The following is a 72,089-nucleotide window of genomic DNA, read 5'->3' on the forward strand; positions in this document are numbered from 1 at the left end:
AATAAGTTTCAGTAGCCACCTTAATAGTCATGAACATATTTTAAGCATGCAATTGTATTAAGTGTTCTCTTGTATTTAGACTTAATCAAATTTACTAAAATCAAAATAGGGTTAACTCTATTAATCATAATTATTTTAACTTAAAAAAATAAAATAGTGGAGATGAAATTTATATAGCAAAACCATAATTAACTCAGTAGATAAGAATCATGCATGGAGGTCAAACAGTGGTCAAGTCATGGTCAAATTCTTGAGCATAAAAGGAGGCAGAATATTCTTAAAAAAAAAATAAATATGTGTAGAAACGAGTATAAGGAAATAGCAACAGTAACACAATAGTAAAAGCAGGAGATAAAACGACAGAAATAATGAGGAATGCCTCCCCCTACTTAAAACTCATTGTCCTCAATGTGAAAAATAATATTAATAAATATGATGAAAAGAAATAGTTTAGAACACTCCCCATGTCGTCACTATTGTTTATGCAAAGATGCAATGAGGAAAAGGTTTGGCATCGCGTAGAGAGGAAGGAGGCGTTCATCGGCTAAGTTGACGTGTTGGGGCACCGGGAATTGACGCCGGCAGCTGTTCACGGTGAAGGATGGTTCAACGGCTGCTTGGCTTCGGGTTCTCACCATGGTGTTGGAGAAATCGGCGATGGAGGGGGTAGAAAGAAGGTGCGGCGGCTGATAGGGATTTGTGTGAAAAATGGGATAAATTGTTAGAGTTTGGGGGTGTATAGGAGGGATGTTTGGCTGCAGGTTTTGGGTAGTCATGGGCAGGGATGCGCTATTCTTGGTTGGAATAGGGATAGGATAAGGGTTGTTACATACCAATTTTTTATTTTTTTTCCCTTTTTCTTCCTATTTTCGCCTCGGCTTACCTAGATAAAATAAGAGAAATTTATTAATATCCAAAAATAAAATAATAAATAATAAAATAAAGTAAAATAAAATAAAAATACTAATAAAATGAAATAAAATAATAAATAATAAAAATTAAGTAAAGTAAAATAAAATAAAGGTTGGGTTGCCTCCCAACAAGCGTTTGTTTAACGTCGCTAGCTTGACGCCTCAATTAGTATTGGGGTTGTTTCAGCTGAATTCTTTCGTTCGTATGGGTTTGGAAATTCTCCTTTTTTATCACATCCACCATATTTGGGTTTAATCGTCCTTGTGCCTCTTTCCTTGGTTTCATATTTTCCTCCAAGGGGTTGATCCTTTTTAAGTTGGAATAGTCTTATTATTCTCCAAAAATATGAATTTGAGATACTCGGGAAGTGGTTTTAATTTCGGATCTGGTGCCTGCACAACAGAAGGTAGAAGTTTAGTATTTATAGGAGCCAATAATTTATTAACAGATTCAAAATCATCAAACATCATTTTAGATTTATCTCTATAAGATGACTCAAAAGTTTTTTCTATTCATAAGTCGACATGGTTTACGTCCAAGACTTCACTTGGGTGACTAATAGTGCCATAAACGTTAAACTTTACGATCTCCCCATCAAAGTCCATCGTAAGGGTTCCGCTTCTTACGTCAATCTTAGTATTTGCAGTACTAGGGAAAGGTCGCTCCAACAAAATGTCTGAAGACCCAAGAGCGTTATCCTCCTCTATTTTTATCGCATAGAAATCTGTAGAGAAGATAAGCCCATTAACTTTGACTAATACGTCCTTAAGGACTCCTTCGGGATGTACAATAGATTTGTCTGTCAACTGAATGATAACACCTGTCTTTGTTAAAAAACCCGCGTTAAGTGATACATAAATAGAAAAAGGCATGACATTTATGGAGACCCTTAAATCACACATAGCCTTCTTAATTCCTAAATGGCCTATTTTGCATGGTATTGCAAACATGCCCCTATCTTTACATTTTACTGGCATTTTTTGCTGTAACACTGTAGATACATTCTCACCAACACTTACATTTTCATTACTTGTTAATTTTCGTTTGTTAGTGCAGAGTTTTTTAAGGAACTTGGCATACCGTTGAATTTGTCTTATGGCATCCAATAGTGGTAAGTTGATCTCAACATTTCTAAATGTTTCAAAGATCTCCTTGTCTTCTTTACCTTTTCGATAATGATTTAATCGTCCTAGGAATGGAGGTTGGACTTTCGGTAACGGAGGTTTCGCTCGGACCTGTTTGTCATTTTCGGGATTTTCTTGAGTGATTTCTTGGCCAAGATTTCTGCCAGGAATTGGTTCCATACCTTTCCACTTCGCAGTGTTATTGCATTTGCATGTTGTCTTGGATTAGGTTCTGTTTGTGACGGTAGCTTCCCTTGAGAGTTCAATTTCTCAATTGATATGGTCAATTCTCTTATAGATGTCTAGATTTTCTGTTGAAAATCAAGCATATTAACTGCTAATTTATTGACCAAAGTTTCTAGAGAATTACCTGAATTTCGTGGCTATTGTGGAACTCGGTTTTGGTATGGCTGGTTATCTCGTGGGTTGGCCCTATAACTTAAGTTAGGGTGATCCCTCCATCCTGGGTTGTATGTATTAGCGTAAGGGTCGTATCGCCTTTGTGATGGCCCAGGAAAATTTCTCACAGCATCTAAATGGGCCATAGTATCATCATATAAATTGGGACATGCATCAGTTGTATGTTCAGGGGTAGCACATATTTCACATAATCGGGTTGGTTTCACTTTTTCTGCAACAAGAAAATTCGCAATATTAATAAATCTATCAACTTTATCTTCTAAGGTGGAATTACTTAGCTGGTAAACCTTTCTAGGGGGTTCAGTATTGGCTCAAAATTGCTGAGAATTTGCAGTCATCATGGAGATCAAGTCTCTTACTTGTTGTAGGGTCATGATGACCAACGCTCCTCTACTAGCGGCATCTACCATATTCATCTCTATGGGTTTTAGGCTTTAATAAAAGTACTGGAGCAACGACTGTTCCGTTATACCATGTTGTGGCCAACTTGCACACAACTTTTTATATCGCTCCCAATAGTCGTACAGAGACTCTGCGTCTTTTGCCTTATTCTCATGATTTCTCTTCTTAACTCAACTGCACGCGATGCTGGAAAAAACCTATTGAGAAATAAATAAGAAAGATCAGTCCAAGTTGTAATAGATCCAAGAGGTAAGTAAAATAGTCATTCCCTAGCTGAATCTGCTAGGGAGAAAGAAAAAGCACGCAATTTGATTTGATCCTCAGTTACTTCCTGAGGTTTCATACTAAGGCAAAACATATGGAACTCTTTCAAGTGTTTGTGGGGATTTTCGTTTTGCAATCCACGAAAAGTTGGCAGAAGCTGGATTAAGCCTGACTTCAATTCAAAATCAGTATCCATAGTAGGATACGTAATGCACAATGGCGGTTGTTCTATTAGAGCTTCGGCCAGTTACCGAATCGTTTGAGCCATTGGTTGATGTGCTAAATTCGGGTTTTCGTTAACCTTAGCGTCGTTAGGCACTTCTTCTGGGAAATCGACTTTTACTTTTTCGCTTTCAAATGTTTGAGTAGGGTTTTCATTAACCCTAAACTCTACTTCGTAGTCGATTCTGATTTTTTCGCGGTGGATTTCTTTGTGTACCAACCACCGCTGACTGCTTTTTCCTTAGCTTTGTTTTTTTGCGATTAACTCTCGTAGTCTTTTCAATCTCCAAATCAAACGCAAAAGTACCTGGAGCAGATCTGGTCATAAGAAACAAAGAACAAGATTAGTACATTGCCAGTCCCCGGCAACGACGCCAAAATTTGATGCGGTCGTTGAGAGCACCAAAAATATCCTATTTCCTACAAAATAATGAAAAAGAATAGTAAAGAGGAAGTAGGGTCGAATCCTCAGGGATCGGATTGCATTGCACAAATGCTTGTTTCTCGAAATCCTAGGCAGAATCGTGTCCAAGAAAACCTGCGTTTTTAAAAAAATAGAAAGAATAGAATTAAAAGTTTTAATCTGAAAAAAAAAATAGAATTGAAAGTTGAATTAAAATTGCAAAAATAAATTGCGTAAATTAAAATGGAAAATAAAAATAAACAGAGTTTGGGAAAAGAGAGAGTTTCTTATGTGGTGAGATTCCAGCCTTTGGTTGTCTCGATTCGCCTTGGGTCCAATCCTTGGCTTTTAAGTGATCATTCTCAAGCAGAGTAAGCCAGTTATAGTGGAAGAGGATGCCTACGACCACCAACTCCAAGAATTTAGACTTAAGATTTGGCGGAACTTGACTCTAGCCAATAATCGCTTTTGTGGGACTATCTCCTGCTAGATCATCACCTCCCAATGGCAAATACGACGCCATTTTGTCTCTTAGACTTGTCAGCCTCTGACGTAGAAAGCCAACGAACAGACTGTGCAACCTTCCCAAAACGTACAAAGCGGCCATTCCTTGCACAAGTTGGAAAGATCACCTATTAAGGGACATGAACGGAAGTGTCATCCCCGGAATGTGGAGAAGCGATGAATACCCTGTTGAGAAGGCTAGGCGCAAATTCTAAGCCTCATTAACCTTTTTGGAGAATTTTGAAAACCTTTGGATAGATTAGATTTAATGGTTCATGATTTTTGGGGAAAAACAGAAAAATAATAGAAAGGAAATTTTTATTGAAAGAAAATATGGGAAGAACAAAAAGGCTAGATTTATGGGGGAGAGAGTGTTTACAGCAAAAGATAGACAAAATTTGTGTCACTTCATCCCCTATTTATAGTACTAAGAAATCTAGCCTATTCCTAATTAAATTCTAAAAGATAAATACAAATAAATAAAGATAATTAAAGATAAATAAAAATAAATCCTAAATTTAAATCTAAATAATTATCCTCAATAATTATCCTAATATAATAAAACATTAAATAGAGACTTGTGCTATAAAATATCTTCTTTTTCACTTTTGCCCTTATGTCTTCCATACTTGCATTTTTGGCACCACCTTTTCCCTATGTTGCATGTTGGCCCACTTTATCTCCAAATTCACGCTTTTCATCTTTAAATTTACTTTTGCCTTCAATTTAGCCCCTAAAAGATAAAAGACCATAAAATAACCCAAATTAGTAGGATCATACTCAAAATAAACATGCAATTAGCACATAAAATATGTCGTTCTAGAGTATTATCACAAACTTTAAGATAAAATCCTCTCAAAAAGTAATACAAATAAACAAACAATAATTAATCCTTACAAGAATTGATTGTTTGTCAATTTAGCACAAATGAAATAATAAAACACTTGAGCTAAATAAACAACAATGAAAGCTAACAAGTATATACAAGAAAAGTATGAAAACTTTAAGTACAAAGATTGATTGATTGAAATTTTTGCTTTGATAATCTTTCTTCTTGTTGTAGACCCTTTGGAGGATGGTATTTATACTCTTTAGGGTGTATTTAGCATTAATTCTAAGAAGCACTTTTCCGACAAAAATATTCCTAAACAAATTATTTTTTTAGAGAAAAATATATTTTTTCTAAGCCAAAATGCGGTCAAAAAACACCTTTTTCAAAAGCTGAAAATTTTAGCTTTTCTCCAAAAGTGATTTTTCCCTAAAAACACCTTTGAGAAGCAATGTTAAACTAAGCTTTAATTAATTTCCAGCCGTTATAGTTATTGGAATATTGAATAGAGTTATTGGGAAGAAAGTATAAGTGCATTGATGTCACCTGCAACAACATATATCAATATTTTTTCTACTAGTATCAGTACTAATAGTATTTAATGTCTAATTTAGTGACCGTTCGAGTCATTAATATCGCTACCAAATAAAAGGCATCGATATCGTGTCGATACTTGGTAAATCCTTTGAAAATTAGAATGCCAATTGTGTATCAATACTAAAAAATGTATGGATAAAAAGTATATCACTATCTATACTTGAAGAAATTTATCAATCTCCAACAAAAAGTATCGATACCGTATCAATACTTGATAAATACTCTGAAAAATAGAATGTCATTTTCGTATCGATACTGAAAAATGTATTGAAAAAAATTGAATAGTTTTCTCCCGAATTTAAATCACTGCAAAATCATATGGAATTTAATATAATATGGGACTGCAATCAAAGATTTTTATTCACAAAATTATAAAATTTCAACTATGAGCAAAAACCAAATCCTAACATAATAAAATTTCAAAAATTAACGTCGTTTCTTCAGCATTACTTCTTTCTGAAAATAAGATAAATGATTGGTTACCAAATAAAAATGATTTAGTGCCCCCCATTTAAGATGGATTGACGAGAATCAAGGATAAATGAATTCCCACATTCCCTTATAAATTCTTCATTTCAAGCCCTCTCTTTCTCATTCCAATTTTCCAAATATGAAGAATTCCCACATTTCTTGTCTTCTTTTCTTTTACCTTTTGCTGGTCTCAGCAACCTCTGATCTTATCCAAAAATCTTGCTATGAAGCTTCAAAGGGTAATCCTGCTAATATTAAGTTGGACTTTTGTGTATCAGCTTTTGAAGGGAATCCCAAAGCCAAAGCAGCCTATGGAGTTGCAGATTTGGTTTTAGTCTCCATTGAGACCGCCATAGCTAATGCCACGGCCATCGGCTCCAAAATATCCAAGCTTTTGGATGACAAACGCTTCGGAATTTTTGCAAGGAACTGCTTGAAAGATTGCTCAGAGCTTTACTCTCTTGCAGGGTCTAGTTTAGAAACAGGTTTGGATGCTTTTCAGGCTGTAGATTATGGAACTGCTAATGCAGAAATAAGTGCTGCCTTGGATGCACCAGTGACTTGTGAAGACCAGTTCAAGGAGAAGAAAGGGTTGGTGTCCCCATTGACAAAGGAAAACAACAATTTCCATCAGCTAACTGCAATCCCTCTTGCATTCATGAAAATGGTCCAGCAATGATGATAACACTTGCTTGTTTATGTATTTACTGTCACTTCAATAATATTTTATCAACATTTTGCTAGTGATAAGGAGAGCTACCACACTACAATGCCATTAACAAAACACTGAAAAATAACACTAGAAAACAGAGTAAATCTCCCAACAATCCCCATTACAGATCACCAAAAACAGCCTTCAAAAGTTTTGTTCAGTTTTTTGCTTCAATCTAGTTTTATGAAATGAGCTTCTAATATTAAATATGTCAAATTTATTATTATATAGATTCAAAAATATTAGGATGGTAATAAATTTAATCTCTAATGTTTTTTTTCTTTAGTATTTACTTATTTTTTATTAATTTGGCTCTTGACTTTTAAATTTAGTTGAGTAGTTATTTTTGGATGGAAATTGATTGAATTGTTGAATATTTATCTAATGTGATATTTTGTTTAGTAGTTCACCTGTATTTTATTATTGATGTGAATAATTTTTTAAAAATTTTAATTTTTTTATAAAGTTTACCTGGATTTCTAGGTTAGTCGCCAACTCAAAAGTCTTTAAAATTTTAATGGTTTAATCCACGTTTCTATTCTGTCACTTGCAACAATTTATTTTTATTTTACTATAATTTAGACTTCACACTGGACCAAACCAATTGATTTGGAATCTATATGTAATAATTAGTTGCATTACTGCCCAAATATATAACATTTTAAATGCCTTTATTTTCTTTTGGATCTTTTTTTTTATGTTTTATCTTAACTTTTTAGAGTTATTTTGCAAGTGACGTGAAAGAGGAAAGATGATACTCTTTTTCTTATTTTAACATCTCACATGGGTTAGTCGAATGGGTTATAAAGGGCTAAAAATGAATTTTTATTTTTTTAATTTTTAGATTTGGGACTAAATTGATAGATTTTGTAAATATTCAAGGCCAAATTTATTGATTTTTTATAATTAGAACTAAAATGACAAATTTTGTAGACGTTAATGATTAAATTTGTTGAAATTTTTATATTTAAGATTAAATTAATAAAATATGTAAACATTAGAGGGCTAATTTTGTTACTAGACCAATATAAAAAGCCCATGTTAGCTCAAAATAATTAAAATATTTAATTTTGAATAGTTTAGTGACTAAATCGAAAACATTAATAGTTGGGTGACCAAAATAGAACAAAAGGCATAGTTGGGTAACATTTTTATAATTTACCTTTTTTTATTAGATTTCCACGTGTCCTTGTTTTATGGTGGCAAATGGCATCATTCTAAAAACGCCAACAAAGCCTATTTAGTGTGTGTGTGTGTATATATATGTATTAGATTAGAATTAGAATAGTTATATGAGTTATGATACATATGATTTTTAAATAATTTTTATTTTATATTAAAATATTTATATTCTTCTTGAAAGTTAATTAATATTATAATTAATTTCTGTGTAATATAGGATTATAATTAATGTTTTATATAAATGTATATTTGTGTATTGCAGTAATTTAAAAATTAAAATAATTTATAAATATACACATACGAGGAGAATAATTTATAAAATTAAAATAATTTAATAAACCGTCCAACGCGTCCGTGCATCGTCTCATATATTATTAATTAATAATAAGATAACATATTTTTAATTGTGTAAAAATATTTTAAGGTTTAAAATAAATATTATTTATAATTGTTAAACATTAATAAAGAAATAAAATCTGAAATTCCAAACCTAAAATTTAAAAGAAAAAATAAAATAAGTATAATCAATATTTAATTAATAATATTTATTTTGAAATCCTTCAATATTTTTTAAATTTTACAGTATCATTTTATTATTAAACTTAAAATACATCAAATATGACTTCATATATATGATATTTATTCGTGACATAAATTCAAACAATAAATCCAAAATTCCAGACACATTTATCATCGTAAATTTTAATTTATAATATTATATAATTGATAGAAATACACATAAATTGGTTTCCATATTAAGTATTTTGTAAATAAAAATTAGATTAGAACAAAATGATTTACTGCCCCATTTAAGGGTTTCACTATCACAAAAGAACTGGAATTATGGTAAGCCTTAAAAGATGAATCCACAAGAATTAAGGATTTTCCTCATAAATGAATTCCCATTCCTATCATTCTCAACAACACCACATCCATTTCATTTCCTTATAAATATTTCATTTCAAGCCCTAGCTTTCTCATTCTATTTCTCTGAAAACCAACATATTAAACTCCAAATATGAAGAATTTTCTCATTTCTTCTCTTGTTTTCTTCTACCTTATGCTTGTGTCAGTGAGGTCCGATGTTATCCAAGAAACTTGCGATAAAGCTGCAAGGGGTGATCCTGCTACTATAAGGTTGGACTTTTGTTTGTCAGCTTTTGAAGGGAATCCCAAAGCCAAATCAGCCACCAGTGTTGCGGATTTAGTTGAAATCTCCATTGAGACATCCATAGCTAATGCGACCAGCATGGGCTCCTTAATAACTAGCCTTTTGGATAAAAAAAGCATTGGAATATTTGCTAGGAATTGCTTGGAAGATTGCTCTGAGCTTTACTCTCTTGCAGTGTCTAATTTACGAAGAGGTGGGAAGGCTTTTGAGGGTAAGGATTTCGGAAGTGCTAATATAGAAATAACTGCTGCCATGGATGCACCAATCACTTGTGAAGACGGGTTCAAGGAGAAAGGGTTGGTGTCGTCATTGACAAAGGAAAACAAGAATTTTTTTCAGCTAACTGCTATCCCTCTTGTATTCATGAAAATGGTCCAGAAATGATGATAACACTTGTATCTTTATGTATTTATTGTCACTTCAATAATATTATATTTTTTCCTCATTAAAGTCTGGACTTTCTTGAAGATAATAAAGTGCTAGCTCACAATTCAAATTTATTAACAAATCACCAATATAATTAATGTAGAATAAATCACTGTAATAATAAAATATAAAATTTAAATATTGAAGAGAAATTTAGTAGAAAAAAAAGTAAAAAATACAAAGAAAGTGCATTAAAAGAGAAGAAAGAATCATAGCACTACACCAAAACAGACTTTTAGCGGCGTTTGAAACGAAAACGCCGAAAAAAATCGAATAGATCGAGCTTTAGGCGGCGTTTTACCAAAACACCGCTAAAAGGTTAAGCAAAACGCCGCCGTTTTACATGAGCTTCATTGGCAGTAGCGGCGTTTTTGGGAAAAAGCCGCTAAAATGTTAAGCAAAACGACGTCGTTTTTTATGAGCTTCAATGACATTAGCCGCGCTGCCCTAAAAACACCGCAATAGCTCGCACTTTAGCGGCATTTTTGTAAAAAACGCCGCTATAGGTCTCCCCATTAGCAGCGTTTTCCAAAAACGCTGCTAATAGGTTAATCAAAACGACGTCGTTTTAAATTAGCTTCAATGGCATTAACAGCGCTTTACTAAAAACTCCGCAATACATCAATCTTTAACATTTTAAAAACGCCGCTAAAACATTAAGCAGATCCACGTCGTTTTGTTTGAACTTCAATGGCATTAGCGGCGTTTCTCGAAAAACGCCGCTAGAGTTTATGGGGCAGACACATTTTCTTTCTTTAAACAAAGTAAAAGACAACAAAATCATTACATTTTTGAGTTCTTTATTACTTAATATTAGGTGTTTATGGGTGCTAAATATAATATTTGTTTAAATATAATATCATATATTTTATATTTGTTTGAATTTATTTTAGTAGGGTTTAAAATATAGGTTTAACATTTTGTTAAAGCCCACTAATACTTGCAAATGATTAACCTAAGTCTATTTTAAGTCCAATCATATTATATCTTAAATTTTTGTAATAATTATGTCATTTTAATTTAATATTTTTATTTATTTAATTTTTATATAGTTATCTTAATATTATTTTAATATTTATATTAGACTACTATTATACATTTAGTATAAATTTATTTTTTATAAATTATAAAATTACATAGTATATATATAAAATATTATGAAGTTGAAAACGGATTAGACTAAACTCAAGTATTAAATGTTTCAGTCTAACTTATTTTTTTAATGAATTTAAAATTTTCTATTTAAACTGATTTTTAAATTTAATATTTTTATAGGTTTAGGGGTTATGGGTTTAAGGGTTATGATTTAGGGTTGATGATTTATGTTCTATGATTTAGGGCTTGAGGTTTATAATTTAGAAGGTTAGGGGTTTAGGGTTTAAGGGTTAATAGTTAGTGGTTAGTGGTTAGGATTAAAGGATGTATATGGGTTTAAGGTTTATGGGTTAGGTGTTAGGGGTTTATATGGGTTAAGAGGATAGAGGATAGGGGTTTAGTGTTTTAAATTTTATTATTTGGGGTTTAGTGTTTAGGGTTTAAGATCTTAGTGTTTAGCGATATTAAGGTTTAAGGGTTATTTGGATAGGGGTTAGGAGTTTAGGGGTTAAGGGTCAATAGTTTATGAATTATGTTTTGTTGTTTAGGGTTTAAGGGATAGAAGTTGGGGTTAAGGGTTATGGTTTATGATTTATACTTTAGGGGTTAATTAGGGTTTAGGGTCTAGTATTTATGGTTTAGGGTTTGGGGTTTATGGTTTATGGTTTATGGTATAGGGTTAGGGTCTTAGCATTGTTCAAGGATTTAGGGGTTATGCTATCAGGGTCTAAGGTTAGGGTTTAAGCTGGTAAGTAATAAGATTTTATTTGTAGCATTTTAAGGTGTTAGTGTTTAGGATTTAGGGTTTAGGGTTTATGGTTATTTTTAGTGTTTAGGAATTTAGGGTTTAGGAGTATACATGTTTAATATTTAAGGGTTATACTAGGTTAGGGACTTTTAGAGTTTTAGGGTTTAGGGTTTAGAGTTTAGAGTTTGTGGATTGGGTTTTGTGGTTTATGATTTGGGGCTTAGGGTTTAGGGTTTAAAATTTGAGGTTTGGGGTTTAGAGTTTGGAGTTTGGAGTTTAGGGTTTAATTTTGGAATTAAAAACTTAAAAAGTTAAAATTTAATATTTTAGTTGCAAAGTTAAATAAAAAAATTTTAAAAAATGATAATCTCAGCAGGAAAATTTGAAATAAAAAAGCATAGAAAAATATATGTTAAAAATGAAAAAAAATATTAAAATTGTGCATTAGTGGCGTTTTTGAAAAAACGCCACAAAAATGAGCTATAGTGGCATTTGTAATAAAAAACGCCACTAAAAGTTGACCTATACCGGCGTTTTAAATAAAAACGCCGCAAATATTTGAGTTTTAATAGGTTAAACGGCGTCAGTTTTTTTTTTCATACTCTTTATCCCCAAGCTAAGCCCCGATACTTAGCATTTTTTCCCAAAACAATGTTTCCCCTATACCCTCAATTTCCCCAAATCAAACCCTAAGTTGCTTTCCTCCATATTTCACCGATTCAAGGCCTGAGCTTGGTGTTTCTTCTCAATCAATCTTCCTTTCTTTTTTTAACTCTCTTTCTCTCTCAAATCCTCAATTCCACTTCACTCTCCAGATCTCCCCAGGTATTATTCAAACCTTTCTTATGTTTTTTTTTCTATTATTCTTTAAATTTATCATCTTTTCAGTTTGCACTTTTTTCTCGTTGTATTTCATCTTAAAATTTGAAATTGTTGTAGAAATTCATTATCAATAATATGTCAAAATTTATGACTATTTTAACACAGACCAATCTGATGAGCCTTCATTGTTTATTCCCAAAAAGGGAATAATGAACTTTTAAAATTGTTTCTCCTTATAATGATCTTTTAAAATTGGAAATAGTATTTGACTTAATCTGCTAAAATAATGAACTTTTAAAATTGTTTCTCCTTATAAGTACATTACAACCACTTCCTCCTCAACCTTTGCATGATCATTTTGCAAGTTGTCATTCTAATGTCATGCTTGGCTTCTGCTTAGGTGGAAAAGACAACATTGTGAAACTTTGGGATGCTAAGACAGGAGAGAGCTTTGCTCGCTGTGAGTAAATATATTGGTGAAACTCATAGAAATGCTAACGATTTTAATTATTTTGAGAAATAATGCAAGTCTTTTGCAGTCATGACCATAAAAATACAGTACTTTGTGTCAGTTGGAACCAGAATGGGAATTGGGTGTTGACTGCTGCAAAGGATCAAACCATTAAGGTCACTATCCTTTTTCACCCTGCATTATTTAATTGATGGGAGTCTATATATATATATGGATTATTAAGTTGGTGTGTGACAATGCTAATTATCAGAGGCATTCAAACGTTTGAAACATTCAATCTATAGACCTTGATGGGGTTAAACTCGAAGTTATAATCATTACGGCTGATAATACTATAAATGAACAAGACTTTTTACCCAAGAAAAGTTATTATTTTATTGTATATTAATTTTTTTTTCATATTGAAATTCTTTTTATGATGTTCATCTATGAACATGGTCATCCGTTTTAATATATATAATACATGTGCAAGGTTCATTATGGTCATCCCTTTGTTGCCTTCCCTAAAGACATTATAGTCCCCTCTTTCTTTATTAGACCCTAGGGACTTGTTTTTAGTTGTGTTTGGAAACTTGGGTCGAATTCAGGCTTCATTTTAACACAAGTCTTTTGTCATTGCATCACTAACTCAATTGATAATTGGTCTATTTTAATTGACATAATTCGATAATATTAGGATAACACCTCCTTTGGCTTTGCTCCTCCCAAACAACATCATGGTCCCTCTTTCTCTTTTATACATTACTTAAAATTAATTAGATTATTTAATAATTAAAAATATTTATTCTACCTTCTATTCTTAAATTTTAAACATTTCAGTCAACTTTTCTTATCTACTTATCATATTCGCACTTTTCTATTATAAAAAAATTCTATTAGATTGTTTTTATTTTAGATTATCATAAAAATTGATTCATTGAAAGTATTAATATTAATATTCAATGAATTTAATTTTTCAACAATTTATCAAATAAAGCCTTAGTCACTTGAAAATCCAACAAATACAATCAATCCGTTTATTTGTTTATTAAAATTTTGGATGCTATAACTAATTAAGACTTAACTCGATTGGTATGAGCATTATTGTCAATACTAGAATACGTGGATTCAAGTGCATTAAAGCTCATTTTCCTCCCATCTATGTCAAACTTTAACATGATAGGCTAAAACCTCAATTAGCTTAAAATTTTACTTGTCTATATTAATTATAATGCTAAGTGTTTGATTGAGTTATAATATCCCTTTTATAAAGTAATAAAATATTATTTCGAGTGTATTTTATTTTATTTTTATTTTTATTTTTATATAAAATTTAAAAATGGATTTAAACCTAAAATAATATGATTTTAAACATTTTATCTTTACTATTTTAACTAAAATTTTATTAGTTTTACATTAATATTTTATAGATATATTTATTACATAATTTGTTTTTCATGTGATGAATCTAATTTAACATAGTTTAATGTTCAACCAAATCACTAGTTATTCCCACTATGGCTAGTGATGTAGTTAATTGTAGTACATGAGAAATATAGGCCGGCCGGCCTCTTAATCTCCCTATATTTCCTATTCATTATATTTGCTTGAACTGAAATATATTTGGTGCTACTCTTATTATCTTACATCTTTTGTAGGTACTATCGAGTACCTAAATTAATATTTAGTGCAACTAAATACACCACAGCCATTAACATCTGTTCTAGGTACATGTTTTGTTGCTAAATTACTTAACTTATTTCTATGCATTTTTGCTTTAACTTACTTAAGAAATACAACTTTTTTTACTCCAGCCTCTGTTTGCTGGTGAGAGTGGAGTAGACCAGGTTGTTGAAAAACTAATTTGTCAGGTGAAAGGGGAACCAAACATATCTTAGATCAGTTCTAGGTACTATCGAGCACGTGTTTCATTGCATACTTTTTTTGCTTATTTATATGCATTTTCACTTTCAATTACTTAACAAATACTATTTTTCTGACTCCAGCCTCTGTTTCCTGGTGAGAGTGGAGTAGACCAGCTTGTTGAAATTATTAAGGTACGTTTTAGTTCAAAATTTGCATAAATAATAGTTTCATCATGATGATTTTGAAAAAAATCATTTTACGTAGATATATGATTTGGTATGAAGTAATGATAAGTATGGTTTATAATTAGCTCATCTTGCTAAGATTGTTAATTGGTATGATGTGCATTTGTGGTTGTTATAATTCGACTCAAGTGAATTAAGTATGGTTGTTGGATGTGTTTTGGGTATGGTTTATTATTGAATTACATTTTGACTGTAATTTGTTTATTTATTAGTTTGGGAAATGGCGTTGATGAGTCGTTTTATTTGGTTGATGATAGATAAATGAATACATATGTACTTATGTCATGAATTTTGGTGATTTGGGATGTAAAGGTCAAATTGTTATATATATATATATATATATATATATATATGTTATTGTATGTTCGGCTATGATATTTGACTATTTATGTTTGGTTTATTTATGGCAAGAATGAATATGTTTTAATCATTATATTGAAGTCATATTAAATGACCGAATATATATAAATTGATTTACTTGTGTATATGAAATTTCAGCATGATTTATAGCATATGAAATTGACATGTTTTGATTTGGCTAAATGACATGAAAAATGATTAATGTTAGTCAAATGAGCAATGTATGAATTGGTTATGTTGCAAGTGAAATTTGGTTATTTAGATATGCTTGTATGTGTTTGTACAATTTTGCTTACTTAACCATGAGGTATAGTTCAACTTACAGTAATATGCGCATGTGGGATATCCTTTATGGGATAGAAAAACAAGCACACCCTTTATTTCATAACATTAATCAAATGTATGAATTGCAGCCTTTTAAATGTATGAATTGCAGCCGTTTAAATAAACTTGAACCAGACCTGATTCTTGTAGCTTATTTATTATTTGAAGTATGAATAAGTATGAACAAGTTTTTATATTTGGTTCAACTTAATTATTATTTGATTCAACTTAAGTATGAATAAGTATGAATTAATTTTATTACCATGTAGCTTGCTTATCCATTAAAATTACAACAATAGCTGACCTTCTCTCCAACTTTATTTTAAATATTTTAAAGATTCAAAGTATATAGGCTGGAAACCTGACGGGTTGCCTTATATCGAGCTATAAGATATAATGGATCCTCCCTAGGTGTAACAACGCCACGTATGATGAATCTTAAAAAATTCAAAAAGACTTGAAAAAAGTTCTATCGAGCTCATTTATTATTGAATATTTATTACCATGTAGCTTGCTTGTCCATTAAAATTACAACAATAGCTGACCTTCTCTCCAACCTTATTTTAAATATTTTAAAGATTCAAAGTATATAGGTTGAAAACTGACGGGTTGCCTTATATCGAAATGAAGATATAATGGATCCTCCTAGGTGTAACAACGCCACGTATGATGAATCTTAAAAATTCAAAAAGACTTGAAAAAAGTTCTATCGAGCTCATTTACTATTGAATATTTATTACCATGGAGCTTGCTTGTCCATTAAAATTACAACAATAGCTGACCTTTTCTCCAACCTTATTTTAAATATTTTAAAGATTCAAAGTATATAGGCTAGAAACCTGACGGGTTGCCTTATATCGAGCTGTAAGATATAATGGATCCTCCCTAGGTGTAACAACGCCACGTATGATGAATCTTAAAAAATTCAAAAAGACTTGAAAAAAGTTCTATCGAGCTTATTTACTATTGAATATTTATTACCAAGTAGCTTGCTTGTCCATTAAAATTACAACAATAGCTGACCTTCTCTCCAACCTTATTTTAAATATTTTAAAGATTCAAAGTATATAGGCTGGAAACTTGACGAGTTGCCTTATATCGAGCTGTAAGATATAATGGATCCTCCCTAGGTGTAACAACGCCACGTATGATGAATCTTAAAAAATTCAAAAAGACTTGGAAAAAGTTCTATCGATCTCATTTACTATTGAATATTTATATAACCTTAATTTATTTCCAATTTACTTATAAAAATTAAACTACGATTCTTTTTTGATATTATTATATTCAAATTACTATTTTTTATATTAATAATGTTTGATTTTAATATTTAATATTTTTAGATGTCTTTAAAAGTTATAACTAATTTTTATCAAAATAGTATTAATATTGATCATTACTTAAATAAATTACATAACTTACATAATTTACATAACTCACATAACGTATATAACAACTTACATAACTTAACTAATACATGTAGTTTAATCTAATAATTTCCTTAAAAGCATATAGTTTAAAGTTCAAATTTCATAACTTACATAATCTACATAACTTACATAAAACATAAAAATATATCATATCAAGACTTACATAATAAACAACTTACCCGTGTAACTTATTGCCAACTTTAGACTTCAACAACTACGAAATGGATAGGACTTAGATGAATTTCTCAAGGGCAAGCAACGAGTATCAAAATGGAGTGCAATCTTTTTTAGATTTTGCATTTCACAATTCAAGCCAAGAGAATATGATTCTTTGCCCGTGTAAGAAGTGTGGCAATATTTATTGGTATTATCGTGAAGTTGTCTACGAACATCTAATTGTTGATGGCTTCATTCGGGGGTATAAAAAATAGATTTTCCATGGAGAGTGTACACCTAGTGGAGCCTCTTCGACGATTAATCCGGTTATCCTTATAGTGGTTACCGTCAAGATGTTAGAGAAGATGACATGGAAGGTATGATGCGGATGCATTTAATATGCGGAGTGAAGGTTTCAATTATTTCCACCAAACTATGTTGCATCCGATGATTATAATATTGGTGGGAATACTTTTATGGAAATGAGAAGAAGTGTACCGGATGAACAACCGAATGAAGAAGCGGCGAAGTTCTACACGTTACTTGGTGAAATGAATGAAGAACTTTATGAGGATAAAATTTTTCGAAAATGTCATTCAGATTCGCTTTTCCACTTAAAATGTTTGGGAGGGTAGACCGAAACTCTTTGACAATGTTGTTAGAGCTTTTGAGAGAAATGTTCCGCTTGCAAAAATCCTCAATCATGTAAAGATATGAAGAAAGTGATAAAAGATTTGGGCTTTGGGTACAACAAAATTCATAGTTGCCCAAATAATTGCATGTTGTATTGGGGTGATCGGAGAAATCAACAGTCTTGTCATGTTTGCGATAAATCTCGTTGGATGAATAGAGATGCAGAAGATGTTAATGAGGATGAATATGGGCCACAGTCAATAAGGAAGCCGAACAAGATTTTGCGATATTTCCCGCTAATCCCAAGGCTTCAAAGGCTATTCATGTCGTCAAAGACAGCCGAGTTTATGACGTGGCATCATGATCAACGAAAAGATGATGGATTATTAAGGCATCCTGCAGATTCTTTAGCATGGAAATCATTTGACAATAAATTTCCAAGCTTTGCAAGTGATCCTTGGAGTGTAAGGCTCGGGTTAGCATCTGACGGATTTAATCCTTTTAAAATCATGAGCACCTCGTACAGTACTTGGCCTGTGGTCATTGTTCCTTATAATTTGCCTCCATAGCTCTGCATGAAGCAATCTTCTTTGATATTATCTATGATTATCCTCGGAGAGAAAGCCCCAGAAATGATATTGACATATATCTGCAGCCACTTATTGAAGAGTTAAAACAATTATGGGCGGGTGTTAAGAAGTATGATGTATTGAGAAAGGAGAACTTTTACCTACGTCTTTTTTTTTGTGGACAATTAATGATTTCCAAGATATGCGAATTTGTCTGGTTGGAGTACCAGATGACGTTATGCTTGTCCTTATTTTGCTGCTCAAACGTGTTCACAGTGGTTATATAATGGGAAGAAGTTCTGCTATATGGGGCATCGTCGGTGGTTAGATGAAAATCATAGCTATAGATTTCAGAGGGCTTTATTTGACGGTACTAAAGAGTTGAAAAAAGTTCCTGAGCAGACCATTAGATCTGAAATCTTATTCATGTTAAAAGCTATGGATTTCAGTTACGGGAACATGAATCAACCATCTAACAGGCAAACAAATAGACGATCGAGGGATGAATCTGATGATGAATCTGACGAGGAGGATGACCCTAATGAGGTGGACTTGTGGAAGAAAAGAAGTATTTTTTTTGAGTTGCCTTATTGGGAGCATCAAATATTACGCCACAATCTTGATGTGATGCATATTGAGAAGAATGTCTACGAGAACATCATCCAGACAATTTTGAACATCGATAGTAAATCAAAAGATAATCTTCAGAGTCGACTTGATTTAGTTCACATGGGAATTAGGCATGATCTTCATCCCCAAGTACTTCTTAATGGAAAATATTGGTTGCCGCCTACAATTTTTGCAATGTCAAAGGAAGAGAAAGAAATGTTCTGCACGGTGTTGAAGGATATAAAGGTTCCGGATGCGTATGCATCAAATATATCTTGATGTGTAAGTCTTAAAGATTGAAGACTATATTTATTAAAATCACATGACTATCATATCTTAATGCAAGATCTACTTCCAGTTGCTTTACGGTGCTGTATGTCAAAGAAGGTAACGTCCTGTATAATTGAACTGTCCAATATAATGAAAGCAATTTGTGGCAAATTTCTAAATGTTGAAGAACTTGAAAAAGTATAAGATCGAGCCACTTTGACATTATGCAATTTGGAGAAGATCTTTCCACCTTCCTTCTTCACTATTATGGTGAACCTTATCATTCATCTCCTTCGTGAAGCAATAATTGGTGGGCCGATTTTCTATCGTTGGATGTATCCAATTGAAAGGTGCTAATTTATTTTAAAGGCATTCACCTTTATACCTATAGTTACCAGTTTTGATAATGTTGTATATGGTGTTTAGGTTCCTAAGCAAACTGAAGTCTTATTGCCGTGGCAGAGTAGTGTATGACATTCTGTTCTAGATATTTAGAAGATGTTGAAACAAGATTGAATAGACCAAGTAGAAATGCCGGACTTAATGATCCTATCTTGGCCGAAACTTATTTATTTCAAAGTTATGGAGAACCAATCGGCAAAGTTGAAATTGCAGAATTAGATGACCGATCTTGGATACAAGCACATAGATATGTTCTTTTCCACCACAATGCACTTGAACAATTACGCAAGTAAGTTCTAGAATATGATAAATATTCATCTTTTTTTGATTTGTTTATTTTTTAACAAATTAAACATGTTTTTAACATAGTGAGTACAAACAAGTCTTAAGATCTCGTTCACGCTCACGAAGATTACAACATCACGAGATTAATAGGTTATTCACAGAACTTTTCGTGAATGCTTAAGCCAAACGGTATGCAACTCAACATTTTATTGACAAATAATAATGTTTTCTCATAACATTTACAATTACTCAAAACTTTTGATTCAATAGGTTTGGAGTGGGAATGTCGTCAATGACGAAGTTAAATGGCTTTCCCAAGGTCCGAATCGAGTAGTAAAAAGATATAGTGGCTTCATCATTAATGGATTCAGATTTTATACCAAATATCGCGAGGGATTGAGGAGAACTCAAAATTGTAGAGTAGTTGTTAATTCTTTAATTACAAGTTACGCTAGTGCTGTGGGCGAATCGTCGAGGGAAATGTGGAGTATTACGGACTTCTAACCGACATTATTGAGTTGGATTACTATGGAAAATGGAAAGTTTTCTTATTTCGATGTGATTGGGCTGATGCTAATATCGCTCATGGAATTAAAAATGATCATTTGGTTTTACAATGGTGAATTTCTCTCGATTAATTCACACTGGAGAACATTTGATAGACGAGCCATATGTATTTTCTTCTCAAGTTAAACAAGTTTTTTACTCGAAAGATCCAATTGATGAGGGTTGGTACGTTGTACTCTGAAACACCCCTAGAGACTTATTTGACATGGGGAATGGAAGTAGAGATGACATCGTTGAAAGATCAGAAACTTTGCCTTTTCCAGAACAAAACTTAAATGAAAATATCCCTAGTACTAGTACACAATTTCAATGGGTTCGTCGGGATGTGGACGAAGATATTTATGATTTATGATGTAGTAAGATTTTATGATTTTTATTTATATGTAATGTTATAATTTTAACATTGGTCATGTTATATAATTTAACTATTTTATATTTACTATTATTGTTATTTCCTACTAAAATTTTAACTATTTTATGTGTTGCGGGAAAAATGCCTAGAAGAAGATTAAGAGATCTTAGTATTGTACGAATACTACAAATTCGGAAGAAGTAAGTCTTGAACAATGAAGCAGCTTGTTGGATCTTCAAGCGGTAGGAGACACTTGACGAGTCTGTGGAATTTCAAAGTAATGTTAAGTTTATTTTACAAATTGTATTAAATTTTATTCTTGATTTATTTTAAATTTCAATATAGTAATAATATATTATTTTTCAGCTGAAAATGGTGGGACGCGCAGAGGTCGAGGACGTACGCTCCTAATAGATTTATATAACTTAAATTCTGTTGAGCGTGTCAAAGTAACTAGAAACAGCCATGGTCAGCCTGTTGGACAAGAAGCTCGACTTTTAGCAGGCTATTTGGGCATTATAGCATAAAATGCCAATATGTTGCCCATCAACTACGAATCATGGCATAACATGCCTGATAGCAATAAAAATCAAGCTCTCTCTAATATTAAGGTAACAAAACGTTAATGTAATTTATAATACTTTGGTTTAAGTTTCATTTATATTTAATTCCTAAACTTGTGTTTTTTAGGAGAGGTTTGCTTTAGAGGTCTCTGATGCCTATATCAAGAAGGCATTGGGTAAAAAATGGAGAGACCATAAAAGCAGTTTGAAAAAATAATATTTTAAAAAACCCATAAGCCTCGAAGAAAAATTGCAAAATGTCCCACCGGGAATGTTGAGGTACCAATGGGAAGATGCGGTTCGATTTTGGAATTCGAAGAAAGGAGAGGTATTATGTACTTGCAAACTCTTATAAATTTTTCGGTTTATAGTATTTACTATATACGTAATAATAATTTCATTGGTACCTCAACATTACGCACAGGAAAAAAGATGGAACTCCGATGACATCTGAGGCTACAGAAATTACAGTATATTTACTTAATAAAATTTGATTCATTATAAATATTTATAATATTTAATTATAATTTTTAATTAAATGCTTTTATTAGTTTAATTTAAATAATGTTATGTTGTATTCCTTTTTATTGTATATTTCGTTTCTAACTCTTTGACTGATTTATTAGGAGAAACTAAAAGATAATAAGGCAGAGTATGAAGCGACTGCTTCGACTGATAGTTCTGTTAATTTTGAGAATATTGATAACAGAATTATTAATGAAGTTTTGGGTCTTGAAAGGTATGGTCGGGTTAGATTTCAAGGACCTGGTGTTAACCCGACCCAATATTTTGGATCCACCTCGCACCAATACATGCCTTCTGGGAGTCAAAGTCAAGTTGAAGTTCAGAGGCTAAAAGATCAAATAGTTCAGATACAAGCTAGCACAGATGAGCAAATTTCTCAACTTAGAGCGGAGGCAAGGCTCGGGAGGCGGAGGCGGCCGAGGAGGCGGAGGAGCAATGTAAAATACAATAAACTCCAATACTGACTTCAATCTATGATGACTATGTTTCAGCAATTTCAAAATCCGCCATATTAGACATTTGTTTTCTGGTAACTTTTAACATTATTGTAAGAATATTTTGAATATTCATTTACAATTTATATAATATATTTTTCGTATAATTTTATATTATTATTTGTGGATTTTGGTTGGATTTCATGGTATATTTATTGTTTTTGGTTGAATTTCTTGTAGGAGAGTTGGATATGGGTATAAAAATACATATTACAAAACTGAACAAATTAGCGGCGTTTTTTATAAAAACAAAAATATTAAAAACAAATAACCACGAATCTCAAATATAAATAATAAAATCTAACCTCAAATAAAACATTGAAAGAGTTTATTAAGAAATGTATTATAACGTTATTTTTATTTTATTTGACTCATAAGTGGGTGAGAGGTCTTTTGATTGGATTGGGTCCCCAAGTTTGGCGGATCGTCCGGCTGAGAACTGATAGGTTGATGATAGCGAGACAAAAGGCCTCACCTTTTAAAATTCGAAGACCGAAACTTTCTCTCTCTCTCTCTCTCTCTCTTACCAAATCCCATGGGCAATTTCTCGATCTCATCCCATCCCCTTATTCCAACGACCAAGGACGAACCCTAACTTGGGCGTTTCGACTCGGTTTTTCTCAAGCTAACGCAGCTCCCACCCGAGATCTTTATCCTCTGGCAATGCCACTCTGGTTCTCCGCCATATCCCTCTCGATAGAGGACTCCTTTAGTTTGCCTAGAACCTTCCCCTCTTTTCAGATTTATTTAATAAGTTCAAGAAATGACCAACGATTCCCAGCCCCCTAATTCCAGGAGTCTCCTTTGCAATGCCGGTGCTGGCGCTGCCGCCGGTATCTCAATTATTTCCTGCCTCCTCCCCTCCCCAACCTGTAAGCCGTTATCTCAATAGCTGAATTTTGATTTCTTCTTCTTCTTTTTTCACGCGTAGGTGTTATTGCTGCAACATTCGTGTGTCCTTTAGATGTTATAAAGACGAGATTACAAGTTCATGGGTTGCCAAAGCTTGGTAACTCAACCATTAGACGTATGTAATACTGGTTTACTTTCATTTCATTTGATTTAAACAAAAATTAATAAAGAAATGTTCTTTTTTCTTTTCTTACTCTTCTTTTTAATTATTTGATCAGGTAGTCTTATAGTTGGTAGCTTGGAACAAATATTTCAGAAGGAAGGCTTGCGTGGCATGTACCGTGGACTTGCTCCTACTGTACTCGCTTTACTTCCGAATTGGGCTGTAAGTTGTGTATTCCCTGTTTCTAGTTTAGGATGTTTCAATTCTATTTAAGTCAATGGTCTAAAGAATGAAGTGGAATACTTGTTGGTTCTTTGTTGATCCTAAAATTTATATCTTGGTACCTTTCTCTTCAGTGTGAGAAGTAGATTTGGATTTTGGGGCCTTGTTGCGTGATCAGCTGATTATTTAATTAAAGAAACCATCCTTTTGCATATTTGCGTTATTAAAAGATGAGTGTTTATTTGTTCTGATTCTTTTTATGTGCCCCCGCTCCCAAACTTATCTGAAGATAAAGGTTTTAAACTTCCACGCTGTCTCCTGTCCTAATATTTTCACTTTCAATAGTCTCATTTACAACTTGGGTAAAGTCACATTTTGCATATAGATAAAGAAACAAACTGCCCCTTTTCAACGATGCAATTATGCTCTAGGCCGAGTTAGACTAAGAAAAGAAAGGATTTTTTTTTATAGTTCCCACACCTGTTTTCTTTGCTTTCCACCTCCCATTTTTATAGCATGTATGCCAGGTTTAATTTATTGCTTAAAATTTTACAAAATACATGGAAATAGCCTTATTGAAAGAATGTAAAGTTGGGGCAGAAGTTTTCACATCCAACACATTTAAAATTCTGATGCTTTTTATTACCTTTATGCTATGTTTGGTAGGAGTACTATATTTTAAGCATGTTTTGGTATATGAGTGAGCAGTAAACTAATTTAATTGGTAATATTTAGCTATTCCTGTGACTTATTTTTAGCAAAGAGAAGGAAAAATTTTCACTTATTTTGAAGAGGTCTTAATTTTTACAAGAGTTTTTACTCATCTTTCGAATTTCAAATTTAAATTTGTATTAACTATTCTTTATTTTATATCTAACTATTGTAATACATATGTAATAAATAAACATTTTCTACACTAGTACCCAAATGACTCACTAGTAACTTCTGATAGCATAAAATTTAAGGTGCCTGTTTGAATACTTTTTGAGTAAATTATTTAAACAAGCAGTGTATTATAGCAGTTGTTTTGTTTTATTCAGTAATTGTTCTAAATTCAAGCGGGAGAAGCAAAATTTTATTTGCTATTGAAGAGTTAGGTATCCAATCACAAGGTTGAGTTAAAACTGTAAAAACATGGTTTCTTTCTCCATGCGAAATACTGAATCACTAGTCAACAAGATAATTATTGCAGATGTTAATACACTGTTCTGGAGAAGGTTAGATTCTTTTAGGATTTATGGTTGAAGTAATTCAAATAGCAACCCTAGCTAACTTATCAGATTTCTGTGGATGCTTTTATTATTCTGTAATAAAGTATTCCCTTAATGCAGATGTGTAACACAACCTTGGTTATTGAGTTTAGGTCTTTTTTCTTCTCTCTCTTATTAACCCTTTTTGGTGTTTGCTTGAATTGATGTTGCAGGTATATTTTACAATGTATGAGCAGCTCAAAGACTGTCTATGTTCTAACGGTCAGTGCTTCTAGCTCATAAGATTCATAATTTCAGTCTTAATTGGACCATCTGTCTTCCTTTTAGATTTTCGTTTTTATACTTGTCATCTTGCATATGTTCTTTTTAATTTCTGACATATTTCTCCTTTGGGTGCATGTTAAGATGGGAAGCACCAACTCTCTGTAGGTGCTAACATGCTAGCTGCATCTGGTGCTGGAGCGGCAACAACCTGTTTCACAAATCCTCTTTGGGTTGTGAAGACAAGACTTCAAGTGAGTATCTTAAGTTTATACTTTATATTTTACTATGTAATGACATATGATGAAAGAAATAAAATTTCTAGATAGCATAGCATGCTCTATGCCGCAATAGTGGCTTATATTAAATTTCCAATTTATATTGCCTGTTATTGCTTGGCAGCTATAGTTTGTTACAGGATATAGAAACTATCATCTGTATTTTCTCTTTCGTTGCTTGTGATAATTACCTCTGTTCGCACTGCTTACCAACCCTAAAAAGTTTAAAGAACTGGGAAGTCCATACCAGACTCAAGTAATAACCCTTTTGAAGGAGCAGAAATGTAATGCAAAAGAAGAGAGAGAAAAGATCAGAGGACACAGATGGTTTATTCACACACAAGAAAGCAACTGCACGCATCAAGTGGATGGATGACTGATTAGTATTATTTAGGCTGTGTGGTTTGCCTTTATGGGTAATAGATTGTTTTGTGGTGATATATTTTGTATCTATAATCTAGGTGTACCATATGCGTGGTTTGATTTTTTCTATAACTGTATTATGCTGCTATTTAAAGATAATAGATTTAGAGCTGTTATGCATTAATATCTGTCACCTTTGTTTTTGTAGACTCAAGGAATGAGAGCTGGAGTGGTTCCCTATAGGGGTACATTTTCTGCTTTGAGGAGAATAGCTCGTGAGGAGGGTATTCGGGGCCTATACAGGTATTGAAGCACCATTCAAAAGCAATTGATAAATTCTTCTGTTTTCCAAGCGAATGTTTTTTTACTGGAACTTGATGTCAGATTTTTGCATGATGAACAGCGGTCTTGTCCCCGCATTAGCTGGTATTAGTCATGTTGCCATTCAGTTTCCAACTTACGAGAAGATCAAATGCTATTTAGCGAACCAAGGTTAATAATCTACATCTTTTAACTATTAAAAATCTACATTTTTTAAGTATTATTACTTATTAAATATATTTTAACTTAATGGGGCCTTAGCAGATAACACTCCAATGGATAAACTTGGTGCACGTGATGTTGCTGTTGCGTCATCAGTTTCCAAAATATTTGCATCCACATTGACTTACCCACATGAGGTATGATGGATGATTGTTTACAGCTCATTTCTGCTGAGTAAGGCTGCATTGCACTTTCCATGTAAAAGATTGGAAGGGGGGGGGGGGGGGAGATATGGGTAGCATGTTTTGATTGCTGTGACCATGTTTTCTTGTGTGCCCAAAGGCATTGCCTAGTTTGAGAGCTACATTTAAATATGTTTTCTAGTGTCTGTTTAGTTATGGATTCTTGCATGATATAGGTGGTACGTTCAAGGCTTCAGGAACAGGGACATCACTCTGAGAAACGCTATTCTGGTGTGGTTGATTGCATCAGAAAAGTATTTCAGCAAGAAGGCTTTGCTGGATTCTACCGTGGGTGTGCAACGAATCTTCTCAGGACCACACCTGCAGCTGTTATCACATTCACCAGCTTTGAGATGGTTCATCGATTTCTTGTCAATCTTTTCCCTTCTGATCCACAGCCTCACACTTTATAAGGGTGCATCATGCTCAACCAAGGATATAGGCACTTGTCTCCTGGCATATGGCCCGGCAGCAATGCATCCTCTTGGTAGTGATACATTGTCACAGTTTGTATTCTTCTGGTAGCCTTTTAGCGAATATTCATTCCGTCTTCATTTCCTCGTCCTCTGAGATCAAAGCTTCCGAGGAAGGTGTGGACGTGTTATACTGACAGTGATAATGATGAAAATCATACTTTTTTAATATATTCATAAAAAAAAAAAACTAGGTAGATAAGTACAATTACTTAAGTGACTTGGGTTGGCTTGATTTGATGTAACTTCTTTTATTTATTTATTTTATCGCTAGTATTTCGCCATAATGATGTTGCCTAAGGTCAGCTAATTTGAAGAAATTGGAATTTTCTTGCTTGGCCCTTTAGGGAAGGATCTTGCAACGTGGGTGCCACTGTTCATCACATGGTTGCTTTGCCTATGCCCCGTTGTTCCTCAGATTCTAGTTCTGTCGTCCACCACATGCTGCAAATTTGGGCTTAGCTTGTTGCATGATCTGATTATTTGGGTTCACTTTTAGTCCTTGGTTAATTATTAGGTCGGGCCCCATCTCCCAACATAAACCGTAATCAATTTTGTCTGAATGGATCTTTGGGCTTTTGTTCTGAAGTCTAAGTTAAGCTAAGCTACCCAAAGTCCCAAACTTCCTTCAGAAAGCACAAAAGCATTCAAACACATGTTTGATTTCACAGCAAGTATAAGGAATTTTGGATGGGGATCCCAATTTGCAAGGATAAGAATAGTTGGGATAGGGATTTTGAGATGTAACATTTCACCCAATCACTAAGGAAATTAGACCATTCAACTCCAAGAGTAACGATAATGCTTGGCTTTAAATACCAAGTAGTACTATAAATTGTTTTTGGTTTTAGCAAAGCCAAGATTCTAGTCTAAGCTCGTTGACTCCCATTCAATATAAATTTCCTCTGATTGCAAAAGTAGACCCACTAATATGAGAGAATGCATTAGTCATGATGCTTTGATCTTGTATATGTTAGCCACTCCAACTTCTAACTTTAGCCTACATATATCTAAATCAAACAAACTTGATAAATAAAAATGTCTAATCACTCATAAAGTAGTAGGATCTATCTTGTTAGTTGATGTTTGATTAGATACTCACCCATTTGCAGCAAATGCGTATTCAGATTAGAATGTGGTTCTATGCTCTTAAAATGCACTCCACCCTAAAACTCTAGGACCATGATGTGGTTGATTAATATAGAAATCAAACCTCTTACATCTCCATCTCAATGCCAGTTATAAGTGTAGTAATAAAGCTGAAAGTGGGCATAATTTGACAACTCATTAACCTTATTATAAGGGGATCCCTAGAGCTTCATCTTCTCATAGGAAGACTAAGACAACTTAGAGGCCCCTAATTAGTGCCTTTCTCAACAGCATGCATGCATGCATTTTTTTTCCTTATTTTTCGGGACAATTAAGTTACGAAAAAGAACCAAAAATTCAAGACAGTTCATTTGTAGACGTTACATGTCATTAACAGTTCATAACATCACTTTAACACATGGGATTGGAGTTCAAAAAATAAAAAGACATTCCCTGAATCCCCCCCAATCCCCTAATCTGAAAGCTGCTAGGACATTGAGCTCACTTTCCTCCACTTCAATGCTCTAGATATTTTATTTCTTTCAAATTATTTCCTTTCTCAGATTATTGGGGGCCTGTGTGGAGTAGGATAAGCACTTTAGAATCACGAAAAAATACAGGGAAAAAAAAATAAAAACTGCTTATAATGTTGTCTTCTTTTTGACATTAGTGCTGCAAAATATCAGCAGAAAAATATGTAGCAGCAAGTACCACTATCCACAGTATAATGAAGGACATGGGCATGGTTGTAAGGGAAGGGGAATATGAGGACAAAACAACTGCACTTTAACCTCTCATCATAGTCTTTTTCATCAAAAGTATTTGGGCCATTAATGAGATATAATAAGAAGAGTGCAATGCTTTCATGATTTTTTCAGACTGCTGTATGCCCTACCCACTCATAATTTATATAAAAAAAGAAGACAACCTGTGAAGTTGATGATCTTTCTTCTATTTACTTTTGATTGATTATTGTTAAGCCAAACATGTTTAATTAGAAATTGTTTCACTACCTATGGGCAAGTTTTGTCCTTGTAACAAACTGCCTTTCCTTAAAATTAAAGTAATATATCTCTACAATGTTTTTTTTTTTAACAGTGCGGTTAGAATTGGGGTTGGCTTTGTTGCTTTCCAGTTGGGATTGGGATCTTAACATTTTTCCAATTAATAAAATTGGGCACCCAACAACAATAATTATCATCTTCATCATGGCCATGCCGCCTACTTTAACTTTTCCCACATAACATGGGGACTATTTATATTCCTCTCCTGCCTTCATTTTTATCCCAATAAATATTCTTGAAATTACTCCCACTTCACCAACACTTCATCTACATATCTTCAAACTTATCAAATCATTTCATCAATTTAGTCCTCAGGTTTAGTATTAATGCCAACTTCGATCTAAGGTATGTATAGGTTAATAAATATTTTTAAATAAATTAGATCAAAGCCAATATTTAACGTTAAAGTTGATAGTTAAAGTGACAAAAAAGACTTGATTGAAGAGAAATGAGGATAAGGTGAGGCATGTGGATGCATGCATTATATGATGTGGCTTCCCATCTTCACAACATGAAGCTGCACATCAGTGCACCAGAAAGGTGATGGCCACCCTACAATTCTAATCCTTCAATATAATCATGCCCTTAGTTGCCACCCATTGTAGGGTTCACTTAACATGTGAGCCAAAAGCATTCACTTCCCTCAAAAATAGCATAAATTCACCCTCTCATTTCTTAACTAATAATTTTCATATTATTTCTAAATGTATAATTAGTAACCATTAATCATTTGTTTTGCATTATTACATTAAAGCTTCTCTTTGGGATTTGCGAAACATCACATTTTTAGCCAAATATGGGCCTACACTTACTGTGTTACAATAAACACCATGCCATTGCTATCATCTCATTTATCATATAACAATATCATATTCATCTCCTAAAATATAGTTATAAAATGGTTAATAAATTATTGAAAAATTTAATTTTAAATCATTGGGCTGTTAAATTTTTTTTTTTATAAATTCAACTAACAAGTAAAAAGCAACGGTTCAATAATCTGTACAATGAATCGGTACCCATCATTGAGTAGAAAAACATACTTTAGACCTAAGTCGACTTAACAGTCAATGTTGAAGATTGTAAAAGAAAACTATTTAACTTTTGATTCACAGATTCATGACATCTAAAGCTGTTTCATGGAAAAAAAAATTGAACTATAAAAGAGATGGAGAATAAGAGCTTTGGATTGATGTAGACAGTGCAAATAGAGAATGACATATAACAATCGTTTTAACAGTCTAATAATTTAAATGAAAACTTTCAAAATAAACTTCTAATGATTTAGTGACTTTGAGTATAATATAACCTTAAAATATTTGGTGGTAAACGTGTGTGAAGAACATATCTTTGAACATTTAATCCATTCTATTGTTTCTATTAATGAAAGATTTGCATAAATTTCATCTTACTCAAGTTATTAAGCACCAACTAACCTTTCTCTTAATTTCTTTTTGGGGTCCATACTTTTTTCTTAATTAGATATAAGTGATTTGAAGGTAAGAAATTTGAGGAACCTTTTGTTGTTACTCATAGTGGAAGCTGATTAATGATTCTCTTTCATTTGTAGTGATTAAGAAACGGAGTTGATTGCTTAAGTTTTGTGCAATTCTTCAATTAATTTCCATTTTTGGCTGAAATGAAAATATGGAGTGTCCCCATTCACATTATTCTCCACTCCTGCTTCATTATTTGTTGTCTGCCCTTTTTTCATGGAATAAATTACCTTTTTTCCTTGGTTCTTTTTTTTTTAATTTGCTTAGCAATAAACTATTATGGTAATTTATCGGGCAATCAACAAAAATGAAATTATTTATATTTGATGCACTAATAATTAATACACATTATAAGTAAATTAAATAGTATTATAATTAAACAAGTTATAAGATGAATATAAATATTTTTATAAATATTTTGGCTTAAAGTAGTGTGATATATCATAGGTTAAAACACGCATTTGGTCTTTCGTATTTATATAAAAATTTAAAACTTAGTCTCCATATTTTAAAAATTAAAATTAAGTCTTTTACTTTTTCTAATTTATAAATTCCAATACAATCATTAATATTGTTAGTTATTTTCGTCAAAATTTGTTAATTTGACATTAATTAGACTGCTCTTATATAACATTACATATCATTAATAAAATGTAAATATGTTAAGTCGACAAATTTTGACAGAAATTACAAATAACAATAATGATTGGACTGAAATTTTAAAATAATTTTTAAAATTTTTAACATTTAAAGTATAATAATTAAATTTTAAATTATAAATAAATGCATAAAGTTATAATATATTTTAACTTACTTTATATATTACATAAATATCACATGAATGTTAACTTTCATTCATATTTAAATGGGTTTTAAATATCACTATTATTTTATTCAATTTTACTTATTTTTGTTACAATTTTATCTGCACTTAACAACTACACGATCTAAATAAATAAAAATTATTAAAATAATATTTTTTTACTTTTAAGATATTTCTAATAATTAATCTTTCATATCTTATAAAATTATTAAAAGGATACTAATTACTAACTCTATATCCAAAACGAAGATCAGAGTTTAAAAGTAACATTTTTAACCAGACACAAGCGTAGCTTATTATTTGTTGTTTTAAGAGCAGGTTATGTGTTAACATGAAATTTAAGCCGTCCGGGTCCTTAACGTATGCTTTGGGTTTTTTTTTTTTTGACTTATGACCGAGCCGTCCAAGCGAGTCGGTAGGAAATTAAAATGAATTGCACGCGCTCAAAGGTGCGACTTGGTCTGTCAACTACTCGATTTAGCTTGGAGAGAGTGGAAGCTTTAAAATTTGGCAAAAGTAAACATGATAAGTTTGTTAATAACTGTCATCAGTAGCATGCCACGTTGCTCTTCTACTCTATAAAGCGATATCTCATTCGTTTGTCTTTGAAACAATTTGAAAGACGGGGGTCATTTTAGAATGAGCTCCGATCCTTGAAAATAAATAAAATGTAAATGCCGGCCAAGGCCCGTGAAATGGGACCCGATAAGGCCGCTCCTTAATGGGACCTCGCTCGTATCCGAACCTGTTTGCTTTGGTACCATACCAAGGATTTAAATTTTTTGAACGTTGAATTCTTAGACAAATGAATGTTATATTATACTAATTGCTTTCTGCTTCTGCTAAATAGTTTAATTTTCAAATGTTTGTGGCAATTATTCTTATATATAAAAAATTGACGTCCCCAAACCTCTTTCTTTTCTTTTCTTTTCTTTTCCTTTATGTTTAATTACACTATGCTTTAGAAGGAATTGTATAATGCATTTCAATTTTAGTTTTATTTTAATTCCCAATATAATATAATTTTCTATATTAGTACAAATCTTTCTCCTATACAATAGATACCCATCTTTTTTAACATAAAAAAATAGGTCAAATCAATAAATTCATATTCAAATATTATTACTCATTCAATTTAGACTTGTTCATAGGTCGGGCCTCTTAGATTTGTCCGAAGGCTTGTTAGAAAAGTGAAAAGATTTGGATAAAAATATAAATTCAAAAAATAGGCTTGAGAAAAAAATAAGACTCGTTTTTTAAACGGTTCAGGCCTCGGGTAAGCTTTTACAAAAATAAAATAAAAATCCTATTGCTATTTTTTTTACTGTTACCATTGTTTTTCAATATTATATTGTTACTATTTTGTTGTTATTGTTTCGATATTGTATAATTTTTATTTTATTATTAATTTTGCTATTACTTTAGAGGTATTTGCTTGTTAAATTGTACTTATCTTAGTGTTATTTAAATATATATTTTTTATTTTTCCATTGGTTGGAAAATATTTATTTAATATTTTTAGTATATTTGATGTATTATATTTTTTAATTTATTTTATATAAAAAAATTTAATACGGGCGGGTCAAGTCAAGCTTAAGTAAAAATTTAGGCCTATTTTTTGGCAAGACCTGGGTCTAGAAAATGGACCTAAAATTTTTTACTTGGCCCGACTCGATCTATGAACAACTCTAATTGAAACCTAGTTCGATTGTTATCAACATTGTTATCTATGTAAGAAGATGTGAGTTTGATTATTTAAAGTATATTTATCCTTCTATTTAAATGTAGAAGATGGACTATAGACAATTCTAAATATTTGTATAAAAAAATACTCAAATATGATTTAATTATGCGGATTTATTAACTTTATTTATACTGAATCGTATAAAATTATGTTATTCAAAATAAATTTATATATTATGATAAGTGGCATCATTAAATTCATTGATAATGAACCTTTATTTTAACTAACACCATGTTTGTGCTAAAACTTAATTAAATGTTTAAGTGCATGTGGTAGTGGGGTTAATGACCATTCTAAATCATTCCTTCAAGAGGTTGTTATCATTCCAATGATAACAAAAAGGATTTTTAGAAATTAAATAATAATAATAATGATAATAATGAAGTAATCTAAGAAATTGATTAACATGGTAAAATGATATATCTTTATAATTATCACCATTAAAATGAAAAGAAAAAAAATGAGAATTAAGCAAAATGGTAAGAATCTTTTTATATTAATCAGTGGTAAAGAGTTTAATCTTTACCCTAAGCATGAAATAATTTTAAAACTTGTAATTAATATCTATCTCCTTAATAGATCTATAAGATATGAATAATTAATTATTGGACCAGCTCTGAAAAAAGAAAAGAAAAAGAAAAAAGAGATGGAAATCCAAGAAAAGATAAGTTTCCACTTTTTCTTTACTTAGGGCTCAAGATCATAAGTAGTGCCATTTGGTAAATGGTTTATTAATTAGATGACTCAAATTTTATTTGGTAATTGTTGGTTTCAACAACTATCTCCATTACCCGAAAGCTGCCTATTGCCTACCAGTCGGGGAAGGGTCATTTTTTTTTCACATTAAACTATTGGATTTATTGTAAAAGTTGAAGCCTTCGCTTTCAATCTTTATAACTAGCACAACACACATTCTTTCGCTTCTTTTTTTCTCTCAACATATACTTCGTATGCATTAAGATAACATATGTAGCAATGTGCTAGTTATAGTTACTTTCTCAATTAAGATATCTTTTGTATTTTTATCCGACATTATTTGAATATGCTGACTAAAATATTATTTATTTGAATTTAATTTTGCGACATAAATTTTAACAAATTATGTATCATTCAATGTACATTGTATTAATTTGATTTGTAATACTATATTAACTAATTTGTATTTTAATATTAGGAACAAATACATGGATTTTATGTAAAAGAAAGTTAGATTAATTGTTGATAGATTTCATGGATAGTGAGACACTTTTTGAAGAGTTTAAAAGATTTTTAAAATATGTGAAACTTGTTTAAATTGCTTGGCAAAGGATAAATGATAGCCTAATAAGACAACTTGAATATGAATTAATAATTTTTTATTTCAGATCATTCAAAGTCAAATTAAAAGTTGATAATACGATTGAGGTTGCAAACTTGCAATTATTCATTTAAAAACTTTGTATATTGTATTTAGATAATTTTTGGGTATAATTTTAATTGTATTTATCTGTTTTACTGTCTAAAATTAATTTTGTTTGAATTAGGTTAATATTTAGGTAAAGTCCTCTCAATAATAACTACTTTCGGATTCGAATTCAATCCAAATGATTGGGAAAGAAATCCACTCTCGCATTGGAAGAGCTAGGAAATTTTTTTTTTTGGATCGGAATTAAATTATATATTTTCATGATAATAAAAGTACAATTTTATCATTTTATTAGCTTATATTTTATAATTTTTAAAGAATTAAATAATTTTTTTATCATTTTTGAGAGCTACTAATTTAAAATTTTATAAATTATAAAGAAATTAAATTAAAAGTTTATGATTTTTAAGGTTGGCACGGCCACTTCCACCCCTTGCAATCATTTGTTGGTAAATTAGACTTACTAGGGTGGTATTTTATTATATTCGTATTTTTTTCTCGTCTCTTTTTGTTTTTTGCTTTTTGTTTAACTTTGCAATATGATTCCATTAAAAATTTCAACAACTGTAACTAGTGTGGTATTTCAATTATTAATATTTATTTTAATAATATTAAAGTTAAATGAAGTGATTTAGATGGGTAAGCTTAAGGGGTATCGATAATATTATGAATTACCCAAAAATCAAATCCGAATAATAAATAAAACCCCAAAATGCTAAATTCAAATCTTTAAATTTTGTAGTATTTAAAAGAAATAAACAATCTAAATTAATAATATCACAATAAGAAAAAGGAAGAAAATATGGAATAAATCGTTTTGTAACTGAACCGATAAAAAGAAAAAGGAAATCAAAAGGATTGGGTTTGGATTCCTAAAATTGAATTTGTTTAGAAACAAGTGAGGGATGAAGGTAAAGATAGGGTGGAAATGGGGGGAGCAAGGTAGGTAGTGTGTCCATTTTCATTTTAAATCTCACATTTGTCAACTCAATAACGCTCCTAATTGGTTTAGGTTTTGAATCATTTTTAAATTTGAAGATTAGAAAAGGATTTCAACTTTTGTGAAGAGGAAGTGTGATGATATTGCTCTTTCAACCTTTTTGAAACCCACAATAACTACCAATTTTCACCCTAATTCTCGAATCTTGGAGGGATTTTTGTTTATTAACTTTGCAATTTTCATGTATGTCCATGGATAGGATTAGGCTGGTTGGAAATTAAAATTTCTTTATTAAATTTTAGGAGGGTAGATTATATATAAAGATTGGTTTGCATTTTGGGTTGGGTTTAGAGGATTTTATGTATTCAATGAAATGATTATAGAAGATGTCATTTTCTTTAGATTTTAGCCAACTATTTCAAACAAATCTAAATTTTAAGCAATGAGATTGAATTTTTTTAAGGACAAATAAATTAAATTCGAGATTAATTTTGAGGAAATATTGTATTATACGATAAATTAAAAAAAAAAAAGGAGTTGGGCATGGCGGAGTATACTTTTTGAAGGGCCAAGCCAACCCAAGTTATGAGTCCCGCGATTTCAAAATTTTAGTTACGACCTTAATCATACATGTCCTTCTCTTAATCATGCTCTGAACTTCACGCGCCAAGGGCCACCTAAAACACCGCGCTATAGGCCATCTTTCCCTTTGGATTCAACTCATAAGAAAGTGTTCGCCACTGAAGAAACCAGGTTCGGAGACAGGTTAGGAGATAGGTATGGAGTGAATAGTAGCTATGGGAGAACAGAATAAAGTTTCTATGAAGATTTAAAGCGTATAAAGCAGAGTTAGCTTTCTTTTCCATACACAGATGGTAAAGAGAGAAAAAAAAAAAAAAAAACCTCCCCAAGTTTCCCACAACAATATCACAGGAAAAGTAAAATCTACCGAGCTTTTTTGTTGTTCTTATTGTTGTTTTAATCTATACTTTTTCATTGTTTTTATCTCTCATTTCAAGCTCCACTTTCTTTCATTTTGGGAGAATTTTTGAATTTGGTTTCCTGGGGAGTTTTTTTTTTTCCTTGGATGGTTGAGTTGTGAGATTTTATTTTTATTTTTTGGAGTAATTTGGGGTGAGAAAATGGCTGCAGAAGGAATGTTGTCGTTTTCAGTTGCTTCAGTTGTGGAGGATGTACTGCAACAACATGGCAATCGCTCCAAAGATCTTGATTTGGAATCTAGAAAAGCTGAGGAAGCTGGTACTTTAAACTCTTTTTTTTCTTTTTTAAATCAACATCTATATTTTGTTGAATGATGATGAATTTTTTGCTGAAAGCGTATGTTTTCTTTTTAATTCTATATAGTTTTAGCTAGTCGAAAAATGATGTAATTCCATGGAAAATTTTGCCTTTTTCTTCTATTTACCTATCTGATCTCCCACCTTTTTTCGTGAAATAGAAAACAGAAGATCATTGATCACTTACAGAGTTACAGTTTTTGAAATTGTTGATGAATTGCAGCGTGTTTTGAATAAAATTTGATGAGATAATTTACTTGTGAAAATTAAAAAAGAAAAAAAAAGCTGAATGTGGTGGTCTCTTGTATGGCACAGCATCAAGGAGGTACGAAGCGGCCGGATGGCTAAGGAAGATGGTTGGAGTTGTGGCGGCTAAAGATTTGCCGGCAGAGCCATCGGAAGAAGAATTTAGGCTTGGTTTGAGGAGTGGAATAATCCTCTGCAATGTTCTCAATAGAGTTCAACCTGGAGCTGTGCCTAAGGTTTACTAACTTTATTATGATTATGGTTTTTTTCAATTGATTTTCCTTTTAATCATGGCTAATTTCATTGGGGGTGGTTGGTTTTAGGTGGTGGAAAGTCCATGTGACGCGGCCCTCATACCTGATGGAGCTGCATTGTCAGCTTTTCAGTATTTTGAAAATATAAGGAATTTCCTGGTAGCTGGTCAAGGGTTGGGGCTTCCCACTTTTGAGGCATCCGATCTAGAACAAGTATGTTTTTAGACTTTTTTTTTACAATTCTTTTGCTTTGGAAGAAATTGGTTTTATTGTGTAATTTAGTTACTTATCTTTGATTTGGTTAAAATTCTTTAGGAGGCAAATCTGCAAGTGGTATTTTATTATATTCGTATTTTTTCTCGTCTCTTTTTGTTTTTGCTTTTTGTTTAACTTTGCAATATGATTCCATTAAAAATTTCAACAACTGTAACTAGTGTGGTATTTCAATTATTAATATTTATTTTAATAATATTAAAGTTAAATGAAGTGATTTAGATGGGTAAGCTTAAGGGTATCGATAATATTATGAATTACCCAAAATCAAATCCGAATAATAAATAAAACCCCAAAATGCTAAATTCAAATCTTTAAATTTTGTAGTATTTAAAAGAAATAAACAATCTAAATTAATAATATCACAATAAGAAAAAGGAAGAAAATATGGAATAAATCGTTTTGTAACTGAACCGATAAAAGAAAAAGGAAATCAAAAGGATTGGGTTTGGATTCCTAAAATTGAATTTGTTTAGAAACAAGTGAGGGATGAAGGTAAAGATAGGGTGGAAATGGGGGGAGCAAGGTAGGTAGTGTGTCCATTTTCATTTTAAATCTCACATTTGTCAACTCAATAACGCTCCTAATTGGTTTAGGTTTTGAATCATTTTTAAATTTGAAGATTAGAAAAGGATTTCAACTTTTGTGAAGAGGAAGTGTGATGATATTGCTCTTTCAACCTTTTTGAAACCCACAATAACTACCAATTTTCACCCTAATTCTCGAATCTTGGAGGGATTTTTGTTTATTAACTTTGCAATTTTCATGTATGTCCATGGATAGGATTAGGCTGGTTGGAAATTAAAATTTCTTTATTAAATTTTAGGAGGGTAGATTATATATAAAGATTGGTTTGCATTTTGGGTTGGGTTTAGAGGGATTTTATGTATTCAATGAAATGATTATAGAAGATGTCATTTTCTTTAGATTTTAGCCAACTATTTCAAACAAATCTAAATTTTAAGCAATGAGATTGAATTTTTTTTTTAAGGACAAATAAATTAAATTCGAGATTAATTTTTGAGGAAATATTGTATTATACGATAAATTAAAAAAAAAAAAAAAAGGAGTTGGGCATGGCGGAGTATACTTTTTTGAAGGGCCAAGCCAACCCAAGTTATGAGTCCCGCGATTTCAAAATTTTAGTTACGACCTTAATCATACATGTCCTTCTCTTAATCATGCTCTGAACTTCACGCGCCAAGGGCCACCTAAAACACCGCGCTATAGGCCATCTTTCCCTTTGGATTCAACTCATAAGAAAGTGTTCGCCACTGAAGAAACCAGGTTCGGAGACAGGTTAGGAGATAGGTATGGAGTGAATAGTAGCTATGGGAGAACAGAATAAAGTTTCTATGAAGATTTAAAGCGTATAAAGCAGAGTTAGCTTTCTTTTCCATACACAGATGGTAAAGAGAGAAAAAAAAAAAACCTCCCAAGTTTCCCACAACAATATCACAGGAAAAGTAAAATCTACCGAGCTTTTTTGTTGTTCTTATTGTTGTTTTAATCTATACTTTTCATTGTTTTTATCTCTCATTTCAAGCTCCACTTTCTTTCATTTTGGGAGAATTTTTGAATTTGGTTTCCTGGGGAGTTTTTTTTTCCTTGGATGGTTGAGTTGTGAGATTTTATTTTTATTTTTGGAGTAATTTGGGGTGAGAAAATGGCTGCAGAAGGAATGTTGTCGTTTTCAGTTGCTTCAGTTGTGGAGGATGTACTGCAACAACATGGCAATCGCTCCAAAGATCTTGATTTGGAATCTAGAAAAGCTGAGGAAGCTGGTACTTTAAACTCTTTTTTCTTTTTAAATCAACATCTATATTTTGTTGAATGATGATGAATTTTTGCTGAAAGCGTATGTTTTCTTTTTAATTCTATATAGTTTTAGCTAGTCGAAAAATGATGTAATTCCATGGAAAATTTTGCCTTTTCTTCTATTTACCTATCTGATCTCCCACCTTTTTCGTGAAATAGAAAACAGAAGATCATTGATCACTTACAGAGTTACAGTTTTTGAAATTGTTGATGAATTGCAGCGTGTTTTTGAATAAAATTTGATGAGATAATTTACTTGTGAAAATTAAAAAAAGAAAAAAAGAAGCTGAATGTGGTGGTCTCTTGTATGGCACAGCATCAAGGAGGTACGAAGCGGCCGGATGGCTAAGGAAGATGGTTGGAGTTGTGGCGGCTAAAGATTTGCCGGCAGAGCCATCGGAAGAAGAATTTAGGCTTGGTTTGAGGTGGAATAATCCTCTGCAATGTTCTCAATAGAGTTCAACCTGGAGCTGTGCCTAAGGTTTACTAACTTTATTATGATTATGGTTTTTTCAATTGATTTTCCTTTTAATCATGGCTAATTTCATTGGGGGTGGTTGGTTTTAGGTGGTGGAAAGTCCATGTGACGCGGCCCTCATACCTGATGGAGCTGCATTGTCAGCTTTTCAGTATTTTGAAAATATAAGGAATTTCCTGGTAGCTGGTCAAGGGTTGGGGCTTCCCACTTTTGAGGCATCCGATCTAGAACAAGTATGTTTTTAGACTTTTTTTTTACAATTCTTTTGCTTTGGAAGAAATTGGTTTTATTGTGTAATTTAGTTACTTATCTTTGATTTGGTTAAAATTCTTTAGGGAGGCAAATCTGCAAGGGTGGTTAATTGTGTTCTAGCACTTAAGTCCTATAACGAGTGGAAGCTCTCGGGTGGAAATGGAGTGTGGAAATTTGGTGGAAACTTAAAACCGGCCACCACCACTTTGGGAAAGTCATTTGTAAGAAAAAATTCAGAGCCTTTCACAAACTCCTTGCAGAGGACCTCATCGACAAATGAGAAACTATTAAATGGTCACTCCAATGAAATTGATCCCAATAAAATGGTTGGTAAGCTTAAACTGTTAGTATTCACTGTTTTCATATTCTAATTCAACAATAAGACTAAATTCCATGAGTTTTTCTTATTATACAAGCAGGCCAGTTCTGGTTCGCTAAGCATGTTGGTTCGTGCCCTTCTAACAGATAAAAAACCTGAAGAAGTTCCAACGGTAGATTTTTATTGGATCATTACACTTGTTTAACACACCAAGCTTGATTAGCATTTTCTTGTTTGGATAAACGGGGATAGTGGAATGACTTTTATCATAAATGATGGTTAATCTTTTTGCTATTTCTGCTACTTATTCGTGTCATTTTTTGTTGTTGATAGCTGGTTGAATCTGTGCTCAGTAAAGTTGTAGAGGAGTTTGAGAATCGGATTGCAAGCCAATCTGAAGTGGTATGTTTAGCTTTCAAATTTTACAAAAGAATAAGTCATTTACTATGTAATTATTGATCTTAACTAACATTTTGTTTATTATGGCCTCTTCTCCAAATTGAAAGATGAAATCGACTTCAAAAGAAATCACTCCAAATTTCAGAAAGCCTGTATTAAAACAAACTCTTGTGGATAAAAAGGTATATAATGATCCTCATGTACTTCACAAGTCACTAGATGACTTTTCTCCGATGTCTTAGTGCTATAGCTCACATTTCTTAAACTTCTTTCATTCTTGTAATGATTAAGATTGAGGAAAAGAACATCGAAGTGATGAAGAAAGAAGATTGCTTCCAAAAGAACCTCATTAATGAGGAGGCATTAAAAGGTCAATTGCAAAAACAGCAAATGATCTTTGATCAACAACAAAGGAATATTAAGGTGGGAATTACTGTGCTATATCTTCTGTTTTCTTGTCTATTTATGTACTTGACATGCACTTATATGTATTATAAATTTTGTAGGAACTAAAGCATGCTATTAATTCCACAAAAGCAGGCATGCAATTCATACAAATGAAGTTTCATGAAGAATTCAACAGTCTTGGTATACAAATGAAGTACTTATTTGAATTTTCTTGCTTATCAAAGTGCTAAGCAGGGTATTTTTACAGGTATGCATATTCACGGCCTAGCTCATGCTGCTTCTGGTTACCACAGGGTTCTAGAAGAAAACCGCAAGTTATATAACCAAGTTCAGGATCTTAAAGGTAAATATTCACTTATCTTTTGCATAAGTTCTTATCATGCCTTTCCTTGTATTAAATCCCCTAATTTATTAGAAAGGGTTATCTACTTCATCTGACCAGGAAGTATCCGTGTTTATTGCCGTGTGAGACCATTCTTGTCTGGATCAAGCTATCTTAGCACTGTGGATCATATAGAAGAAGGAAACATCATCATCAACACTCCATCGAAGTATGGTAAAGGACGCAAATCCTTCACCTTCAACAAAGTCTTTGCGCAGTCTGCAACTCAAGGTGCTTCACTAAGAGTTTAATTGCTATTGATAATGTTTCTGCAATTTTAGCATTCTTTACTTAGTCAGTCACATCTTTATTGCATTGCAGCGGAGGTTTTTTCTGATATGCAGCCACTGATTCGGTCAGTTCTTGATGGATACAATGTTTGCATATTTGCATATGGTCAGACAGGATCAGGGAAAACTTACACTATGGTAAGATATGGTTGGATTATTCACAAGTTTGATAATACATGCACTAAAATTTGTTTGATGAAATATACTTTTTCCTTTAAATTTACTAGTTTATTTGGTTTACAAATCCAGACTGGACCTAAAGACCTGACGGAGAAAAGTCAAGGGGTTAATTATAGGGCACTAGGTGATTTGTTCCTTCTAGCAGAACAAAGAAAGGATACCTTCTGCTACGATGTTGCTGTTCAGATGATTGAAATTTATAATGAGCAAGTCAGGGATCTCCTTGTCACAGATGGAAGTAACAAAAGATATCCTTTTCCAATCATTTGGTTTTACTTCCCTCTAGGTTGTAAAATTAGATCATCATATCACAGTTGTAATCTATAAAAAGTTGTCTTGACAGATTGGAAATTCAGAAAAAGCTTTCTTCCTATTCTAAATCAGAGTTTGATCATAAGGTGGTTGATGCTCTGAAAAATGAAACGGCAAAAAGTTTGAATTGGTTTAAATTTGAAAATGGATCTTGATCGTTGAATCTCTCACTTCAATGTATGTTCAATGGTAGGTCTAGCCAGTCAATTTCCTAACCAAGCTTATCCTTAATCTATTAATACATTAGAAATTCGCAACAGTTCTCAGACGGGTCTCAATGTACCAGATGCCAACCTCATGCCTGTTTCGTCAACATCAGATGTTATTGATCTGATGAACCTAGGACAAAGGAATCGTGCAGTTGGTGCAACAGCCCTAAATGACCGTAGTAGCCGTTCTCATAGGTAACTTCTTACTTCTTTACGCCTCTTGATCCTGAAATGTTTCTTAAATTTGAAGTTAAATTTTTTTTATCACATTGCAGTTGCTTGACCGTCCATGTTCAAGGAAGAGATTTAACATCTGGAACTACTCTCCGTGGCTGCATGCATCTTGTGGATCTTGCAGGTAGTGAGAGAGTAGACAAGTCTGAGGTAACAGGAGATCGACTAAAAGAGGCACAGCACATAAACAAATCTTTATCAGCTCTAGGAGATGTGATTGCTTCCCTTGCCCAAAAGAATCCACATGTTCCTTACAGAAACAGCAAGCTCACTCAACTTCTTCAAGATTCACTTGGTAAGTTTAAGCTGTTGAAATAGTGCACAACTTTTTCTTTTCAGAAGTTTTAATCATATTGGACCGGAATTGTATTTTCAGGAGGACAGGCCAAGACACTAATGTTTGTTCACATAAGCCCTGAACCTGATGCCTTGGGTGAAACAATAAGTACTCTCAAATTCGCAGAGCGTGTAGCTACCGTTGAACTTGGTGCTGCTCGAGTGAACAAAGACACTTCGGATGTTAAAGAACTCAAAGAACAGGTTATCGTATTCAACTCTAACTATTGGTTGATATGGTTATCTTAAGATAGTTGTCAAATCCGATGCTCTTGCTTTTACTAACTTGTTGGAATCAACTTCCAGATTGCTAGCCTTAAGGCAGCTTTGGCTAGGAAAGAGGGAGAGATGGACCAAAGCCAGCACTCTGTATCTAGTAGCTCTGAAAAATACCGAACAAAAGCTAGTGATCTATCGCCCTTCAATCCTAATCAGCAAGTTGGAGATGTTTTGGGAGCAAGAGAACCTGTGGCGAATGTGGGCAACATTGAGGTACATGATGCTTTCCACATGATAATAGTAGGATGGAAATTTAATTTCATTAATCATATTGAATACGATTGTCACAAATCCTTGATTCTTTCTCTTCAATTTAAAGATGATATGAATACTAATGTGTGAATGTCTTCATTGAATTCAGAATTTCATGGTAATAATATGCATTCCAGTGACTGAAAGTGGCTATAGTGGCATAATACTAATTCAATTGTGCAAAATTATCTTTTCTCTCCTTAAAGCTAATTGATGGGAAGAAAATCTACAGTGCTTATATATTTTCTGGAATTGCTTCCCAAATTTCATGAATAATTTTAGCAATTCAATGAGTTGGGTTTGTTTGAGATGCCCTAGAAAGCTTGACTTGTCTGCTTTTGCAGGTGTGCACTAACTCTGCATTGAGGCAAAAGAGGCAAAGCGTTGATCTTGATGAGCTATTAGCAAATTCACCTCCCTGGCCTCCCGTTGTCAGTCCTGCCCAAAACTTCAGGGATGATGAGAAAGAATTAGGCTCGGGTGAGTGGGTGGATAAGGTTATGGTGAACAAGCAAGATACCATTAACAGAGTGGGAAGCCCTCTAGGATGTTGGGAAGCAGAAAATGGGAACTTGTCTGATGTCTTTTACCAGAAATATCTCCACGATTCTTCAAAGATTTATCCAGAAAAATCATATAATATGTTCTTGGGGGCTAATGGATTCAATATGGCCAGTGCTGATGACATAGATGATATTGATGTTGCAACCAGTGACTCGTCCGAGCCTGATTTGCTCTGGCAATTCAATTCGACCAAACTTAGCAGCATAACCAATGGGATTGAGTCCAAGACCAAGAGACCCACTCCAAAATCAGCAAGAAACCCAGATATGAGGTAAGCTAATACATACATTCTCATGTTGCCATCATTGTAAGTTTGTCGACATGTTACTAAAAAGCTGGTTAATTATCTGCAGCAAAAATCTACATCCTATGTCAGGGCCATCACCGTCTAGGAAACTAGCAAATGGAGCTGGCCAACCTTTGCATCGAAATATGAGGCAGCCACCAGCTGCTGACGGGAAACGCAGAACTGGGAGTAGAAAATAACAACTTTATACACCATTATAACCACGTTGGAGTGATTTCTGATTCTTTTCTTCTTCTTTTTTTAATTTCTTTTTTCCTCATATTTTTTAGAGAGTGAGAGAGAGAAATGTGTTGAATATACAGATAACCTTTTTCTTTCATTGTAATTTTTTTTATGGTATAGTTAAAACTCAGCAATAATTCCAGTTGCATATTTGTTTATTAAGGACAAGTTGTGCAGATGATGCGTCCTGCCTTGGGTTTTTGTGTAAAGACTGCTTTTCTTCAGTGTTTGAGAGAATTAAAAGTCTTATTGCAATGGCTCTGCAATTACCATACAATTAGTTTGGGTTGAAGATGTCCTTTTTGAGTTGTTTTCAAGTTATGTCTGAGCTTATGCTACTTTCTGCAAACCGAGACAAAAGGATCAGTCTCTGTATTCATGTAATTATGTTACAAATTCCAAAAGCTGACATGAAAATAATATGTAATTGACGCAGGCTGTAATAGGAGTCAGATTGGTAAATGAACAAATTAATCTTTATTTATGTATTACGTCAAAATGCAAAATGATCCTAAATGAGTCACTCTACTAATTTATTTATTTTTTAAGCAGAGCAAAATGCAATATTATTATATTACAGGGCCTTTATATTACTTTTATTTCAAATACTCTTCCCCGTGTAATCCTTTTTACATGAATCAAGAAGAGCAAGCAGGTATTGTAGCGAATGAGTCCTTTAAACAAAAAACCAAGTTTGGCATTCTTAGCCATTTAATTGTAACTTCATTACTGAACAAAAGAGAGAAGCAATGAAGGAGCAAATATCCTGATATTCAATACGATTAGACACGAGGAGCAATCATGCTATACCAATCAAACTCAAAAAGTAACATGGGAGCCATCTGGTTCGATTGCTAGGCAGCAGGCAACATGGACGGCAGAAGGTGTTGCAGCAGAGGGGACTAATCAAATCCTTTTTTATAAGAGGTAGAAGTTAGAATAATAGAACCCATGATAAAGTCATAGGAACAAAGCCCATTCATGACTCTTATTCTAGAATTTGGGAGAGGTTAGGTCCATTCTCCTTTGGCGTGAGGGATTAGTAATAGCTATCGGCAAACCGAATGAAAATGACAAATCTCCGTTGAATAAAGTCGTGACAGCCCACCTTTGACCCATACCGCAGCCCAAGACCAAGCTACCCATCAAACCATTCTCACTTTTATTAGGCTTGCTTTGGCAGCTCCTCATTGGCTGCCTTGCTTACCCTCCGAAACCCCAGAAAAGCCAGAGATTCCCCGACAACTCCGGCGCCAACTGTACTCCATACCCTATCTCCGCCCTTCTCGACTACCGCACCCTCGTTACTAAGCCCTTTCTTTGATCTGAGGTTTATTCCTTCTCTTTTTCGACAATTATTTTATTTTAATTTTTACAGTTCACTTTGTTTGAAAAACTTGATCTTGAATGTTTTGTTGGTTTATTGTTATTACGTTGGATTAAAGTTCTTTTTTTTTTTTTTTTGAAGTAAGAAATGGCGATGTATATCGTATCTCGGCGACTCTCCGCTGGATCCACCACCTCCCAGCTGGTCACCTCTCTCCGTTATGCCACCTGCTGGAGATCCTTCTTCACGTCTTTTAGGGAGGAACGAGACACGTTTGGCCCCATTAACGTCCCCTCCGATAAGTTCGTCTTTCCCTCTCATCACATTGTGTGTGTGTGTTTTAATTCGCACCATTAAAAAAGAAGTTTTGAATAGAAGAGGGAAGTAGTTATACTTGTTGCTTGTGCTGTCACTGCGTTTTTAGATTGTGGGGAGCGCAGACTCAGAGATCGTTACAGAATTTTGAAATTGGGGGAGAGCGTGAACGGATGCCTGAACCTATTATTCGGGCCTTTGGTGTTCTCAAGAAATGTGCTGCCAAGGTTCATCTCTGATCTGATCACTGAACCCAAATAGTTCTCAATTTTTAAGTGTTTGCATATGTTAATTGTTTTCTTCATTTAGGTTAACATGGAATATGGTCTTGATCCAACCATTGGGAAAGCCATAATGCAAGCAGCTGAAGAAGTAGCCGAAGGAAAACTCAACGATCACTTTCCGCTTGTCGTTTGGCAAACTGGTAGTGGCACCCAGAGTAACATGAATGCCAATGAGGTCTTTGCAACTTTTTTCTTTTCAACTTTTTTGTATTCATTAGTTGAATAGATATTTTTGTCATGTGAGAATCATTTTTACAGTAAATTTATAGCTTAATTTGCGATTCTGGAATTTTCCAGGTAATTGCTAATAGAGCAGCTGAGATCCTTGGACATCAGCGTGGTGAAAAGTTTGTGCACCCAAATGATCATGTGAACAGATCTCAATCTTCTAACGACACATTCCCCACTGTAAGCTGAAATTACCGTCTAACTTGTTGGTTTCTTCCTTCTTTATATTAATCTTTCAAAAATCCAAGAATTCAACTAGGCCAACTTATGTGTCCTCAGCTTAGCACGGTAAGTTTTGAGCTGCCTCTTTACTTATGCTACATTTTCTTCTTTCTCCAGGTAATGCACATTGCAGCTGCTATGGAAATAAACTCAAGATTAATACCAAAATTGAAAATTTTGCATTCTACTTTACATTCAAAGGTTTACTTTGCTTTGCTTTTACCTCTACATTATAGTGTTATTTATGTATGATGTCTCTTACTCTTACCTTTTTTCTGATGGAGATCTTTGCCTTTTTATGCCTTTGTTTCCCTCACATCCTTATTGACTTCTGTTGCAACATCGGCATCTACTGTCTGAAAGGGATTTTTCTGGCCATGCCTGATTGTCAATGCCAATATCTTTTTATTTGAGTTCTAACTCTTTGGCTCTTTGATTCCTTATGTTAACAACACTCTTGTCAATGATGTTTTCTTTTATAGTCTTTATAATATTATCGCCTCTTCTTGGTGAACCATTGTGATTTGCTTTTGACTCTCTCTCTCTCTCTCTCTACACACACTCGCACACACATATATATAACGGCTACTTGGTCCAATAATCATAACTGTCTTTGTGTTTTATGTTTGCTCCCATACCAGCGAGTATTTAATTTGGATGGCTTCAAACTCAAGTTAAGTTTTGCTTGTGTTGTTTTCACCAGTCTATTGAATTCAAAGATATTGTTAAAATTGGTCGCACTCACACTCAAGATGCAACACCTTTGACTCTTGGTCAAGAGTTCAGTGGCTATACTACACAAGTAAGCTCATTATTCTAGCAGTTTCTTTTATGTACTTTGGGGTCAATTATGTTTAGTGGACAGGTGGCAATGAGGGATAACTTTTAATTATGTTGTGGTTTTGTTTTGTTATAGGTCAAGTATGGAATTGATCGAGTTTTGTGCACCCTTCCACGCATGTATCAGGCATGCTATCTCATTTGATTGTATGTTATTCCATGTAATCTGTTCTCACTACTGACATATAGGGGTGCTGTATGACAGCTAGCACAAGGTGGTACTGCCGTTGGGACAGGATTGAACACAAAGAAAGGGTATGTTACTTAGCCTTGACATTGCTTCTCTGATTGTGTAATTATGTCTATTTTCCTTTGTCAATTTCAGTTGGTTTTCTTTTGTTCGTTTTATTCTGATGCTATATGCTTGATTTATTTTTACCTGGTTGCTTCAATATTGCTCTCTGATTTATTAAGATCCAGGCCCTTTATGATCCGTCTTCTCTTTTAAGCTATAATTTATGTTTTATCTCTTATATTTTATGGTCAGAGCCTCAGAAATACTCTTTGGTCATTGAATGTTTGTTTAAAGCTAGTGCACCTGTGTAAACTTTCTATATATTATTTTTATATTAATAGATGTTGCATCTGCTGTGCCATGGCTTGAAGCCGCTGTCACCAAGTTTGCTAAATGTAAACTTAAACTGAAATTATTATGAAGAATGAACTATTTGTTTGAGAGCATTATTTATCATCGTAACAATGTTCCTTTAGGATTCTCGTAGTGAACTTGACAGTGCCCAATGTTAAAATTGATCTAGGTTTGATGCAAAAATTGCTGCTGCTGTAGCAGATGAGACAAACTTGCCATTTGTCACAGCAGAAAATAAGTTTGAAGCTTTGGTGAATCTCTTAGCTCTCTCTGATCAAGCTTTTATTTATTTATTTTTCCATTTTGTTTTAGGTTGAAGGAATTGATCATTAGCTTATATCTTCTAAGTTGTCATGCTAAATAGTTACACATTCATGAATATTTATTTCTCTGTAATCAGGCTGCACATGATGCCTTTGTTGAAACTAGCGGAGCCCTAAACACTGTTGCTACATCCCTGATGAAGGTTGCAAATGACATACGCTTACTGGGAAGGTTTGTCTGCAATTTGGATAACCCTCTTTTGTGTGTGTGTGAGTGTGGTTTGGCATTATTCTGATGGTTTCAGCATTTTTCTTATTCAGCGGTCCCCGATGTGGCCTTGGTGAGCTCATTCTTCCTGAAAATGAGCCAGGCAGCAGTATAATGCCTGTAAGATTCTCATCTCAATTTCCATGGATTCATTTATCAGCGAAGTCCTTTTTTTACTTCTATTCTATTTGCTCACTATTGTTCTTCCCATATAATCTTGTTAGTTTGACTGAAGTTATTCTGTTTCAGGGGAAGGTAAACCCTACCCAGTGTGAGGCTATCACTATGGTCTGTGCCCAGGTAAATATATGTGACTGTTATTTTTTCACATTCAGATGGTATTGTCCAGCTGGAGAATTTATCTTGTGGTGGTTAAATTTTCACTTTCTTTTATCAGTCTATAACAAGATGGAAAGTTTCTTGCAGGTAATGGGTAACCATGTTGCTATCACAGTGGGCGGATCCAATGGCCACTTTGAATTGAATGTTTTCAAGCCAATGATTGCTAATGCACTCCTGCATGTATGTGTTTTCTATTACCAAAGTTATTGAAAAGCTGCATTCATTTAATTTCAACACTTACAAAATTGAATGTGTAAATTTTCTGCACTAATCATTTGAAAGGCCAATTCTCTTTATTTCATATGATTTCACTAAAATTATAAGTATGAATTATGTGAGTTTTTGCAATGAAAAATATTCTTAGAATTTGCGATTTGAAAATTGTATGCTTGATTTCAACGCTTCAAAATTTGAATCTGTAAATTTTCTGCACTACTCATTTGAAAGGCCAAATCTCTTTATTTCCTAAGACTATAAAAATTATACATAAGAATTATGCGAGTTTTGCAATGAAGATATTTTAGATTTTGAGATTTGACAATCATATGCTTGACTTGACTTGATTTCTCCACTTAGGATTCTGGTTAACAATAATGTAATATTGAATGTGTGCATTTTCATTCATTGATGATCATTGTCCTTTGCTATCAGTCATTAAGATTGCTGGGTGACGCATCTGCTTCATTTGAGAAGAACTGCGTGAGGGGAATTCAAGCCAATAGGGAAAGAATTTCTAAATTACTGCATGAGGTCAGTTGATGCTACATCCTGAATATTTTAAGTTTTTTTTGATACCATATGATAGATTGTCAAGCTAATGATCATATGTTGTCTTGCGACATTTTGAATGGTCTTGCAGTCTCTAATGCTTGTCACATCTTTGAACCCTGTAAGTTCTCTTCCCTTCTTCTATCTAGGATCAGTTGTTCCTCAATGAGTCTTTTGCATTTTGAACACGTCTCTAATGATTTCTTTGCCTTCAGAAAATTGGTTACGACAATGCTGCAGCAGTTGCCAAGAAAGCACACAAGGAGGGGTCCACTTTGAAGGTGAGATTTGTTTCTTCTCTTTATGGTTCACTTCTTGAGTTCTTTGATGCAATCGTGGTTAGCAATGACTTTGTTTTGTTGTGCTTACTGACATCTTAATATGGAAATTCGACCTCACTTAAGTTGTTCTCATATGGAACTGTTTCAATGTTTGTCCTAATCCTTTCCTTTGATGGCTGAAATACTGAATATAACCTACACTTGTTTCTGCGCTTATCTTCTGCAGGAAGCAGCATTGAGCCTTGGTGTGCTCACAAGCGAAGAATTCGACACTCTTGTGGTGCCTGAGAAAATGATTGGCCCATCTGACTGAATATTTTTTTGCTAGAGGAGACATAAAGCAATTGCTTAGATTTTAATTAATTTTAAGACCATTTTTCTCAGTCGGATTACAAAATAGAATCCGACTGCAATTTTCTTCATATTCTGATTATGGAAAACAATATTATTGAGGTTTCCCATTTGCTTGGAATTGTTGAGGCAGTTTATGTAGTGAAAAAAAGAATAGTCGTGGATTGACTAATAAGGGGAAAACCTCCCTCATTTGTAAGGAGACTGATTGAAGTAAAGTTGAAGGCAAAATAAAAGAGATGGCATCGAGTTTTGGTACATACTAACGCTCTTGAATAATTTTTTATTTATGTTAAAGGTGTTGCCTTTCATTGAAGTTCTTTATGTAACAGTACTGCAAAATGTGTATATTTTCTCTGAACACCAAAAAGGAGAAGAAAGAAAAAAGCTTTCATTTGGAGATATGCAAAATGATGGCGTTCAATGATGAAGCTAGCAAGTTCGATTTTTAGAAGAATTTTTCTGCTATTGCCACCGTAGTCATTATAACTAGCTTTGTTTGACAAGTCCAATAGTACTGGTACCTTTCCCATCCCCACTGATCGTTATCCACCATGGTTAAGGTGTTTCTAGCAGTAATCAAAATGAGTTTATAACCCTTCTTTGACCAATCAACACCCCAAGTAATCAAGTTGATAAATAATTAGGGTGTAATTGAGTTAGTCGCGCTCATTCAAAATTCAATGTTTGATACTTTGCTTAAGCTTGATCGAGAATCATTTTTAAGTTCATGTTCAAGTTTGATTAAGCTTATTTACATCGAGTTTAATTAGGCTCGTTTATAAGTTTTTGCATTCTCTAACTAAATTAATAAAATATTATTTTTTGAATGTGAGATTATTATTGTTATTTAAAATTCAATTACCAAATCCAAAACAAGATGTTTACTATTCCACTAAATCCTTCCTTGCTAATAGGAAAAGGGAGTAAATTAGAAGTGACATTGCAAGAGCCAAAACTTCAAAACGCCAAAAACCATTCACCACTTCTGACATAAATAAACTTGTATGAGTAAATTGCTTATCTTTGACGTATGAAGATGCCAAATTTTATTAATAGCAGCAAAACCGAGCTTCACCATTCTGAAGTGGTAAGCCCAAGGTGTTAAAGGGAAAATAACCAATAAATAAAACTACAAAAACCTCAACTTTTAAGGCCATTATGAGAACTTCATAGTAGATATTAACTAATACAGAGTAATGCAATCATCAGCATTAACGACCAAAAAGCAAACTTGTGCAAGCTGCAAGAAACAAAGTCATTAATATCTAAACTTCTAAAAGCTTTTGGCATCTACCTTTTTTTAACCTGGAAAAGCTATGAAATTAATTAAACATGAAAGGTAAGTTCCTTGAAATTAATTAAACAAGAAAGATAGGTTGAGAATAAGCTTTTCGCATTGAACTATTCCAAGTTATTTGTTTATTAATTTTGTAATGGATTTTAGATGTGATTGTTAATTCAGGTAAATTAAATCCAAAATTATTCAATTGTTAGTAAATTTACACTTTAATTATTCATCTTAGTGCAGCCGAACTAGTCTGGCCAGAAAGAAACAAAAAGTTAGTTTCAAAGCAAATAAGAGAAAACAGGAAAGGAAAGATTGCAAACAAATTAGTTTGTTTCAAGAACATAAAAATGACAAAAAGAAGAATAAGGAAAGAACAAGAAAAACGAAAAGAAAAGGTGCTCAAATGGAGTCCTTTGAAGAATTTGGCTTTAACAAACACCAAAATTACATCTAATCAATCACGATCACCACAAAATCTTAAAAGAAAATGAATTGAAAGCAAATCTAAAAATCACAAGAATGAGATCTTGCACAAATAACAATTCTAAAAGTTTAACAAACAAAAAAAAAAACCGAGAGTTCTAATACTACTTTAATTAGGATTACCTAAATAACAAGTAACATTAATAATAAGAGGGGCAACCCTTTTCAAACAAAAAAAGTAACCTAAAAACTAAATGCTCTAGTCTTACTTTAACTAAGATTACTTGAACTACAAGTAACATGTAAAGAACTAAACGAAAAAAAGCTAAGTATAAATTTACTAAATTAAAATGAAAATTCGGCTAGCCTATATAGATAGTGTAACCTCCCCAATCCAGCCCATGAATTATGATTAGATTTTGAAAGTCATATCTGCCACCGAAATGGCCTAGAAGAATCAAGTGGACTCTCAGAAATTTATTTTTAAAGCAATCAATTATTTTTCGAAAAACCGTAGTGGGCATCTCTTTTTGCAAAGTTTAATTAAAAACTCATTTAAAAAGATTCTCATTAATTTTAAAACATATTACATATTTAGTTTCCAAAAAAATCTAGTTTTGCAATGGAAAAATCAGTGTTCACAATTTGTTAATAAAACCATAATTACTAACTTTAATGACAAATTATTAATTTAGATAATTATTTAACTTATCCAATTCTTAACATTCATGCATGCAATAACTAAATACATCCCAAAATCCAATCCCATGCCACAATTCGTAAAATTAATTGTTATAAACCAAATAAATAAAAGAATATAAAATTAAATACTTTATTTAATAAAAAAAGATGAGACCTCCAAATTGCCAAATTTGCAGCTTACTTAAAAAATGTTAAACTAATGGGATGAGCTTAAAAAGTCAGTGCAAGTCTTAAAGGCAAATAGAGTATGCATAACTTACAAATCATGCAAGAAACTCGTTTAACAATCGAACAAAAAAACTAACAGATTATTGGTAATCACAATGGTACATAGAATTCACAGAATCATGGTGCTTCCAACAATTATGCATATACATGCTCGAGAATGACAATGCAATAAGGTCCTACCCATCCATCTGCTACACACCACGAGTTTCTTAGAACTCATCTACTGAATCACCAAAACAGTTAGGAGCCGTAGCTCAATGTGAAAAAACCACCAATAACAATTTGTAGACAAGCTTTCGGTAATGTGGATGAGCCACTAGAAATGCAGATAAACTACCAGTAAATTGCGGTAAACCGCCAATAATGCAGACAAGCTGCAATAAGATGCAAACAGTGCTGCCAATGATGTGGTCAAGCCACCAATATCCAGTACCTCCTACAATACTCTAGTGCAGTGCACTAACAACAATATTGCGGATTTAAATACCGCCAAAACTCCATGGAACTCCTCTGTTACCCATCAATCCTAATTCCCATGCAATGCAAATGATATGCCATGAATAAAGCACAATCATGAATGATAGAAACAATTATAGTGCAGAACAATGACATGTTTAACATGCTTTTGGTAATAGTTTCCATGTATGACTTGCACACTTTCCGTCAATCAATCAATGGCATCAACGGTAGGTAACAAACATACAAAGTACAATACAATCAATGCATACTTAATATGCAATTCGAACAGTGTCACAAAAAGTCGCATGTTATACATGCAACTAATGAACAATAACAATTTTCATAATATACAATACAGTGCTCATCATAATCATGCAAATAATCAACCTTAATAAAGGAAAATCATCTGACAATCAAATATGACGATTTCAAATTCAGGCGATCCCAAACAGGGCCTTTAACATTCGACCAAATTACTTGATACGTACCTTGCTCAACATTTCCCTAATTTGACTTTAGGCAGTTCGGCCATGTCCAAACCAGCAAGCTTAATTTATTAATTATTAACACGTAATATCAATTACAAACAATGCACACAAAGGTAAGATTCGCACCTCACATTCGACATGCATAAAAAAGAAATATACGTGCATTCGGTTTCCCCCTTAAAGGGTACATACACAATTCGGCCAAACACCAAACATAAGCATCAATCGGACAACTCTCAAAGACTCATCATCATTCGACCAAATCAAACAAGAAGTACTCACATACACAATTCACATTTAACTAAGTCCCACACCTAAATTACACAAGTTCGTAGCCCAATTGCCAATTCGCAATTTCCCTCGACTCAAAACCGAACAAACCTAATCAAACAACATGACAAAACAATGTTAGAATCAACCTAAAACACCTTTATGGGGTTCGACCAATTAGTACTACATAAGCGACACTTAAGATCCAACTTTGGTAAATAAACTTACACTATTTTGCTACTAAACAGAAATGTGAATTAAGTTCGTCATCACTACTGATCCGAGAAGTTTAGATTCGATCCTTCAACATAAAAACCATAAAAAAATTAGTAGCTAAAAAAATTGCTTAAGGCCTTAGAGACATTCGACCATAACAAAAAAAGTAATGAAAAGGAAAGCGATGTCAGATCACTACCGAAACAACACTTATGCTTCATGGTTTCTAGATCCGAAATGACGATTCAAAAGAAATTAGATGCACACTTAAATGGCAGCATTAAGGACTATTTTAACAATGGAAAAGTGAAGAAAATGAGAGTAAGGATGTGCAACAAATGGAAATAAAAACAACAGCTTCTTTTGGTATTTCTAAGGGACGGCAACACCACAAAAGTTGGCAGCAAAGGGGGCTATTTTGTGCGACAATAAGGAGGTTAAATGGATAGAAAATGGGGCAATTTCGGTGATCAAAACAACAACCAAAGAAGATGGAAAAATGCTGGAAAACGATAGCAAATAGAAGAAATAAATAATTGTAAAATGAAGACTTTTTGGGTAGCAACACGAGAAAAATCAGCAACAAAAGGGGCTACAATAGTGCTGTAATGGTAGTAAAAGATTCAACCAAGAAAGGTGTAAAAATGATAGCAAACAAATAGAATAAAAAAATAAAAATGGAGGAATATGGAAGGCACAACAATGGAGAAAACTAGGTTGTAGGGGCAGCACAAGTGAAAAAGTGTAGAGAAAAATTGAGAGATGAGAGGAAGAGGGAAAGAGGGATGGCAAAAAGAAGAGAAATGAGGAAAAAAAAAAAGATAAAGAAGGAAAAGATAAAAAAATAATTTTTTTTAGTGTTTGAGTCGAATTGAAATCTGCCAACTGACTAAGGATATGGACGACACTGGCTTAAATGAAAATAATAATAAAAATAAGCAAAGGGAATCAAACTTGAGTCTCAAGGTCTATTTACACTACTTCTTAATCATTAGGTTAGATACTCAATTTTTTCATAATCCCTCAAAAATAACTTAAAAGTTAGAGCAAGAAAACTTCAAGTTCATTAACCCAATTTCTTGTAACCTATTTTTTGGATGTGACAAATAGGACATTTGACTAAATTTTAACAAGTAAATAACATAATTGGACATAAACAAATTTATTCAAATAGGTCAAAAATAGATTAGGCTAAAATAAAGCATAATTAAGCCTAATGATGTTCAAATCGGCTCAAATTGGGCCGAAACTCTACGGAGGTTGATATGGATTGTTGGAGCTTGTTTTCTTCAAGTTTTTAACTCCATTAAGCTGGTAGATGATCGTCTAAGCAAATCCCGCATCAAGAAATCCATTCTTGATCCAATATTTCCAAAAATTGGAATATTAGTTTTCTTGAAACTTAAAATATTGAACCTATCCATTTTAAACTAAGATTTATTTATTTTTATTTTCAAAATCTTGATAATCTTTCTCAACTCTAAAGATATACGAATCCCATCCAAAGTTAGGTCTCAAGTTTACTTGATTAAACCCAGTATATTCTTGAACTAAAAATGTGGCTGATACTCGTATCAGTAATAGTTAAGTGCATTGGATGTAGATTATTATTATTTTGTTATGAAAAATATTAAATAACCCATTAACAACCCTAACCCATATCCGTCGCCGGACTAGAGTTAAGAGGCATTATCGGACATATCAAAACATTTAGCATTCATTTCACAATCATCATAGCATTGTAGTCATACATCAATACAGAGTCCCTTACATAGGTCAACAAAACCTTAAACATGCTTTAGAAAAAGGTCGGGACTAAACTGAATACATACAAAATTTTCCAAAACTTAAACATTTTTCTAAGTTATACAGGTTACACGCCCGTGTGAACAGGCCGTGTACCTCGCACGACATTAGACACGCCTGTGTGTCTAGGCCGTGGCAAAACAGGGCATACATACTGACTTATTCCACACGGTCGGAGACATGCTCGTGTGTCTATACGTGGTCGAAACTAACTTGGGTCACACGGTCGACCACACGCCCTTGTGTCTAGCCGGTGTACCCTTCGAAATCATCACACATGCCCATGTGCCAAGGCTGTGTGCCACACACGGCCACCAGACACGCCCGTGTGTCTAGGCTGTTCTCAAGACTGACTTTAAATTGTAGGGTTACCCCAAGGAACACATGGCCGTGTAACATGACCGTGTGTCGCACACGGCTAAGACACACGCCCGTGTCTCTACACGTGTAGACAAAAATAGGCCATTTGCAATGCCAAATTGCCACCCATTAAGGGTCCTCTTTACAAGTAACATTCAAGCATCAAATACATCATATTTCCTGTAATACCTCAAAATTTTTTTTACAGTAAGATATTATCCTTGATATAGTAAAATAAAGAAATAAAGTGACAAAAAGGAAAATTTTGAGTTATGTCAATATTGGGAAGTATATTATGATATATTAATTCAAGAAAGGACTAAATTGTAAAAGTGAGAAGTTTTGTTGCAAAGAGTAAATACTCAAAATTTGAGGGGTTAAAGTATACATATGAAAAGTTGAAGGACTAATAGTGTAAATATTTTAAGGGTGGAATGATCTAGAAACTAAGGAAAATGGATGAATTAGGACCAAATTAAATAGGTGATGAATTATGAGGGACTAAATTGTAATTTTGCCAAATTTAAATGATGACTCAAGGATGAAATTTTAAAAGATCATAAAGAGAAAAATGGTCAATTGGAAAGAGAGAGAATTCTAGAAGGCAATAATGATATTAGAGATATTTTGATATTTTATAATTATTTAATTAGATAAATATTATTTTATTAATATTTTAATAAGATATTTTATTATTATTTTATTACTATATAAAGAAAGAAAGATGAGGAATTATCATCCATCTTTTCCATGCAACCAACGTTAGAAGAGAAGAAAAGAAAGAAAATTTTCTTTTCTTTACAATTTGGTCCTTTAACCAAAAATTCACCATTTTCACTTTGAAATCAAAAGAATTTCCATAGTCATCAAGAGAGAAAGATGACAAAGAGACTATCGAGATCCAGAATATCAAGTTAGATTCAAGAAATAGAAGCTGGAGGAGAGAGAAAAATCAAGTTAAAGATTGAAATCAATAGGACAAAGTAAGAACATGAAGATTTCAATATATTTTTAAGTTTGTTATTATTGAAAAAGCATGGAAATGATGTTATAGTAGAGTTTGATTATATAAGGTTTTATGCTCTTGATATGTTAGTGAAGGGAAGTAAGAGAAAGTGATGAGAAATATTATAGAGAAAGGGAATAAGGGTGTTATAAACTTAGTAATCAACATTTTGCACTAAAACAGTTTTGGACAGCAGTAGTAGTCTAATTTTGAAAATTCACCAAAAATTGTAGAGTTCGAATTAGAGGTTAAATAATATATTAAATTAAATAGTATTGAGTCTAGTTTCACTAAAAGAAATTATATAAGTAAAATAATTGTATATTGTGAGATATAACAATTTATGTGAGACAAGGTCGAATGATTTTGGGTTTCCTATTACGACTTTGGAAAATCATAAAAATGGAGAAAAATAATTAGGGCTTAAATTTATATGTTTAAATCCTTAATGAGTCTATTTTCAATAAAAAGAAACTATAATATCATCCAAATCTCATACTAAGAGATAATTAATTTTAGTAAAGAAAGGTTGAAGTCATCAAACAATGAGAATAGAGATAAATTTGAAGATTTTACTATACTTATTGGCTAAAGTATAAATTCTAGAAATTTTGTGGAAGAAATATATTTGGGTCTAGTTTCAATAAAATCAATAGGATCTTAATTTTGAATTCTGTAGCTCAAGATATAAATAATTTAGTAACTATGACTCAAGTGGACACTTTGAATGAACATATAAGTAAATAGTGAAATTATAGATAATGTTACATATAAGCATGTTATATATATATATTAAGGATGTGGAATGGAGAGAAGGAGGAGGAAAATAAATATAAAAATATTCAGCTGGTAAGTGTTTACATTTAAAATGGATAATTTGCATGCTTTAGATTCAGGGACTAAATTGAATAAAAGTAAAGTTTAAAGGGTAATTTTATAAAAATGTCAAAAATGATCAAATTGCATAAAATAATTTTTTTTATTGTATAAGTTAATAAGTTGAATGAAATTATTAATATAGATCAAGATCGGATGGAAAATCGATGAAAATAAAAAATTACCAAAATGCCCCTGAATCTTAGTATTTCTGCAATTTAGTCAGGTAAGTTCATATGGTTGAACTATTTGTTAAATTAGGAATGATATAATGTATTATTTCATATATTTTCTATTGAATTATGAATATTGTTAAATTATAGAAATCAGATCAAAAGTTCAAATTGAGCAGAACACTGAATTGAATATGATCGTTTAGTGATCAGTGATGAATTGACGGATAATACCATGGCTGGACCATGGCAATATATGTGTAAGACCATAGCTAGGCTATGGCATCTTAATGATAAGACCATATCTGGGATATGGCATTACGAGTGTAAGATAATGGCCCATACATGTATAAGACCATAGTTGGACTATGGCATCATACCAGAAACGAGTAAGACCATAGTTGAAAGATACTGTGCCATCGCGATTCAGACGAGTAAGTCCATAGCTGAAAGAAGTTATGGCATCACAATTCAGATATGTAAGACTATAGTTGAAAGATACTATGGCAATATGATAAGAAATGAATAAGACCATGGTTGAAAGATACCATTGAAACATGACAGAAAATGAATAAGACCATGGTTGTAAGATATCATGGAAACATGACAGGAAATTAATAAGACCATGGTTGAAAGATACCATGACAACATGACAGGAAATAAATAAGACCATGGTTGAAAGATAGAAATGAATAAGACCACAATTGGAAGATACTATGGCATCATGTCGAAGATAAATAAGACTGTGGAGGGAAGACGCTATAACATCTATTGAACAATTGATATTCAGGTAATATGTATCAGATGACGAATAGTTATATGAATTAGTTGTACAAAATGGTTGTGTGAAATGTTTACAAGAATTGGTCATAATGAAATATATGTACAAAATAGTTGTATGAAATAATTATGAAGTTAGATAAACGAAATAAGTATAGGTACATGAAATTTAATTTATGTTAAGTTTGATATGAACTATTTTCAAATAAATATACATAAAATATATGGAAATGACAGTGCATAAAATATTGATATAATAAAATGAATGATATATGCTTATGAAGAAATGATAAGGGAATGATATGTTCCATGACATGTACATATATGATTATCTTTGATATATTGATACAAGGAAATTATGTAAGTTGAGACAAATATTAAACTCAATTGTGACATGTTGAGAAAATAAGTATATCAATGTTGAATTTGTTTGAAATATGTGCAAGTATACTAACAACGTTGTTGTTTGATGCTAAGACAAGTGCCAAGCTATTGATTGAATGGTAACATGTTTATTTATATGATGCATTGAATCGGTAAGTATTTAATTGAAAGTTTCTGTTAAATGATATGTAAATCCTAGTAATGCCCTAAAACCCTGTTCCGGCAACGGATACGGGTTAGGGGTGTTACATTTCCAACCAATTTCAACCACAAACATTCATCATTTATATCATATATTCATCAACTAAATTCATGCTCATTATCCAAACTAAATCATACCAAATTTACCTACCAAACACATTCAATTATATATATCTTTATCACTAAGTTTCATATTCTTTCTCACGCCAAACTATTAACAAATTCCAAAATAAACATATACCATAACTTACCAAAATTGACCATTTCATTTGGTCATTCAAAAATGCATCAAAACGTACCATTTTTAAACACAAAACATATACCAAAAATCCATTCATAATCACATCCATAACCAAGCCATATCACATGGCTAGATATATACACCTTACAAAACATATTCACATACTTCTAGCCTATACGTGCCATACTTCAATATATACATTTTCAAAAGGTACCAAAATAGAGTTCGATAGTGTGGTGATGATCCTCAACGATCCCCGAGCTTCCGGTAGCTTTGATATCTATAAAACAATGCAAACATACACAAAGTAAGCTTTCAAAAGCTTAGTAAGCCATATACAAATAAACTTATCATATAACACAATTATAAACCAAACCATTCATGTAATTCATGGCCAAATACTATCACTTACTACATAGTACATATACAATTCACATAATCCAAATTCATTTGCTCATATAGCATATTTTCTCATAATTATATCATATATCATCACTTGCACATTTACTTACCTTTTATTCTCAACCATAATATACATTTCAAACGTACCTGATCCGGATACGCATTTCATATATTCATTCTTTTCTCAGAATGCATGTTGAACTGTTCAGAATCATAATGATACGCGGATAGCTCGAAAAGCTCGTACAATGCCAACGTCCCAGACCTGGTCTTATATGTAACCAAATATCGATGCCACTGTCCCAAAAAAGGTCTTACACGAAATTAAATACGATGCCGATGTCCCAGGCATGGTCTTACATGTAAATCATAAGTCGATGCCAACGTCCCAGACGTGCTCTTACATGAAATCTCATATTGGATCCTATGTCATGACATATGTATCTTAACTACTCCTAAGGTTCGTACGGGGCTTTTCAGACGTCGAAACACTGTCGATGCTTTCTCAATTTCACATATTCATCTTCCAAGCCATTCATTTCATTTCAATAGCATATAAGCATAAATAAATTGATTCAAACGCATTTATTTGTATATCGACTTACCTCGTAAAAATTCTAACGAACGGAATCAACTATTCAACGACTTTCGACTTTCCCCGGTCTAATTCCGTTTTCTTTGGTTCTTGATCTATATAAATTCAAATTTAACTATTTTATTCACCAAATCATTCAATTCAATCTAAAAACACATAATTAGGGAATTTTGCAAATTAGCCCTCACATTTTCAAATTTTGACACTTTAGTCCTTAATCCACAAAATCACAAAATACACAAAATTTCCTTTTACATATGCTTAGCTGAATTTTTATGGAGTTCATACAAGTCCATATATTTCATTTATTTTACATTTTAGTCCCTAAAATTTTCATTTTTACAATTTAGCCCAAATTACTCAATTAATCAAAAATTCAAAAACAAAACATGTTAACCCAACACATATATTTCATTTACTATTATCAAACTTCATAAACTCATAATCTCATCAATGGCATATCTTAAAATCATAATCAAATTCAGAAATTGAGGCATGGGCTTAGTAAAACACAAAGCAACAATCACAAAAACGTAGAAATTATCAAAAACTGAAACTAAAACATACCTAATTCAAAGCTTAATAGTGTCGAACATGAAAGCTCTTCCAACCCTAATTTTCTTTGTGATTTTCAGCCAAAAAGGATGAATAATAAGCTAATTTTGATGTTGGTTTTATTAAATTATCACTTATTTGATAATTTACTAATATGCCTTTAATGAATCATTAATAACCAACATATAATTCATGGTAAAAAATGTCCATTAACCTTTTAATGGCATGATAACCTTATAAGGACTTTCATAGAAACAAATCATAGCAATTTAATACATTAAAAAATAGCAAGTCACTTTTGCATTTTATGCGATTAGGTCCTTTTTATCAAATTGAGCACTCAAACGATAAAATTTTCATACGAAACTTTCACACATGCTTAGTCACATACTGTAAACATATAAAATAACGTTAAAATATTTTTTTTCTCGAATTTTGTGGTCCCAAAACCACTATTCCAACTAGGGTCTAAACTGGGCTGTTGCAACTCTCCTCCCTTAGGGATTTTCGTCCCCGAAAATTTTACCTTTGAACAAATTCGGATATTGCTGTCTCATAGTGTCTTCGGGCTCCCACGTAGCATCTTCAATACCGTGTCGATTCTACATCACTTTAACTAACAGAATTTTCTTATTTCGTAATTCTTTAACCTCGCGAGTTAAGATTCGGATCAGTTCTTCATCGTAGGTCATATCGGACTGAATTTCAATCTCAGATGGAGAAATCACATGCAAGGGATCAGATCTATATTGTCTAAGCATTGATACGTGAAATACATTCCGAATCTTTTCTAACTCTGGTGGCAACAACAATCTATAACCAATCGGCTCGATACGCTCGATAATCTCATACGGCCCGATAACCTTGGACTCAATTTGCCTTTTCTACCGAACCGAAGTACTTTCTTCCACGAGGATACTTTCAGAAACACTTCATCGCTGATCTCAAATTGAACATCTTTTCGTTTCAAATCTGCATATGATTTCTGACGATCGAAAGCTGCTTTCAGACTATCTCGGATCACTTTTACTTTCTGTTCACTCTCTTTTATCAAGTCAACCCCATGTATCTTATTCTCATTGAGTTCAGTCCAATACAAAGGTGTACGACATTTTCTACCATATAAGGCTTCATACGGTGCCATTTTAATGCTCGATTGAAAACTATTATTGTAGGCGAATTCAATCAATAGCAAATACTGTTCCCACATACCTTCAAACTCAAGAATGCAACATCTCAACATATCCTTAAGAATCTGAATAATCCACTCGGATTGACCATCCGTTTGCGGGTGAAAAGTAGTACTGAAATGCAATTTCTTACCTAAAGCCTCTTACAGTTTTTTCCAGAATCGCGAAGTGAATCTCGGGTTTCTATCTGACACAATAGATAATGGCACACTATGCAAGCTCACAATATCGAAAATGTATAACTCAATTAATTTATCAAGCGAGTAATTGGATCGTATCAGAATAAAATGAGCTAATTTTGTCAATCGGTCAACTACAACCCAAATTACATCTTTCTTTCGCGGAGATAGGGGCAAACCCGAAACAAAATCCATTGTCACTCTATCCCATTTCTATTGTTGTAACAAACCGGATGACACTTGATGTTTATATTTAACTTTCTGACAGATCAAACATTTCAAAACAAATTCAGAGATATCTCTTTTCATTCCAGACCACCAGTATTGCTGTTTCAAATCATTATACATTTTTGTATTACCCGGATGTATAGATAAACAACTGTTGTGAGCTTCGTTCAAAATCATCTGAATCAACTCTGGATTTCTCGAAACACAAATCCTATTTCAGAATCTCAAACAATCATCAGCATCAACTCAGAATTCAGAATCAGAATCCAAATCACACTGAGCTCGTTTTGATATTATCTCATTATCAACCTTCTAAGCTTCGTAAATCTGCTGTAAGAACAACGGTCTCACTTTCAATTCAGCTAAAACTGAACCATCATCAGACAAAACTAAATGAGCATTCATAGCACGTAATGCAAACAGTGACTTTCGACTTAGAGCATCAGCAACAACATTGGCCTTTCCCGAATGGTAGTCAATAACAAGCTCGTAGTCTGTCAATAACAAGCTAGTAGTCTTTTAGTAGCTCTAGCCATCTTATCTGTCACAGATTCAAATCTTTCTGAGTCATCAAATATTTCAAACTTTTATGATCCGAATATAGGCGACATTTCTCACCAAACAGATAATGTCGCCAGATTTTCAAAGCGAACACAATAGCCGCTAATTCAAGGTCGTGTGTCGGATAATTCTTTCCATGCGGCTTTAACTGTCTTGAAGCATAAGCTATAACTTTGCCTTTCTGCTTCAAAATGTAACCCAGACCGTTCAACGAAGCATCACTGTAGATCACAAATTTTTTACCCGATTCTGGTTGTACTAATACCGGAGCTTCTGTCAAAAGAGTTCTCAACTGATCAAAGCTTTTTTGACACTTTTCAGACCTTTCAAATTTCACATCTTTCTGAAGTAATTTCGTCAATAGAGTCGCAATCATCGAAAAACCTTTTACGAACTGTGTATAATAACCTGCAAGTCCCAGAAAATTGCGGACTTTAGAAACATTTCTCAGAGGCTTCCAATCCAAAATAGCTGAAATTTTGCTTAGATCAACTCGAATACCTGATGCTGACACAATATGACCCAGAAAACCAAATTCGCTCAACCAGAACTCACATTTGCTAAACTTCACATACAATTTCTTATCACGCAAATTCTGTAGCACTATTATCAGATGTTCAGTATGCTCGGATTCATTACGAGAGTAAATCAAAATGTCATCAATAAATATAACAACAAATCGATCTAGGTACGGTCTAAAAATTCAGTTCATTAAGTCCATAAAAACAGTAGGTGTATTAGTTAATCCGAAAGGCGTAACTAAAAACTCATAATGTTTGTACCTCGTTCGGAAAGTAGTTTTCAGAATGTCTGAATCTTTTACTCGTAATTGATAGTAACCTGATCTCAAATCTATCTTTGAAAACACAGTAGCTCCTTTCAACTGATCAAACAAGTCATCAATTCTGGGCAGATAATATTTGTTCTTAATAGTCACTCTGTTCAACTAATGATAATCACTACACATCCTCATCGTGCAGTCTTTCTTTTTCACAAACAAAACATGAGCACCCTAAGGTGAGAAACTCAGTCTTGCAAATCCTCTATTGGTCAACTCTTGCAACTGAGACTTTAATTCTTTTAACTAGGTCGGAGCCATTCTATACAGAGCTGTCGAAATTGGAGTAGTTCTCGGTAATAATTCAACGTCAAACTCAACTTCTCAAATTGGAGGTAATCCAGGAAGTTCTTCAGGAAACACATCAGGGAATTCACAGACTACAGACACTGATTTAACTTTCTTTTCTATTACCTTCGAATCGATCACATAGGCAAAATATGCTTCACAACCCTTTCTCACAAAACTCAAAGCTTTCATTGAAGATCTCACAGCCGGTAACCCATTTAAGTCGTTACATTCAATTTGGACTATCTCATAATTCTTGCATCTCAAATCAATAGTTTTCCATTTGCAATTCACAATAGCATCGTGCAAAGTTAGCCAATCCATACCTAGAATTATATCAAACTCATCAAAAGGAAACAACATTAGATCGACCGAAAACAAATGTCTCAAAACATTAACGGACAATTCTTGCAGACTTTGTCAACCAAAACACATCTGCCTAAGGGGTTCGATACTCTAATTACAAATTCAGTAGACTCTACAGGAAAAGTCTTACTGGATACTAAATTCATGCATATATACGAATGTGTCGATCCTGGATCTATCACTGCAATCATAAAAGTATTGTAAAGAGTAAAAGTATCAGTTATAACATCTGGAGATGAAGCTTCTTCATGAGCTCGAATGGCGTAGGCTCTGGCAAGTGCTCGAGCCTCAGATCTAACAGTCGTATCTTTAGTTCCCATTTGGCTGCCACTCATATTACTCGTATTTCTGGGTGGTCTACCTCGAGCTGAGGTGTTACTCAGTATCAGATTTTGTGCTATCTCTTGTTCAACAGACTCAGGACAATCTCGGATAAAGTGATCTAAAGATTCACATTTGAAACAAGCCGGATCATACAATCTACAATTGCTGAGATGTCTTTTACCATAGTGTTTACACTCAGGTCGATCGGATTAAACATTTCCAACACTCGTAACAAAACTAGTTGGAGCTCTGAAGCTCGAATGTGATCTTGCACGATCTCTACTCGAATGTCCCACAGTAGCCTTTGAACGACTATAATCATCTCGAAACTTCTTTGACATAGACTGAAATAATTTACTTGCAGATCTCTTTCTTACATCTCTAGCTTCTGAGTCAATTTTTCTTTTCTTTTTCCCGAGTTGTTCAGCTTTACATGCTTGCTTAACAAGCATAACAAACTCTTTTATTTCCAAAATCCCGATTAACAATTTGATGTCTTCATTCAAACCATCCTCGAATCTCTTGCACATAATTACTTCAGTCAAAACACATTCTCGTACATATTGGCTCAGTCTCACAAACTCTCGCTCATATTTCATAACAGACATACGACCTTGTTTTAACTTAAGAAACTCTTTGCGTTTCTGATCGTAAATCTCTGACTAATGTATTTTTTCAAAATTCAGCTTGAAAGAAATCCTAAGTGACTCGTTCCCTCGGAACCACAGATATTAATGTCTTTCACCAATGATACGTCGTATCTCTCAAAAGTGAAACGGCACATTTTAGGCATTTATCCGGAGTCAATGACAATTCATCGAACTCTCTTATCGTATTCTCTAACCAAAACTCGGCTCTCTCAGTATTATCATTAGTAGTAGCACAAAATTTTTCAGCCCCATATTTTCTAATTTTATCGACGGGAGGCTTATTCAACTGAATCGGATTAGCTTGTAGCATGACAGGAACTTGGGGAGGATTGACCGGGGGTGAAGGTTGTGGCACAACCGGATTAGTTCAGATATATTGGGTGAACCAATCGTTCATCATTTGGTAAAAGGCCTGTTTAGCCTCTCCCTCATGGCTACTTGTAGCCGGTCTAAAATCAGATGGCGCTGTCCCTTACGGGGGAGCAGACACATTACTCTCGATATCGTCAGTTACGGCTCAGTCGAGATCCATTTTCTATATAAAAACATATTTTCATTGTCAGGATTCATCACACTATCGCAGTTCATAAATATGGCATGTATAGCTAGTCTCACATACGCTACGATAGTCCTAAAATCGACTAAACCGTAGCTCTGATACCAACCAAATGTAACACCCCTAACCTATATCCGTCGCCGGACTAGAGTTAAAAAGCATTATCGGACATATCAAAACATTTAGCATTCATTTCACAATCATCATAGCATCATAGTCATACATCAATACAGAGTCCCTTACATAGGTCAACGAGACCTTAAACATGCTTTAAAAAGGGGTTAGGACTAAACCGAATGCATATAAAATTTTTTAAAACTTAAACACTTTTCAAAGTTATACAGGTCACACGCCTGTGTGAACAAGCCGTGTGCCTCACACGACATTAGACACGCCCATGTGTCTAGGCCGTGACAAAACAGGACATACATACTGACTTATTCCACACGGTCGGAGATATGCTCGTGTGTCTTGGCCATGGTCGAAACTGACTTGGGTCACATGGTCGATCATACATCCGTGTGTCTAGCCTGTGTGCCCTTCGAAATGGTCACACACGCCCATATGCCAAGGCTGTATACCACACACGGCCACCAGACATGCTCGTGTGTCTAGGCGGTGCTCGAGACTGACTTTAAATTGTAGGGTTACCCTAGGGGACACACGGCCGTGTAACATGACCGTGTGTCGCACATGGCTGAGACACATGCCTGTGACTCTACACGTGTGGACAAAAATAGGCCAAATTGACACCCATTAAGGGTCCTCCCTACAAGTAACATTAAAGCATCAAATACATCATATTTCTAACCAATTTCAACCACAAACATTCATCATTTATATCATATATTCATCAACTAAATTCATGCTCATTATCCAAACTAAAACATACCATATTTACCTACCAAACACATTCAATTATACGTATCCTTATCACTAAGTTTCATATTATTTCTCATGCCAATCTATTACCAAATTCCAAAATAAGTATATACCATAACTTACCAAAATTGACCATTTCATTTGGTCATTCAAAAATGTATTAAAACGTACCATTTTTAAACACAAAACATATACCAAAAATCCATTCATAATCACATCCATAACTAAGCCATATCACATGGCTAGATATATACACATTACAAAACAGATTCACATACTTCTAGCCTATACATGCCATACTTCAATATATACATTTTCAAAAGGTATCAAAATTGTAATGACCCAAATTTTACGGTTATTGGAAAAGTAAATTTTCGGGTCTCCGTTTCTGAAAAATGGATTTGTAAATATTTATTAAAAATATTTACGAAGACAATTGAGTGGTTAATTAGACTTTAATTAAGTAAATTTAGCTTAATTAAGAGTAATTAGTGGAAAGGATTAAATTGAATAAAGTGTGAAAGTTTAATTATAAATTAAAGAAAAGTTAAAGGGACCAAATAGGCAAATATACCAAGTCCCATAAATGAGGCGGCAAATGTGGATAAAAATCTTAGATTTTTTTTCATGAATGTATTATTTAATAAGACTATATTATTATTTTATTATATTGTAATTTATATTAATGATATTATAATATTATTTTAACAATTGTATGGTAATTATAAATACATGTGCAATAAATTAAATACATACACTTGTAACACAACTAAATAATTACTTAAAATATAAGAAATTGTTATTATATTATATTATATTATATTATATTATATAAATAAGTAAAGAAACATAAGAAACAGAATGAAATTGAAACGAAACAGAGAAGAAACAGGGGAGAAAGAAAGAAAGAAAAAGAAAAAGGAAAATTTGGGGTTTCAATGTTCAAAGTTAATTTGGTAAGTCAATTTAATCCCTTTTCTTGTAAATTTTGAGTTTATGAAATCCTAGAGATGAATACTACTTGATTTAAGTGAAATTTTAAAAGTTGATAGATTTCTAGATATTGTTATTTTTGAATAAAAAGATGAATTAAGGACTAAATTGATAGAAATTCAAGTTAGAAATGAAATAAGGATTGAATTGTAAAGTGATTCATAAGTTTTATGCTTTAAGGACTAAATTGAAAGAATTTTGAAATTATGGTTTTATGATGAAAAATAGATAATTATGTCTAAGTTTGGTTAAAATTCAGTAGAAATAAAGTATGAATTAAGATAGAAAAGTAAGTGAATTTAGTTAGGATTAAATTGAAATTAAAAGTAGAAAATCAACATTTTGCACTAAGACTATTTTGGACAGCAGCAGTAGTCTAAGTTTGAAAAATCACCAAAAATTTTAGAAATTGAGTTAGAGGATGAATAAAATATGGAATTAAATATTATTGAGTCTAGTTTCTTATAGAAGAAAAGGTGTAAGCAATTGAATTGTAAATTATGAGATATAATGAATTTTGTAAGACAAGGTCAGAATGAATTTGGGTTCCCCTGTTCTGACTTTGTAAAATCACCAAAAATTGGAGAAAAATAATTAGAGGCTTAAAGTTATATGTTTAGAATTCCTAATGAGTCTATTTTCAGAAGAAATCAACGGGAATATTATCCGAGTTCTGTACTGTAAGATAATTAATTTTTAGTGAAGAATGGTCGAAACTGTCAGACAGCAGAACAGGGGTGAATTTAAAGAATAAACTGTACTTAATGGCTAAACCAAAAATTCTGAAAATTTTATGGTAAGAAGATTTGTGAGTCTAGTTTCAGGAAAAATTAGCTAATATTAATTTAGAATTCTGTAACTCAAGATATAAATTAGTAATGTATTAACGATTATGAATTGTATTAATTTCGTAGTCAATGTGGTACCGGAAATCTCGGCTAAGAAAGGACAAGACAAAGTCAACGGGAGTTAACTCGAAAATTACGGTTTGTATTTTTATAATCCAAACTTAATATTTAATTATTTAATTTATTATATATTATGTATGGTAGGTGCATTGATTAGATTATTTGAAATAAAATGAATATTGATTGAAATTGAAGGGTGAATTTAATTAATAATTGTTGTATTTTAATTGAATGTTATGGTAAATAATTAAAGTATGAATTATTGGTATTGTGTTTTTATTGAAATGATTTAATTTGAAAATGTGGTGAAATAATTATGAACATGTGTTTATTGTGGAATTTAATTATTTGAAAATAAAAAGTGAATTGAATTGTATTAAATTATGAATTAATGTGAATAATTGAGATATATATATATTGAATTGAATGAAAATGTATGAGATTGTGAAAATGTGTGAATATATGTAATTATTGGAATGGTATATTAAGGAAAGAATTATTGAATTGAGAAAGTGAATTATAATTGATCTTGAACTAAGATAGAAATTATCTTGAAAAGTGAGTTAAATACCCTATTAACTAGTCGGGCTAGTCGGATATAGTTGGCATGCCATAGGATATAAAAGAGTACGGGTTTTTGCCAACTTGATCGAGCACTTATGTGCCGACTCATCGTTATTGTTATCATATCATTAAGTTATCGATTCAGACTTTGTGTGTTGAATATCGTTACTATTATTATTCTTGTTCGGATTTGTTCGATGAGGTACTCAAAATACCGTATTACTCTCGTTATCTTATCTTTTTTGACTTGGCCGATGAGGCACTATGTGCCGTACTGGTGTGTTGGTTGGATCATTGTATCCGTCTGAGTCCGAGTCATGTTAATAGGGGTAAATAAAAGTATAAAATAACTAATTCTTACTGAATAATTGACTGTTACCGAATAATTGACTGTTACTGGATAATAGACTGTTACTTAATAACTGAATATTACTGAATAATTGATCATTACTGAATAACTGATTGTCACTGAATAAATGACTGTTACTGAATAACTTAATTGCTACTGAATATCTGATTTTACTAAATAATTGACTATTACTGGATAACTGATCAATTGATCGATACTGAATATCTGGTTATTATTGAATAATTGATTGTTACCGAATAAGTGATTGTTACTGAATAAATAATTGTTCTGATTGTTAATGAACATTACTGATTGATTAATTGCTATTGAAATTAATAAATGATTTGAAATTTAAAGTAGACCAAAACAATGGTTGGAAAGTGAATGTTTGAATACTCATTGAGTTTGAATAGTTCAATATATATATAAATTAATAAGTTTTATAATTGTTTAAGTGTTTGGATTATAGAAATACCACTGAGTGTATACTCAGCGTACGGTTTGTTTCCGTGCGCAGGTTAAGTTAAGGCTAGACTGTTGAATCAGCATCCCAGACCGATCCCAAATTCAATGAGGTAAAATATGTTGAGTATTGGTAATGGCATGTACCTAGGATGTTTAATGAGAGTCATTTAGGTTGTAAAAGTATTGATGAAATAAGTAAATTATGGTTGGCAACGGTATATAGTATGAATTTTGAAATTTATTAAAAATTCGTAGTGATTCTAAATTAGTTCCAAATTGAATTTACTGTTCATATTAGATCGCGAGGGCCCATTAATGGGACGACATCTTAAAACTAGGATGAGTGTGAATATTTATTTTAATTAATGACCGGAATTGGACTGTACTA

The 72,089-nt window shown here is 32.8% G+C and overlaps 5 protein-coding genes and 1 long non-coding RNA gene across 8 annotated transcripts; 5 read left to right on the forward strand and 1 right to left on the reverse strand.

The window, feature by feature from the left end:
* Window positions 1-6,275: 6,275 nt before the first annotated feature.
* On the forward strand, window positions 6,276-6,898 carry LOC108458937 (putative invertase inhibitor). The gene has a single exon (XM_017758326.2). The coding sequence runs from the start codon at window positions 6,288-6,290 to the stop codon at window positions 6,825-6,827; it is 540 nt and encodes a 179-aa protein (XP_017613815.2). The 5' UTR covers window positions 6,276-6,287; the 3' UTR covers window positions 6,828-6,898.
* A 2,162-nt stretch (window positions 6,899-9,060) lies between these two features.
* Window positions 9,061-9,597, forward strand: LOC108458936 (putative invertase inhibitor). The gene has a single exon (XM_017758325.1). The coding sequence runs from the start codon at window positions 9,061-9,063 to the stop codon at window positions 9,595-9,597; it is 537 nt and encodes a 178-aa protein (XP_017613814.1).
* A 13,186-nt stretch (window positions 9,598-22,783) lies between these two features.
* Window positions 22,784-27,240, forward strand: LOC108458052 (nicotinamide adenine dinucleotide transporter 1, chloroplastic). Its single transcript, XM_017757292.2, has 9 exons — window positions 22,784-23,238; window positions 23,337-23,432; window positions 23,536-23,642; window positions 25,066-25,114; window positions 25,259-25,368; window positions 25,964-26,058; window positions 26,159-26,247; window positions 26,341-26,435; window positions 26,657-27,240. Exons 1-9 carry the CDS (start codon window positions 23,169-23,171, stop codon window positions 26,891-26,893), a joined length of 948 nt encoding a protein of 315 aa, XP_017612781.1. The 5' UTR covers window positions 22,784-23,168; the 3' UTR covers window positions 26,894-27,240.
* Window positions 27,241-36,114: 8,874 nt separating this feature from the next.
* Window positions 36,115-45,103, forward strand: LOC108460644 (kinesin-like protein KIN-14I). Its single transcript, XM_053031104.1, has 19 exons — window positions 36,115-36,774; window positions 37,128-37,294; window positions 37,382-37,525; window positions 40,217-40,459; window positions 40,553-40,624; window positions 40,786-40,854; window positions 40,959-41,033; window positions 41,143-41,274; window positions 41,358-41,439; window positions 41,507-41,602; window positions 41,702-41,872; window positions 41,963-42,069; window positions 42,181-42,359; window positions 42,666-42,827; window positions 42,908-43,161; window positions 43,243-43,406; window positions 43,509-43,694; window positions 44,078-44,568; window positions 44,651-45,103. Exons 1-19 carry the CDS (start codon window positions 36,657-36,659, stop codon window positions 44,781-44,783), a joined length of 3,045 nt encoding a protein of 1,014 aa, XP_052887064.1. The 5' UTR covers window positions 36,115-36,656; the 3' UTR covers window positions 44,784-45,103.
* A 435-nt stretch (window positions 45,104-45,538) lies between these two features.
* Window positions 45,539-51,164, forward strand: LOC108460437 (fumarate hydratase 1, mitochondrial). Of its 2 annotated transcripts, none has more exons than XM_017759931.2 (18): window positions 45,539-46,156; window positions 46,299-46,455; window positions 46,578-46,695; window positions 46,778-46,927; window positions 47,050-47,160; window positions 47,320-47,403; window positions 47,906-48,004; window positions 48,119-48,169; window positions 48,248-48,297; window positions 48,801-48,882; window positions 49,032-49,126; window positions 49,216-49,282; window positions 49,412-49,462; window positions 49,589-49,684; window positions 50,156-50,254; window positions 50,364-50,393; window positions 50,488-50,553; window positions 50,780-51,164. In XM_017759931.2, the coding sequence occupies exons 2-18, from the start codon at window positions 46,301-46,303 to the stop codon at window positions 50,864-50,866; spliced, it is 1,491 nt and encodes a 496-aa protein (XP_017615420.1). In that variant the 5' UTR covers window positions 45,539-46,156; window positions 46,299-46,300; the 3' UTR covers window positions 50,867-51,164. The 2 variants fall into 2 exon arrangements, with proteins under 2 accessions (XP_017615420.1, XP_017615419.1); XM_017759930.2 differs by having other exon boundaries at window positions 45,754-46,156; window positions 46,295-46,455.
* A 760-nt stretch (window positions 51,165-51,924) lies between these two features.
* On the reverse strand, window positions 51,925-55,931 carry LOC108460439 (uncharacterized). 2 transcript variants are annotated; one of them, XR_008285931.1, is made up of 3 exons: window positions 55,181-55,930; window positions 54,994-55,066; window positions 51,925-54,876 (listed from the first exon to the last, which is right to left on the reverse strand). It is a non-coding gene; the product is annotated as an uncharacterized LOC108460439 (long non-coding RNA). The 2 variants fall into 2 exon arrangements; XR_001867544.2 differs by having other exon boundaries at window positions 51,925-55,066; window positions 55,181-55,931.
* Between the last annotated feature and the right edge of the window lie 16,158 nt (window positions 55,932-72,089).

The sequence above is a fragment of the Gossypium arboreum genome, chromosome 7, assembly GCF_025698485.1.
Source record: "Gossypium arboreum isolate Shixiya-1 chromosome 7, ASM2569848v2, whole genome shotgun sequence".
In the NCBI taxonomy this organism is placed as follows: Eukaryota; Viridiplantae; Streptophyta; class Magnoliopsida; order Malvales; family Malvaceae; genus Gossypium; species Gossypium arboreum.

Bases quoted from the DNA above. Each gene is read 5' to 3' on its own strand.
- LOC108458937 (XM_017758326.2), top strand. From the start codon at position 6,288: ATGAAGAATTCCCACATTTCTTGTCTTCTTTTCTTTTACCTTTTGCTG.
- LOC108458936 (XM_017758325.1), top strand. From the start codon at position 9,061: ATGAAGAATTTTCTCATTTCTTCTCTTGTTTTCTTCTACCTTATGCTT.
- LOC108458052 (XM_017757292.2), top strand. From the start codon at position 23,169: ATGACCAACGATTCCCAGCCCCCTAATTCCAGGAGTCTCCTTTGCAAT. The intron at 23,433-23,535 runs GTATGTAATACT...TTATTTGATCAG, and splicing joins TGGTAACTCAACCATTAGAC to GTAGTCTTATAGTTGGTAGC. The intron at 25,115-25,258 runs GTCAGTGCTTCT...GTGCATGTTAAG, and splicing joins AGACTGTCTATGTTCTAACG to ATGGGAAGCACCAACTCTCT.
- LOC108460644 (XM_053031104.1), top strand. From the start codon at position 36,657: ATGGCTGCAGAAGGAATGTTGTCGTTTTCAGTTGCTTCAGTTGTGGAG. The intron at 37,295-37,381 runs GTTTACTAACTT...GGTTGGTTTTAG, and splicing joins AACCTGGAGCTGTGCCTAAG to GTGGTGGAAAGTCCATGTGA. The intron at 42,828-42,907 runs GTAACTTCTTAC...ATCACATTGCAG, and splicing joins CGTAGTAGCCGTTCTCATAG to TTGCTTGACCGTCCATGTTC.
- LOC108460437 (XM_017759931.2), top strand. From the start codon at position 46,301: ATGGCGATGTATATCGTATCTCGGCGACTCTCCGCTGGATCCACCACC. The intron at 49,685-50,155 runs GTATGTGTTTTC...CTTTGCTATCAG, and splicing joins TTGCTAATGCACTCCTGCAT to TCATTAAGATTGCTGGGTGA. The intron at 50,255-50,363 runs GTCAGTTGATGC...ATGGTCTTGCAG, and splicing joins TTTCTAAATTACTGCATGAG to TCTCTAATGCTTGTCACATC.